Genomic DNA, 60948 nt, shown 5'->3' with positions numbered 1-60948 from the left:
TTTTAAACAAAATCAGCTGGCACATTCATATCAAAAACTGTCCCTCCCTTAATCCCAGTGGACATAGAACAGCATTTTCAAAGTCTCAGTATTTGTCTTCATAATAGTGAGTTGGGATTCTACTATCATGGGGGAAAGCTAAAACTTGTTGGGCATGGTAATATTCAAGTTAAAGATAACAGCTTGGAAAGTAAATCCCTAACATCTGATGGAAAAGCAGAAGTACTTGAAATAAATCCTCGTCAAATTGTGCTTAGAAGCTGCAGATCCTCGGTTTCCATGACTCAGCTCTATTTCTGGACCAGTACAAACTTGCTATAGTAGAATAAATTTCCTTCTTTCATCTTCTGCGTATTTCATACTTACAGCACACTAGGAACATAATGTGCTGCTGAACTGCCATATGGTATCCTGCAAACAAGATAAACTTGAATAAAGAGAAGGCCAAAAGAAAACTGTCAAATTACACTTTATTTGTATTGACAAAATAGGCAAAAGAAAGACTGTGTTCAGAGATACAAATTCATTATTTGCTGACAAAATGCTCATATGCCCATATTGGGTATTTCCACTTTCAAGACACTGAGTGGATCTTTAATAGCAAATTATTCTTTATCCTAGGATAAGGAAAAAGAATGCCCATGAAACTAATTTCATATGAAAATTTGTCACCTGCTTGTGGCTCAAATTTTACTGCTAAGTTCATGATTGGCAGCAAATAATTACATTTGGCCTCAAAGAAAAACATGTATAAAACTAAGATCATTAAATAATAAGCATTAGCAGCATACCCAAAATACTTTTCGTACAAAGAACATTGCACTTGAACATACACAAGCATTTACCCTTATTTACACATTAGAGTTTGTATAGGACAGCAAGACTGATATATACAGAAAGACAGCAGAAACCTTAACAGCCCTAGACAGCATATCTAGTGTTGACTCCTTAATTTTTCCATACAGTTTCCCAGAATGTCTCATGATTTTTTTCATTATATACTATTGCATAAAAATAGACTTTACAAGAAAAGTTGAAGTCCCCAGTTAACACTTCAGAATATTTCTATTACTATTAAATGTTCACTGCACTAGGGAGCAAGGGAGTCCAGGTCAGCTCCTTATTAAAATAACAGAACTTGACAGGTGCTATCTATTTAAACACTATGCTTTACCTTATAATATTATGACACTGAAATCACTTAGCTGTGCAATAACTATCCAGTGAGTTCCAAAGGCAGTTCCCTACCACACAGGATCTCCCACTGCCTTGCAAGCAATGAAATTAATTTCTCCCTGCTTTCTGCACTTGGGATAAAGATGCACCACTGGATCTCTCTGATCCTGCTGCCTTCTTGTTTAGCATTGCCCTTTGGGAAACTATCAGTTTCTCCAAAGTGATCCAGTGTTAAATTCTGCATCAGATCCTGATTCTGAACATCATCAAATACAAATGTAAGGGCCTGTGGATATGTCTGATAACCCATAAGTACTCTATCTAAATCCCGGATTCGTCTTCCATCGGCAAGCTGATACTTATCTCTCTTTGGTGGTTCCTTAGCAAATTCAGGTAGTGGGTAACTGATATAATCTTCATCAAAGAGGAACAAATCAGAGCTGGTTAATATAAGTGTTTTAGGTTGAAGTGAACTAGTGTTTTGGGCAGATCCTTCAACATGATTTACTTGAAATGCCAACACGTATAGAAGAATGTTGAGGGACTGAAGATTAGTCAAACTGTCCATCTTCTCTGCCACTAGAAAAGCAAGGTCCCCAATTTCCTCTTCATTTGGGTAAATAAATTTTACTCTGCTAGAGTGAATCAGTTCATAATTCTCCATTTTTCCTGCAAGAAACATACATTATACTTCCATTTAGTACAATACTTAATGCATTAGGATAAACAAAAACCTTTGACAGTTGGCTGCAGCTGGAAGAATTCAAGTTTTCTATCCATATATGTTTTTACTTATATACAATATTGGAATAATTTTATTTGGATTGCAGATATCTATAGGAGTCTCTCTTGCATTACCAACATACTCTTCCGCAAATTTCTAACCACTTAGCTAGTTGAGGGTGATGGCAGAAGAGGTTGAAGGAAATACAGCTGGATTCTCATATCAGAGATTAACCACTTCCCTACCAGCTGACCTCCTCTGTCTCCTTCCCACTCCCCAGTTCTGAACTCACTGAAAGCATTGTCAGGCCACTGAACACAAAATCCCTGCTTCTTTTAAGCAGAGAGAAAAGGAAGAAGAAAAAAGACGACTACTTTAATTGCTTTTATATCCATACTGGATGAACACATTCCTCTGCCCCACACTATGTTCTGGAGTGGCAGGAGGTGACGCTGCAGTCTCTTATTCCCTATAAGTGCTGAAATACAACACAAAGCTTGAAGTATGCCTGCTTTTTTCACATAAATCAACTGGTCTAATATAAAAGATGTGACTTCCCATCATTTGCACTTTCTGGGCTTTACTCCTTAAAACAGTAACAATAAAATGGCATTTTCCTGAAGAATGATTGTTATTTCATGCCTTCAACTAGCTTCAGAATTTAAGTAAAAAAGTTTCACCTGTTATTGAAATTGAACCTCACATGTCTTAAAGTCTAGTTTTCACTTCATTACATTCTCACAAAATGACAAGAGTCTTATTTGACCAAGTGAGGAAAAATATAATCTTCAGACTTTACCTTCACTGTTTTTTGATGACTTAACAAGACTTTATAGGTTAGGCTGCAACTTGCAGTGAGAGCTACACTAGTACACCCCCCAAAACGCCATATAGGATGTGCTGTTTCTGCTGGACTCAGGAAGCCATTACTAACTTCACATGAGCAAGACTGTTTATATTTAACTATTCTGTTCAGATAAGGCACATGTAAGATAATTTAACCAAACTCCCTGACTTTATCAAATAGGAAACAATTGATGCATAAATTTCCCTCAAAAGAGGTTTTTAATCAGTACATTTTAGATGATGTCTTAAGTATGATGCCTAAAAACTCATGACATGTAGAAAAGACCAGTTACCTGTGGTTTTACTCCCAAACTCAGAGTAGAAGTCTTTATCAACTGGTTCAGGTGAAGGTGTGCGTGCAAGCAATGACAGAACTGCCATAAGCTGCTGTATGAAGGTGTGAGTGTTGTAACTGTCTCTTGTCAGGCAGGTGACTATATGATCTGCAGAGTGTCCTGAAGAGTAGACAGGATATAAACCACTCAAATCTGTATGTGGCATTATCATTATTTCTTTAACCAACATGCAACTGTCACTAAAAAAGATCAGGGATTATTTCTCCTTAAAACATGCATCATTATTCAGAAAGCTTTCAAATCCTTGGAAAAGAATAATAGAATCCTTACAAATCCCTCAAAAATAAAGAATATAATTTTTGTTGGTTTAAAATATGATGTACACTTATGATTTAACTGTTCAACTATTGCTGTAGGGCTTCAACCTTATTATCATCTTATTATAATTTATCTTACAGGAAAAACTGCCCTCAGTCTTCTTTGTAAACTTGTTATATGTAAAGTCAATTTAAATAATTTCCACAAGGGATATTCTCCTCCCACCCCCGCAAAGTCTCAACACAATTAGAAGATATTTTAGAACACAGAAATGTATGGCTCACATGTAGTGGGACTCTGAGGCAAAGCACCAGCCCAGAATCTTTACTCATGTTATTTCCATTTAATTTTAAGTTGACCTCATTACCTTTTGTAAATTTTAAGGTGTTGTTTTCCATCCAAAAGGTCAACCCATCAACTACACATTTTGAAACACGGGCAGTACCTTGATTTTACTCTTTATTGCAGGCTAAAGCCTCAGAACAACAAAAGTCTTTAAATTTCCTTTTTTGATGTGTTAAGGCAGGAGAATTTTTAAAAGCACTTGTGGGACCAACTAATTCCTTGACATTAAGCTTCCCAGTTACCTCAGTTACAAGATGTTGCAAGAAAGTATTATCAGCCTACTGGTACAGAACCAGCAGTGTTACATTGACTTAATTTAAGAAAAAGAAGCAACAAAATAATATACTCTTCCATCTCAGTAATAAAATAAAGACAGGAATCCACCTAAGACAGACTAAACAGACAAAATAGAACTGGAAAAACTTAAAGCACAAGATATACTCACCAGTAATTCGGAAGTATTGGTCAAACAGGCCAACATTTACTGACTGCAGGTCATTAAGTTTTAGCACAAAGCAGCAAGAGAGGTGAAAAGAACTGTTTTCACAATCTGAGTTTTCTTTGTTCCAAAAATCTGTTGAAAAAGGGTATACGATAAAAAGTAAAAAATTATTCTTTCCACAAGCATAATTTTCATGTTAAAATCTTATACCTATATCACTTGAAGGAAGAAATTATAAAGTTGGAATAGTAGCTAATAATTTCAAGCAACAAATACAGCCAAATTTCCTTGTTAGCAGCATTTCTTGAAGCAGCTGTCATCACAGATTTAAATCAGCAGGTGCATTAAATCACTCACATGAATTAAATGCACACCATGAGTTTCATTACCTATCACTTACCATTTTGGTTATGAAAAGGCCTTTAGCTGCCCAAGTGATGCTAGGGACTATGAAATTACATCTGAGAAAAGCATGGATACAATGGCACATGGAACAGTCTGAGAAGCAGTCATGATTCAAGACTTTTTTTTGAACCTAAGTCTCATGTGAGTACCTTACATACAGCAAACTGTGCCACTCCCTCAACCAGGAGGGCTGAGTATCAACCAAACCAATCAACCTAACTGAAGACAAACCCACAGACAGGGATCAAGTTGGTAACCTTATTGAAGGTTCAAAATAGCTGTCTTACCTGACTGGTGCTCATCAGCATGAATGAAAGAATCATCCAACAGAAAGTAAATAGCTTTTGTTGAGAGAAGCACACAAGCCATCACTTCCACATTGGGAGTCTTGTAAAACAGAACTGAAGACCACGTGAGATGTCTCAACTCTTCATTTTCCACCTGAGATGTAAATTGGATTTCATAAATCACTTGCATACTTTGATATTTCAAGTAGTTTCATCATTACAGAGGCAACTTTAGACTACTAGAAAAACAAATTCAAAATCTGAAGCATCTGAACATGCTATAATCAAAGAGCAGAAGTTCACCTCAAAGCTGTTAAATGCAGCAGAGGTTTGAGGTGAACACAATAGCAGTCTACTGTTTACATAACAATTATTTTTCTGTCATAATCTAATTATTCCTTGTTTTCTGACCAAAACTAGAAAAAACATAATGCACAAGAAAGACTTCGTAGAACAGACACTGCAGACAAAGTTTTAATCAACAGATGAGCAGTGCCTCCCAAGCCTCAACAAGTCTATTGAGCCTTTAGATGCTACTGAGGGGCTGGATTCAAAGATCCTTAAGAGACAGGACAGCAGCACAGCTTGCCACTACAGCTGCTGTTCAACTAGGCATCTTCCCAGCTTCTAGCTTGATTAGCTTACTGTGAATCCTCAGGTGAATCGCCTTTATCAACTTGCCCTGATGTAAAAAGAGAAGCATGACTTGACTTGTGCTTACTTAAGAGATTTGGAAGTGAGGTAAGGGAATAAGAAAGTCTATTTCTCAATAACCTTTTCAATTGACATTTGTACCCAGAGCACAATGATTTATCACTTAAAGTGGCTCATCATGAATTTAAGGTAATATTTGTAGTTTGAAATCTCATGTTCCCCACACAGACTATAAATCTGTTATTCAGAAATTAGGTTTATCTGCTTATGTTTCTGGAGCCCCTACAGTCACGCACATGCATTGTATTCATGCACCCATATTACACAAAGGAGTCAGGACACTTAGATACCATCACAAAATAATTCTGCTCTAGTAATTTTTTATTTTTTTCTGAAGTGGCAAAAGGAAAGAAGAGGAACATTCTTGGAGTAATCATATCTTCAAGACATACACTAACGTACACTCCTGTTCTGCATCAAGGATCCTGAAGGCAAAATATGTCTAGCAGGATCCCAATCGCTGTAGCGAGGAACCCAAAATGGAATAAACACAAACAGGTTTTTCGACCAAAACATTTTCAGGTTTCGCAGAGCCTAACTCTTGGTTTTAAGTTTGATGAGGAAAGTTCTTTTTAAAATATTGTCTAGTACTAAAAAGATGCCTTGTGACCTTTCATACACCTGGGCTAGGCACAATACCTCTGCAATGTTGCCATGGAAAAACTCAACTAGGGCATTTCCTTTCAGCCCAGCCACATACTGCAGAGACACAGAAACATCAAGGTGAACAGGAATTTGGTTATCTTCTGTAATCTTCTGCACAAGAAATTCAGATGGATATAAAGATGACAACATCAGATGAGGTTTGCAAAAGCTAGAAAAGATCCAGAAAACACATCAAAATGTAAGGAAATACACGGCTCTCCTCCTACAAAAATTAATACTTTATATTTAATTCAGAAGTTAGGAATAGGCAACTTCTATTCTTAATAGTGTACGCTAAATGATTTCTCTTGAGCATAGCTGTTAACCTGCCATGACCTTAGCCTGCAAGCACACCAAATAGAAGTCCCCTTCCATAAAAAAACCACATTTTATGTTGTAATCATTAAACAAAACAAACAGAAGAGGTAGACAGGTACAGTCCAGGATAACCATCCACACATACTACGATTAGCAGAATGAAAGAGTACTTCATCAATACTACATGCCAAAACCAATAACCAATGACAACTACAAACACGCTTGCTAGGGCACAGTAACTTCAGCAGACCTTTTATGGGAATTGTTACCTTGTTGACTGACCATGCCTGTTTGCCTCAACGTGATTTCTTACAGCATCTGATTTGCTTGAAGCTTTGAAAATAACAATAGTCTTAACATCCTGCAGGAGTGTCCTCAAAAGACTGTAGATTCTTAGGAAGTGGAATTTCTCATGAGGTAGAATGAACACTGCGGTAACAAATCTGTATCCAACAAGCAACTCCAGCACATGCCCATCCAAAAATGAACCCTTCTGCTGGACAGAACCATGAGTCGGATGCAACACAAGTGATGCTAATGGAATCCTAGTCAGCTTAAACACACTTCCCAACTCTTCCGTGCCTACCCATTTACCTGGTAGTAAACTGAAATCCACCTTTACTATGTACAAATGCTGTGGTGTTAGAAATATCCAACATGGATGGACCACACAGGGGCCCTGGTCAGAAGATTTATACACTGAAGAATAAAGTGCAGAACACAAAACATTTTTTGACCGTTCTTTGTTATTGCCAGCTGACTCTGGCTGATGCAAGATTTTCTGAACATTGGTTTTATTCCCATAAACAAGATATGTTGGGAAACAGCCTTTTATTTCAACATCTTCTGCTGAAATGCAATTCAATTCCATAAGCTGACAGAGAAACTCTTGGAGGTTTGCTTTTCCACAGTACAATGTGGAGCTTGGTAACACTGATGTATAGTGTTGAGAGCAATGTGTGTGTAAACAGGAATAAAAGTCTTGAAGATTCTGGGAGTCTGAAACAATAAACAAGCAGTTGTCACTGTTTTTCAGCTTCAGTGTTAAACAAATTTCTGGCAGGAGAAAGCCAAATTCTGTAAGATCAGTATATGGAAAACACAACATTAACTTCAAGGCAGAAGGGATGTGCTGGCAATTTCCTCTCAATTCCTGATGAGGAATCTCAAACACAGCTAGAATATCATCAGTCAAAACCAAACAGGAAGCAAACTGCTTGAGTCCTTTATGAATGTGAATAGAAAAACTCCAGAGAATTTTGATTATGTCAACACTCTCCACTGCTATGTTGTCAGATGACCGAGTATCTGAAGTAGTGCTGAACTCAAAAGTCTGATCTCCTTCATGAAGTCCCATTTCAAAATATCCATCTTCTTTGTCTGTGGTTCTGGAATCACCCAGAGGGCTTCCTTTATTCTCTGTAAAGGAGGAGGGTGATCTCTGCACAGTCTGCACTATCAAGGCAGAAAGGTGCTGGATAAAATCTTGGTTTGTGGCAGCGTATGACATACAATTAAAAGGCAAGATGACAGTGTTACAGGGGTCGGGCACCGCACAGTGTTCTTCCTCTGAATGATCCAAACTTCAAAAGAGATAACAAGCCACAGTAAGTACAAGCTTGAATTTAAAACCAGTCATGGCTACCTACAACTCATGGTGCTGCTGCTCAGAACTTTGAGCTTTACTCTTGCTACTACAGTTAAATCAGTGTAATTTCATAAGACATCTTCGTACTGCACACAGCCACTGGTTTTAAAGGCTGGTAGTGTGCAATTCTATAGAAAATGAAAACCAAAATGTTTAACTCGTCTTCCATTTCCCAACTCCAATAAGCATGTCCTTCTGAGTTAAAGCACTTTACAATATAGCTATTGCAGGTTTAGAAGCTACCAACTGCATTCCAGGGTTCAAAGGTTAAAAATATTTTACATCATGAAATTGATTTTGGTTCAAAAAAACCAGAGGTAGCATACAATGAAAGAGACTTTTGTCTTAAAGCTGGGTTTAAAAATGCAGCATCCACTTTTACTACCCAAAAAGTTAACAAGGATTTAAACCAGAACTTGGATATCTAGCTTACCACATACGATGATCACTTTCATACTCTTTGCATGAATCCAATAGAGAGGCAGGTGCCTAAGAAGAAAACATCAGGAAGCTATCAATTACTTACAGCTGCTGTCAGATTTCAGCATACATGAAAAGCAAAGTTAATGTTGGCTCCTGCTGTTTAAAGCTAGCCAACTCACTGCAAAGTCCTGACTGTTGTACTCACAGGCAGCTGAAGAACTATCCTTTGAGGATCCCGAAACACACTGTTTACTTTAGGGTGAGCATTCTAAGGCAGGAAAGAATGGACTTGAGAACAGATCCAACCTGTGACCCATAGACATTTCAGTACACTACAAATTTTTACTAAGTAGTGTATAGTGAGGCAAAAAGGCAAAGGAACTTGACAAAGACCAACTACACTGGTAGCAAAGGAAGAGATTCCCTCAAGTCTTGCTGTCTCATTCCCTGAAGCCATGCATATGAAGAGTGTTTCCAATACAACAAATGAAATCACAAACCAGAAGTTATCAAACAGCAGGAGTTCAAAAGAGACAAATTAGGCCATTACCTATTGACAAGGAGAAAGTTCTTCAACAATACTAGTAAGAGAATTGCCTTCCAAAAAGTGATATTGTACTAAGATAAGATAGAAGTCTTACACTCACCATTTAAGTACATATTAAATGATGTGATACTAATACCAGGTAAACATCTTAGTCATGACGGTGACAACAATTCTCTGCAACTCTGGTAAATTTGGATTATGCATTTAATTGACAAGGTGGACCAATCCCTTCACTCAAATTTGGGGCTACCTCCTTTTTCCATCATAATAGCTCTGAGAATCAAAATAACTTTGCTATGGATTACTATGATAACAGAAGCTTAATATCAGAAATAAGCTTGCAAAAACACTTGAAAATACCATAAACAGAAGGATGGCAATTACCTGATTTTTACATCTGGAGTCTGGTATTTCAAAGCATCTCTGGGGAACTGTATGGTCTGTAGGAGTCAAACCACTAGATTGCAAAAAACTGCTGGCTAGGACTGTTTCTTCACAAATTATTTCTAGGATAAATATAAACAGCTTTTAAAAATCACTGAAGTAAAACTAAAATGAATGTCTAATAGTATTTGCCAAACAAATGGAATTAAAATTGTATAATCAAGATCTGATCATAAATCATTAAAACTAAAGGATATCTTCACATAATAGCCAGGACAAAACAAACACAGGTAAAATTTTAGTCTAACTACAGAAGTATCCTTAACTGCACTGAAAGTTCCATTAAAGACTGCTAAAGCTCATTTTTCAAGCTAACAATCAATTTAATTCTGAACATCTGGTGTAAGAATTCTTCACATGATTTCGTTTTAACAGAACTAGTCAGTTTTGTTAATACTAGCCCAATGTTTACCAGAACATTGCCAGGCTGGCAAAAACATAGCAGAGCACTCTGTGTAAACGCTGTAGCATTCTCTCAAATTTTCATAGGCTTCAAGTGAACAAGTATAATATCTGTAAAACCTTCAACCAGACTCAGAAGGTCTGGTCCCTCAAATGCCACTCATGACACTTATCTCACCTTATTCAGTACCTTTTTGAAGGATTCAAAGCTGAATCATCAGTAAAAAGCTTATCATGAGCAGATATAAGCAAATATTCTCAGGGACATTTGACTTTTTGCCCGTTTGATATTCACAGCATTGCATTGATTCAACAGAGCAAATAAATTTTCAGTATTACCACTGAGCCAGCCAGCTCAAGTATATTTATATGCAAGTAAACAACAGAATCACAGTAAGGATATGTTTCTGGCTTGAGCATAAAAATTCCTGCATGTATCTTTCTGGATTGATGGTAAAGTTTAGTAGATCACATCAAACCATCTCAGTCAGAGGAAACACAAGAGGTATTTATTACTTGAACAAAATACTGTGTTAGCAAGAAGGAAACTCTAATTGACAGGAAAAACAGAGCATGACAGCATTATTTTTGGTTTTGTCTTTCCTATATAAATATTTAATCTTTTCCATAAGCCATTTACCAGTGACATTTAATTTGAATAATACGTTACGGAAACAGATGGTGTCTAGAAAAACTGCAGAGAAAACAATTCATAGAAAAAGCATATCAAAGTTAATTCCATTATTCATGATTTAAAGTCTAACAGTGAAACTAATTGCCTAGCATATTTCCATTTTTTTAAAAATAGATTTCTCAAAATCAGTATTTTGAAAACAACCCTTTATAGCTAGATATGTAACAAATAATCGACTTCTATTGTTAAAGTTAATAGCCTGCCCTAGTCCTCATTCTCCCACTATTTATTAAAGCCTTCCCTAAGATTCTACTAAAGGAACCTTATGGAAAAGAGCTACAGCAAAAAAAACCTTGAATCTTATACCAGTCTTTCTATAAAACTCCCAAGTAGTTCAGAAAGATCTAGATTTTTTTTTCCTCCCAAGATTCATTTACTGTAATGGAAAAAGACTACTGACCAATAACTTTTAAATGGTCACACTGATTACTAGTAGCATGCATTTTTACAGCTAGTCCTGTATAAAACTGCAGGTTGTTATATAGACAAACTGCCTCAATCCTGTAACTTACATGCTTAATACTTAAAAGCAAACATTGACTTCATTTTGGAAAACCTGGCATTTTATCTGCAGATGAAAAGTTATCTAGAGGGGCTACACAGGCAAATGAAGTACATAAATAGCAACTAAACCTGTATCTAAATTGTTTTTCCTTTAATCAAATGCTGTCAGAACAATCTCATTTTTAGAGTGAACTAAGACCTCTACTGATTTTGCAGAAATCACAGCAATATACTTTTTTCAAAGACCTTCTCCCCATCCACCAATCCATTGGTAAGAGTAAGCTGTTTCACCCCAAATCATTGAGAATATAATCTCTGCTCTTTTAAATGGTTACAAAGTCTTCTCCCACTAGTCATATCCTACTGCACTTTAAGCTTTCAATCAGGCAAAAGCAAAAAAGCATCTTTATCTCTTCTCAGTCACACATGAATATTCACATAAGTCAGTCTTATGGGCTCCCGCAAAAGATGAAAGATAGGCCATTTTTCTAAGCTCCTAATGCAACAGGCATGCTTATTTGAAACATACAGTAAAAATAATTTTCAGGTAAGGTTAGCAGGTGCTGTGAAGCACAAGAGAAGTGCTGAAATCACAGGCTCAGTCTGAACACTAATTCCACAACTGCCTTTTACTCATCTCCTTTATCTTCCTTCTGGCTTGACAGAAATGCAGCTCTTGTAAAAAAGCAATAATGGAACAGATGCTGCTTGAGCTCCCATTTTGCAGACCACAAACAAGTAGAGAAGCAATTTTAAAACATGTCAATACATGCCATGGTTTTCCATTAAGGCATGTACCTAAACTAGGAAAAGATATAGTCCTCTGCTGGTGATTTCTGCAGGATGATGCAGTTAAACAAGTCCTGTACCCAAACTTCCACTACAGTTTATTAACACTACAGTGAACAGGTCAGTTTTGCCGATTCACATACAACTTCCACTTTCTAAGCCAATACTACCATGTCTTTCTGCTTTGTCTTGATAAGCCCTATATCCATGCACATAATATTCATGTATATCAATGCAGCTTAGAAAAGCAGAACCAAAAGGCTCAGCCCAGCAGCACGATACATACATGATTACCTTGGCTGGAGCTGACAGGACGAGGCAGAGAGGGAGAGGAAGGACGAACAGTAAGAGAAGAACAGTTTGATTTGGAGCTGGCAGCAGTGAGCCTGGAGTCCTCACTGATCTAATAAAGAAAGTATGCAGTGATTAAAGAAAAAACCTAAATACACAGGACACATTAGAACCTGAACTAAAATAAGTCTACACAAGCTTTCTCAATTTTAGCAAAAGGAAAATTAGTGCCAGTCGTTTTGGTTTTTTGACAGGGAGCAATGGTGGTCACATCCTCTGAAATTTCTATTTTCACACTAAGTGGAATTCCACTAAGAATTCATTTAGAAAAGTCATTCTGATCACTGACTAATCACTGTATTGACAAAACCAGCAGCAAGTTTCACAAACGACAAGAGTGAAAACAGGATTTCTACACTGTAGGGACAGCACAGGTTCTATAATAAGTTTATTAACAAAACAAGACTAACCAACTACACAGCACACAGGCACACATGAGAGAAGACAAGGAGGATTCATATTTCTGATTCCCTCCCACTGCTAAATACCCACAAGAAGAAAGTCTGGGAAAGTAATTTCAGTACTCAAACACAAACAGTAAAATCACACCTCTCCAATACTTATTTCAGATGTAAAATATGGCTGTTAAGGTCAACTGCATATTCATTGTGTACACCATTAAGTCATTTTATCTTTTCCTCCCACTTCCTCTCTCCCAAGCCAGCACAAAAAGGAAGGTCAGACAATTACTGAAATTACATTGAAAATTACATAGGAAAATGCAGGAACATTAGAAGTTCATACCACAGTAAAGCACAAAGAAAGCATAAAAACTTTAGTGTTAAGGAAAGTTTAATGAATTCCTCTTAGATCTAATTTGTAGCTGTCTTCGTAAGCTTCTTTTGTACACAGCACATTCTACTCCTCTCACAGCAAACTCACCTTTTTATCGGAGTTGCTCAGTTTGTATTTCACCTCCTTTGCTTTTTGAATAGCTTTTAGCACTTCCACGGTATCTAGTTCCTTTTCTGTGGTAACAATGTTATCCAAACAGACCTAAAAAATGTTAAAACATCTAAAAATATTGAAAACAAGGCTGCTCTGCAACTTATTTTTATTAATGTAATACATCTTAGCTTAATGCAAGCCATGTGCATGTTTGCAACCATTACACAAAAACAATTATTACATTAGACCTTGCTCTAACATGATATAACTTTAGTGCAAACTCAGAAATGCTTGATAGGCTTAACACCCTTTCAGCACAAGCGTATTTCAATATTAACACACTGCTACCCAATGAAGAGAGGGCAAACTTTCATTTAGATCCAGGAGCATAGTCAAATAACATTAACATGGTCTTTAGAGAATGAAACCTTCTCCACCACACACTGAAAACCCATCAGGTTTTTACAACATGCACACTACTTTCCTCACCAGGCTTTAAAAAAGATTTTTTCAAATACCAGCTTCAAAGGAAGAAGTGCACCATGGCTTACCTCTGAGGCCCTGTCCCCAAACTGAGCAAGTACTTTGGTCCGATAATCAGGGATGATGCTCAATGGATTGCTGGATAAGACCACCTTTTCTAGGCATGGCAGGTTTCCTATATTTTTTACTTCATCAATCTGAAAGTTTTTGAATAAAAGGATGAATACAGATTGGCTAAATGAAAATGACCATACAGACTGAGCATTTCTTGCATAAGTTACATACATACAGTAACCAGGAAAAAAAATCACTACAGACAGTTTATTTGCAGTTTTACCATCTAAAAGAAATTGCTTGTGTTCTAACACACAATCCAATTTGACACTGAAAATCAACAGTTACCTGTTCTATTTTGTTGTTGCTCAGATCCAAGTTGACTAATGAGTACAGTTTGTTAAGACCACACAGCCTTTCCAGCTGATTTCCTGCTAAATTCAGAGTTTTGATGTTTCCCAGTTTTGTGTGAACACCTTCTAGTGATGTAAGCTTGTTGTAAGATAAGTCCAGGTGAACAAGGTTGTAAAGATGCTACAAAAACACAGAAAAACCACATCATACAACAATTCATTAAAATTAAACAATATCAAAGGCATCATATTATGGCTTGCTCATTTTTTTTCATCTGGACACTGCCTAGCTGAAAAACATGACATGAAGTTGTTCATCACACAGGAACAAGCTTGTAGAAAGGGAACTTCCTCAGCTGCATTTTTACCAACCCACAGATACAGCTGGCAATGAATGAATTTTATTAAGAACTAAATGTTGTATGTCAATATTGGCAAAGAAATTAAGATATCCAGAGCAAGAAATGCACTATATTAATAGAGTACTTGATGTTATGAAGGATAAGCTATTTGGACTTAAAGTATTGTCCAAGAGGAAGATGAGCAACAAAATTCTGAAGCAAGAATATCTGTGTTTAAGGTCCTGTGCAGTCTGGAAAAAAATTCACTTTCAAACGCATCACTTACCTGTAAATTTTCTACCAGAGACACCCCATTGTGACTCAAATCCAGGAATTCAATCTTCGGAATTAATTTCTAGAATGGAAAAACCCGCATGTGTTACATGCATTTTAGCTTATAAATCGAGCCATACTTTCTTCACTATCAGCTGACCAACAAGCAATGGAGTCATCCAATGTACAGTCTCCCTTCTCAGCTTTCAGTATTAAAAAGCATTCCATGTGTCCTAGAGCAACAAGAGAGTCGAATCTTGCTCTTAAGAAAACCAGGTTACTGTGACGAGCATGGTTAAGTTTTAATTTGAAACCTGGTTTCTCACTGAAGACAAGTTGCTCCCAGTTTAGCACCATTAACTATAGATCAAACTCATTAATAGGTGTTTCCATCTTATCAAACAAGTATTATCTATGTTACACAAACCTGGATAAAGACAATAGAAGAAAAAAACCAGAGTAAGTTGAGTGATTTGTTTCCATATTTTGATTATAGTAGCCAAACACTGCAAAGTCACACAAACTTCTTGAAAATGCACTTTAACCCAGAAAGCCTTTTATTTATGCTTCACAAGAGTAGTTCAAGTAAAAAACTATGTTCATATTTCACACATGTTCTTGTAATGAATGCTAATTTCTTTTTCTTAGTAACTGATATACAGTACATAATTCTAAGGTACTGACAAAATACTCCACAAATTGTTTCCATGCTCTTCATATTGTTTTGATGTCAAGAAGGCTGCCAGCAAGCCGCAGGTTTTTAAATACACAGGAAGCTTCAGCCTTGATAACACTCCAAAGTTGAGCCCAAGAGGTGTTTTGTTCCTTTTTCAAAAAAAAAACCTTTTGTCAGTGGCCTAAGGCCAATGCAAACAGTAAAAGCATGTTTCAAAAAGTCAGTATTCATGGAAGTGTTGCTTACAGAGCACAGAATGACCATCTTTTCTCCTTTAGCAAAGAAAATATCAAAGGAAGAAAAAATCTCCTATGCATTAACTTGTGTAGCTAATCAACATAAAGTGCAACTGAAAATCTTTCAGAAAAGAGATATATAAAGAAAATGCAAAATCCCTGCTGTGTAATGTGCCACAGAAGACCAGTCATACTTTTTTCCCCACAAATGAAAAAATATTTCTTACCACTGAATCATCGATTTGAGAGATGCTATTGTGACTCATATCCAAAGTTGTTAAAGTTCTCCAAGTTGGGATAACTGCTGTCACTGGACAACTTGAAGTTGCACCCTCTGGCTCCCACTGATCAAACTCAGAGGCCTCAGGCACTAGGATTTCCTATTTAAGACAAGCACACTAAAATATTATGCTTACATCTTCAGTGAAAGCTAATAGTTTTGCAAACAATCCAAACAATCTTACATGAGGAAGATTTCTAAGCTGTATAATCACCTAGATTGAAGTTGTAGGTCTTAAAATGTGAGTTGACTGGGTTAGAATTAGTTTAGAGGGAGTTCCAACACTTAGCAGTCAATTCAAATTGGGGAATGCGAAGGAACAATAGAGGGACTGTGAAAATTACGCTACTGATAGCTTTCGCCAAATCAAAGCCCAGAGAAAAGAGTAAGACATATGCATTCAGTTCTGGATGAATAACAGAAACGTACATTCCAATTAGAGCATCAGAAACATCCCTGCGAAGGGACACATGTAAACACTTAAAGTTGATTCTTAAAGGTTAGTAAACCCTTTCAGTTCCATGGCTTTTAAAAGCAGAATCAGCAACAGGCAGTACAGAAAATTACAAGAACTCCAAAGGGATATTATCACAATGTGCATGCCATTTCTGCACATGATTTGAACACTCACCAGAAGAACTCACCCTTACCTTCATTGATGTTGCCGAAAATCGAACACTCATTGTGGCCAGAGCATGTTTTGATGAAGTCAGCCCTTTGATAAGCTTTCCCCCACAATGATTGATCTATTTAAAAAAGTTAAAGTCAGAAATGCTAGAACAGACAAACACAAGACATGGAAGAGGCAGCTATAAGCTTCAATAGCAGATTCTCTACCAATTTGGAAAGTAGTTACAGCACTCCCTTAAAATCTCCTGAGATGATTAGGTCAGAAATACCAAGTAAAGCTAAAGCAAGAAATTAAGACACAACTACAGAAAAGTGAAATTCAAATATTTCTTTGAACAAAGCTTCTTCTCCATTGACTTTCTACCTGCCCTATGTATTCTTCAAGATGAAACCACCCAGGCAGTTTAATAGGGCACAGTATTTTACTGTTACCAAAAAGAGAGGTATCTCAAGCTATATATCTCTACCTCCAGACACATTTATTTAGGTATCATATGTTCTTTACTGTAAATAAGAAAAAAAGAAATGCCTACGAAGTGAGGATACTAATCTAAGCATTTAATATGCTTAGACTAAGTTTAACATTACAAAAGTCTTTTCTGTAGCTCAACTTGGCTCAGCCTCTGTCCAGCAACCAGGTCCTTCTCTGTAGATGGTTACACACATTGTACAACCACAACTGACACACTTGCTGGTGTATCAGGGAAACCAAACACAGAGCTCCTGCCACCCTTGAAAAAATTCTGTCCAGATTACCACTGTTAATTTTTGGACAGTGTTTACTACTAGATGAAAATGTCAATCTGGTGCCAGTCAATCCAAAACTTTTCATAAGCATACAATTACAAAAGTCTTCAAGACCAAAAACCCCTTTTTCCTCCCCACATTAAGCAAAGCTACACCTGAAACTATCCATGCTCACAGGAAAGAGGAAAATTGATACTATTCTGTAATATCCTCTCTGCAGAATGTTAGACTCACTCTCACTCTTCAGTCCTCTATAGTTTCTTTCCCACATTAAAATGTCAATAATTCATTGACTTGAGGAATATACTTCAGTTCTTAACCAACTCAGTCTCTCATATCAATGAGACAATAGTGTTCATGTACTAAAAAAAGGTACTGAACCTCTCAAAAGTGGACACAGAATACAGACTGCATGACACAATCAGATATTCTCTCTGGAGAGATCTGAAGTGGTCAGGAAATATTTTGTAAAATACTCATTGAACAACTACTAGAAATCCTGTCATTCACACTGAAAGCGGAGCAATGAAAAAATTATGCAAATTATCAAACAAGAAGCACTATACCCAAAAGTGTACTTTCACAAGCAAATTTAATATCAGGACATTTTCACAAATATTTGGTGCTTTCCAAGTGAAAAGTACTTTCTAATAAGAGATCCCATTATAACCCATTTGTTAGATCTTCAAGGCACTGGAAAGCCACCCTGGTTTAGGTTTTGTGTATATGCTGGAAATCACATTCTTTTTCAAGACGCACGCAGTGCAAGCTATTCTGCACATGTGAATTTGGCATCCTTATTTCTAAGACTTGTGAAAAAACACTGTTTCACAAATGAAACAGTCCTTCTAAACATTGCACTCCCCAATTCTAGCACCAAATCAAAGCATACAATTACCAATTCTGAGAGATATGCAGCAGACCTGGCATTTGCAGAGCCTCTATAAAATTATGAGCAGTATCTCAGTCATACCTCTATTTGATGAAGTGATTTGAAAATTGACAGATCAAAGGGCAACAGATGCTCCTGAATGTTACTGGTTCCAAAAGGTCCCCCTGTTCCAGCAACCTAGTAATCAACATTTATGAACAGAGTTAGTGCACACTACCCAACTTGTCCGCATTTCAGATAGCCTTACACAGGCAATAGCACTAATACAGTAGCTTGGAAAGGCAGCCAAAGTTACAACCAATTTTTCAAGTATGGAATGATTCATAAAACTTGCAGATTAACTCTTCAGGGGAAAAAACATTAGTTGCTCCAGCTAAGCACGCTGAACTTGAACTGCCACCTTGTGCTTGTATTTTGTAGCACATCGGGCATGCAAAAAGGATACCATAGGCAAGACTGACCAAGGCTTAATTCTCAGCTGACCAAGCCAGAGCTGCATTCACTAAAAACCTCCTTGAAACACCTGGATTCTCCAAGACAGCACTGTCTTCAATTCCACTACAAGGGATGAAGTTCAAGGCATTGACAAGATAGGTTTGAAGAAAATATTAGACACTGGTACACATCTAAAAAATGCATCTAATATTTCCATGTGGTCATTAGATTCTGGCCTCAGAGCATGTCAGCCATATAAGACACAAGTGGTTTCAGTTATGTTTGCTGTGAATATAATTTTGGGAGAAATCTCTAATGTTTTTGTCTGGTCTTATACATATCTTACAAGCTCTGAAGATGCCCACTCACAAGCATTCAGAAGGGCCAGAAATTCTGAAGACGGGTAATTTTCTTAACAACATGCTCTTCTCCCATCAGGAAGCCCTCTGTTCAGAGGATTCTATACACACAGATGGCAGCAAAGGCAATTGAAGATCCACAGGAATACCAGTACGGCTGTGGTTTTGCTTTGTCAACTTCCCAAGTCCTCCAGCGAAGCTTCCCCGATCCACTACTTTGTTTCCCCTTTGAATACACCATGCAGTTACAAGGAAGTTCTTCTCATGGAATAAAGGGGTTAAAAAGAGTTTTTGAATTGTAGTAAGCAGTGTTAAAATAATTACTCAGGAAAAGTCTTTCCAATTTACTTATTTGGTAGGAAAAAAATCAAACTGGCTCCAGACAAAAATGATCTGTTCTGAGGCCATTTTACATTTATTCTGCAATGGTATTTTAGCTAGAAATTCAAGGCTATCTCATCTATGAAACTAAGGTTTTTGTTAGCTTGGTTTTTTTTTAACTTTCTGATACAAAGGTGAGAAAGGGGACAGGATTTATATACACATGCACGTATGCATATGTATACATATACACTGGCCTACCTATAGTGTCTGCAAAGAATGCAGGGTTGAAGAGCATAATATTTATCTGTCTCCCCATTCCTACTAGCACCCAGTAAGATTCTGTGGCTGCACCTCTACAAAGAGCACTGGTGAAGAAACCACATCATACAGGAGAATCAACATCTTTGTTAGAGATCTATGTGTATTGAAGGTTGGCAGAATAACAACTGTTTAACACTGACTTCTAAATGCTTGAAGGTGTTTACCACCAGTAAAGTTCTTGTGCATTCAAACTAGACTCCAAAAGTATGCTAAGAATCATGTCAGTCAGGTAGAAACAACATCTCCAGTATTTGTGCAAGCATAGCTCACCTTTAAATACTTGAGTCTACAAGTGAAATCTAGAATATGACCTAGATCTGTTTTGGCATCTCCATTAGCACACGTAGGCTTCCCCTGTAGCAACTGTTGAGTGACAGCATATAACTGCAAGGGTCTGATGGTGAAGACTTCTCCAGCCATTAACAACTGCTCTCCTGAAAAACAGTGTATGATGGTATCAAACACAATGCTGCAATGGTTACAAAAGAATAAGTGGTACATGGAAGAGCTAATGTTAGAGATTAATGTTTGCCATTATATTCTAAGCTCATTATTAAGGTACCAAAACAATGTCCTTTTTTGCCACTTTAAACTAGAATGGCTGAATTAAGATTTTTTTTTTCTTTTAACCCCAGAATAATCTAGATGTTCAAATGGGCACTATCATACAAGCCTGAAGCTCCTAATGCAACTAATGGCAAATTTCCTTCAATCTTAACAGGACTGGAATTAAAGTTCATTCATATAATGTAGGAGTTACTAAATTTTCCAAGGTACCCCTAAGTTCTATAGCACTTAGGACTTCCTCTATTCAGAGGAAGCAGTGCCTGCCATCTAACAGACAGACCTTGCATCCTTTGCTACGCTGCCTAAATGCACAATTGTAGCAAATGTGCTCTTGGACAGTACGAGGACTTTTACCACACTAATAACAATGCAATCTCCCAGAACAGGAAATGCATTATCTGATAATATTTTTACAATCCCATTGCTTTCTAGGAACACTAGGAAACAGCATCCAAAAGACTCTCTGAAGGCACCACAAGAGTCAATGTGGACTACAGCAGTCAGAACACACACATGTGGAATTAATACCTTCCTCCTCTTCCTTTTAGGGACATCAGTTTGACTTTACATACAAGAGAGCATCAGCTTTCATGATAAGCAGAGCTCTCAGAAATGCTTTGGGGACTAAAATTCCCTTTGGCTTCAGTGGGAGCAAGTCCAAGAGTCCAGCTGCACATTACTGGAAGGCTACACTAATATACAGCAGTCAGACATCAGGCACTACAAAGACAGGGAACATTTCTTCAGGAGCTTCCTTAAAATGTTCCAAAATTTCCTGAGTGGACCCTCTGAAATGGCTTCACCTAAAGTTAATTTTGTGCCAGAACAATCTGAAATGGCATGCTGAAATATGCTTCACCTATCACCTCAGCCAACTGGAATTATACCATCTAGGATGTCCTTCAAAACAAAATTAGTGTGGGTTAATCATTTCACACGCCTCCTGCTGTTAATGGACCAGTTAGAGCTGTTGCAGTTACAGTAAGTGCATGTCATTTTCATCTGCCAGCCTCAGAAAAGCACATCCTTTAACTGACTAGGTCTCATGTTTCCTGAATTCTAGAAGAACAATATTAATTTAGATATGTAAAGTGATCTCTTGCATTTAACACACACTGTATCAGGACTCACTGATACAAAACAAACTTCCATACAGGTTACACTAAAACATACCAAGACAGAAAGCTTAACAAAAGCTTCTGATCACTGGTACCACATCCTATCCTTTAAGGACACAAACTAGTAGGCTGTTTTCAAAACCTAAATTCACCAGTTTCTCAGATTTGTTTCCAGAAGTAGCTGCGCTACTGTTACAGCTCCTCCCAAAATGCAGTTTGAATCAAAGTGCAAACATCGAGAAAAAGGTGAAGACAAAGAAGGAGAAGAAAGAATCTCAGTCTGATATGGAAGATTCAGATTTCTCACAGTCTGGAGATTAAATATCACAGGTATATGAATGCATGCGCACAGAGGAAATCATTCCCAGTTAAATTCTTGCAAGTTCTTTACCTTTGTGGAAGAGTTCTTCTGCCAACGCAGCAGTGATCCCATTGATCTCCTGTAAAATAAACCATTGTAATCAAGTGTTATTTACATAGTTATGGTTCTAATTTTTCAATGCGTACCTTTGCTGAAGTCTCCCTTTTTTGCTGTGGTACAGGACTTTTTTTAAACAGAAATCAACTGTTATTATGTCTTATGGATTTCTTTGTAACATGAAAATACTTCATAAGTGACCTAAAATTATTTCATTTAATAAGATTTTAATTTCCAAGATGGAAGACATTGAGCTACACTTAAATCATCACATCCTGCATATTTTAGAGAAGGGCAACAGCAACTAGAGCAACTACTACTAGCCATCATTAGCCCAACGTAAAAGAAAGCTCAGTTTTGAAGAAACTATTACAAGTATAGTTTTCTTCAAATTTTAACATTAAGACTAACCTAATACATCAAGCACTGAACATTTCCTTGGAATATCACTAATACACTGATAACTTTAGATTAACAAGTCTACAGGGAAGAAGAGAGATACAGAAATTAGTCTTCTGGACTTCAACTCTATGATGCTTGCTGCAGAATAATTCAAAGTCCCTGTTCACCATCCTCCATCTTCTCTGCCCTCCTGGACCTATACCAGTGCTCAGCCCCCATTCCAGGCACTGACAGCTCCAGGAGGAAAGAAAAAGGCTGAAAACTCTCAATGCAGGAATTTGTCCTTTCTAAATCTGAAGGTGCACAAAGATCAGTACAAGTATTTCCCATCTGGGCATACTTCACAAAAAGCAAATGCTCTCTGGAAGTCCAGAAATAGTTCTGAGCTTTTCCAACAGCTCTCTCTCAAAGGCCCACAAAAAGAACAAAAAAACTATTTGTGATAGTGAAGCTTCCCCTAGACACATGCATCTCATTTTAAGGTAGCTGCAAAGGATAAACAGATATTATGGATCATCACAAAATGAATATTTGATGAGTTTACTTCACTGACAAATCCCTCATGATTCATAACAAGGGAATAAATCCACAGGACATCTGCAGCAGACAGTTCAGCTCATTTGATGAGGCAAGCATTTTAGACAAACACATTCTTAGTATAACTGAAACCCCACTCACTGAGGATGAACAAAGCCTCCACACCACAGTTTTGAGAACAAGCTAGAAGCTGCATTCCAAACAACATTCAACAATTCTGACTGTCATTTGAATAAGCCTATTACACTCATTGGTATGCACAGACCTAATTGAAAACCGTACTCTGTATCCCTTTCGTCATCTGGGACACACAGTAGACATTTTTTTCTACATTTATAATTGAAACAAGGTTATCACTTGGACTGTTCAGTGACTAACACGCCTAAAAAAGCAACTCTATTCCTCTGTCAGATCTACAAGAGACCTCTGTCTTAGCCATAACTACTTATATATGCAGCAACCCCACAGAAGTCCATTGTTTGCAGGTGTCTCTGAACAGTAGTTTGTGGGTACTCAATTCTTTTCTTTCAAAAGCTTCTATCTGTAAGTTAACAAACTAAATCTTTTAAGATGACAAAGTATAAGACAGTGCAGCAAAATAAGCATCCCCATATCACTGTATACATCCCATTCAATGTCAAAGTAACAATAATATTGTACAATGTTGTCACATGCAACTGCTTCTCTTTACCAAGCTGTACCTGGCTTTTCCCTGTGACACAAAGGCTTCAGAGAGGTTTTAATGTATTTATGGTAGGTATTTCTATGTCATTTTACTTCTATTAACCTGGGAAATAAAATTAAATAATCCCTACTGGAAATACTACAATAAGAATAGACAAAAAAATCATAAAATCACAGAATGGTTTGGGTTGGAAGGGACCTCAAAGACCATCTAGTTCCAACCGCCCGCCACAGGTGACGCAGGACATGGCTGGCTTTCTGGGCTGCAAGTGCGCATTGCTGGCTCACGTTGAGCTTCTCATCCACCAACATCCCCAAGTCCTTCTCCTCAGGGCTGCTCTCAATCCATTCTCCACCCAGCCTGTATTGATACTGGGGGTTGCCCCAACCCATGTGCAGGACCTTGCACTTGGCCTTGTTGAACTTCATGAGGTTTGCACAGGCCCACCTCTCCAGCCTGTCAAGGTCCCTCTGGATGGCATCCCTTCCCTCCAGCGTGTCAACTGCACCACATAGCTTGGTGTCATCGGCAGCCTTCCTAGATAAACTAATGAGGCAATATCAGACATTGCAATGCCTCAGGCATTATATTGCCTCAAGCATGCACATGGGCTGTCTAGTATTTTAAAGATAATTTAAAAGATCAAAGTTTTGCAGGAAAGTTATTTTCCAATAGAATTGCTGTGGTAAATATTTAGCTTTTCTGTTGAATAACTAACTTTTTTTGTAAATATTTAAAAGTACTCTAAAGTTCTAAGCAAAAACAATTGAGTTTATACCTCAAGCCAGACTCCCCTAAGCAAAGAAATGCAGATTAAGCAACAACTTTGCCTGTAATACACAAACACAGTATAGAAACAGGGAAGCATTCATATCCAAATAATGCTAGTTTTTTTGAAAAGTAAGAAAGGATGAACATTACAGCAAGAGGAATAAAATAGTCTAACTGAAAAACAAGAGGGACTAGGAAGAATTTCTCCCTGCATAAAAATCTTTGTTGAAGTTACAGCACTGAATTAATTAATGAAATAGACATTATTTGAGAGAGTGGCAGGAGAACAGAAAAATTATGCAACTTCCTGGTGATCAGGAAGTTTGCTCTATCTGAACAGAATTCTCCCTATGTTATCACACACATTTTTAATACATTTAAAACCTCTAACCCACTTCCAAGGGCTTGTTCATGACAAACCAGTCCTTCTCACTCAAATCTGCAGGGCAATAGCAACACTATGACGCAAACCTGCTACAGTTTATCTAAGTCCAACTCTAAAGTCTCACCAGGATAACTACATTCATGCAACACAACTAAAACAGGTTTTTCTTTGTTGCTAAAGCTTAATTAACACATCTAATGGCTCGCTTGTGACAAATTTCTGAAGCCTTTATATGAAACCATGAAGGATCATCTCAGCACATCCCACCCCAAAGCAATTACTACTCCTCCTTTTCACTGAGTTCTCCAGTGCATTTTCCTCTTTATGAAGCTCATTCTCCCTTTTACAACATGACGCCACACTGCAAAAAAGCCTAATTATCCACAAGAGATGAACGAACAAATTGCAATCTGAATACAAAAGCAAGCCATTGCTTCTTATTTCAAGCGTACTTTACCGTAACATTCTGTCTGCTGGCTGGAGCTATTTCTCCAGAGGCCACTCCATCAGTGTGCTGCTCATAGAGAAGCACCATTTTTCTTCATTTGGGCTACTGGAAACAGTTTTAGCATCAACCACAGCTCTAAGCATTAACCGCTAAGTAGGGGTGTGTGTGGATCAATTATGCAGTGTTCCTTCAGAGAGCCAGCACTACTGACCTCAGCCTAACAACCAATCCAGCTTCAGATTTATTCACAGCTTCCAACTATCCTGCCAGCATTTATTTTCTCCACAGAGTCCCTACCCACACTACTTCCCAGTACAGTAGCTACTGCAATAAAAAGTGGTGTCAAAAATCTTAAAAATATGCTTTGTTTGTTACAGTGTGCAAAACGCAGAAAAAGAGCAGTTGCAGTCATTTTGTGAAGATTCCATACAGTTGTCTCCAAGTCACAGAACTAGGGAAAGACACTCAGGCCTCCATTTTATATGCTAAAAACATAACTTACATATAAATGAAAGTGTAGAAAGTGTGACAAAACTTTAGGAGCAGTGACAGGGAACTTGACTAGCAGGGTTTGCAGGTAGACCTCTAATTCCTTTTGTCTTTTCTCCACCAGGCTTTTCGAATTTTTTCCAATAATCTTCTTGGGAGGTAACAGATTTTTGTCTATTTTCTTTTCTGAAACAAGCTGAAAGACAAAGACCAGAGTTACTACCCAACTCACAACCTGAACTTGCACCAAAGATGCAACAGAACACATTAAGAGAATGTTGCCTGATTCTGGTAAAATCCAAAACCAAAATTACCGCAGTAAATTTAGCTATTTACTTCAAAATCTTAGGAATTTTTCAGAAAGAACATTTTATCATAAAATTATGAGAAGTTCAGTAATAGTGTTTTCTGAGAGAATCACTCACAGTACCACAGGGCAGAATGTAACTAAGGTGATAAAACAACAGAATTACTGGTGCATTTGAGAAAGTAGCCCAATCTTGAACATAGTAGACTTTCCCTCATTTTCACTTGCTGTTTTTAATCAGCACTGGTTAGTAACTACCCCATGCTACTGTAAGGACAGTTTTATAATCCACCCCTCCCAGAAGAGAGTCTTTGCTCCAACCCAGCTTTTGGTTACCAGATCAGCTCAAACAACTCTTGGCAAAAGGTTTAATGACTCTAGCCTGAAGTCCACTCTTGTTGACATGAGCTTCTGTCCAAGGCTAAAGTTGTCCAGGCCAAGCTCCCCCAGTTCAAGAGGAGAGTGTAACAGAGGCAAGTAATATTGTTCATACAAAAAGGATTTAGTCTGCAGTTCAGATGGTATCTGGCAGATATTCTTGCTCTTTATTGAGAAAAGAATTTACGTCCCATGCAACAGAACTACAAAAACTGTACAATGTTTTGTAATAGATTAAGGCCACAGTTTTAATATCCTTACCTTTTCATGCAGGTCATGGAAATCACTATAACGATGTTTGACTGTCCACTGATGATTGCCAACACTGACCTGAATAATGTATACCTGAAAGGAAGAAATTAAAGTAAGGGAACTGCAAAGCATGTCTTGAAGAGAAGCTGTGAGATGTGCTGATTAATGTAGCACTAAGGTGATTTTACATTCTTAAAGCATCACAGTTAACTAAAAGCTAATCCAAACTCTAAGGTGACTTTGCTGATGTAGGATGCCTAGTGTCATTCACAAGCCTGCTCCGCACAAAACCACACAGATGCTTCTTCATGTAAAGCAATTGCTTTTATTTTTGAAACCCAAAGGTTAACAACCAAGATCTCTAAGCTACTTTTTTCTGAAGATTTCTACTAAGTCAAGTTGGTATTCACGGCTACCCACAGCAAGTCAGAGACAGCAGCATCCTTTCTTCAATTTACCAAGTTCCACAACAGGTGGAGGAACTTGGCAAGCATTCTGCTGTCACTTCACAGTTAAGGAGAAATCTGGAGCTTAACCTTTCAGAAACCTAGACAAGTCCTTTGGCTGGATGTTAACTTTTATTCCTTTTAGGGTAAAGCACACAAGACAGCTTCCTGAGAGTTACAACTACAACTGTGCCCACAGAATCACTACAGTTATCTAAAGCAACCCAATGTTTCTTTACACAAAACTAAGTATTTCTAACTATGCACGTACCAACCAATTCAAGATTTTCATTGTAGGTGACTTTCCAGATTGAACGGTACTAGTTCTGCAGGAACTCACAATCTGCCTTTGGATATCCCAGAAGCAAGCCATCCCAAAGAAACTTTAAAAGTACAAAATAAAACACAAAGTAGAAAACAAACAAGGCTCAGCAAAACCAGTTCTACAGCTACTTGAAAAAAACAAATTAAATAAACTGTATTATTGAATCCAACTATATTCCTTGGGAAAAAAACCAATTTGTAATCAAATCTTGAAACCGTTTTATACAGTTGAGAACTTCCTTACTACCACAGATCACACAGCTCTGACTCATGGCTGCTATGAGAATGATGCACATCTAGTTGCTAAACCCACTGGAGAAAACAAAAAGCATCAACAGTTTCGATTTGTTACATAAAGGGCCAGTTTTCACTTACTGTTAGTACAGACCAGCACAATACCAAACATTAAATAGAACACCACTTGCATTTTAAAAGATGAACTATATCTCATACCAATCATATTTTTGTAAGCATCTGACACTGGCTTGCTGAACAAAACCTAAGTCCTGCAGTGAACTGAATCAAGATGTCTGACTACAGCACGCAGTGACACGTCAGTATTCGGATGAGTACTGAAAACACAGATGAATGCCTACACAGAATTACAGTCTCAATTAAGGCCTGCCATTTCCCAACACAGTGTGACGGCAAAGCAGACGCAGATCAGGATTATTCACTGTGCCGGTGACAAACTAGAACAGGAATAACCTGAGCATTCAAAAGTTCCTCACAACCCTGAGGAAAGCAAGGAGAGACTCAAAGAAACCAGAAGATTAAAGTTAGAACTAAAAAAATTACTACATTTAGAAGCCATAATAAAAAGACTAGTTCTTTTTAAAAGCTGACTGTCCTAAATTATGGCAGATCAAGCAGTATAGCTAAATGCAATGCAGATTGAGTACGCAATGCATAAAACCTCAGATTAGACATTGAAAACTCAGTAAACTTCACAGCTCCCAACTGACAGCTCACAAGACAAGGAAGGAATGCCCCTAGTCTCTGTATACGATACAGTCAGAGTAAATATGAAGGTTTTTGCTGAAAAAGCAAGCACCAACCACTTCCGGAAGCACAGCACTGAGCCAAATGGATAGTGTGGTCAAGAAAATACCTGTTCAAGTGACTGTTTACATGCACTGATACAATTCCTCAAATTAAGTCTTGAAAAAGCCATACCATTCCCCACTTAGAACGCAGCCAGAGCTGGCAGTACATAGTCACCTCTCAAACAGCATCAGTATGCAGAATGACAGCAACTGATTTCACATCAATCCACAAGCTGCCATTATCTTGAAGAGTAAATACACATGCAATATGTTTATGTGTTCCAAAGACTTGTTTCAATACAGAAATGAATCATTTTAAAGCAAAAAAGTGCTAAGTTTCTGAAAAAGTCATATATACGACCTTCAATTAATTGAGTGCACAAATATGACAAGGCATATAGTTAAAGATTCTTCAAGGACTGCCTGTCAAGCCAACTGCTATAAGGTATACATGGAGACATGATAAAATTCTATCATGCTGCACTGTCTCCCAGACATAAACATACCATGTGAAATCTCCACCCATATTTATGCCACAAATTGCATTTCTAATGAGCTGAAATGCAAGAGTGTTTACATTCACAGGTTTTCCTCCTCTCCATGTCTCTACCAAACTCTGAGTAATAAATTTTGTATGCCTTTCTTACAAGTCAGTTCTTCTGGCTAAGTTCTACTTTGTAAAGTGTTTAGCATATCTGCAGTGCTGTATTTTTTCATGATTTTCTAACCAGTCACTTCAAACTCTTTGCAGCTAAGTATTCACACTGTCGAACAGCATAAATAAAGGTGAAATATTTACTAAAAAAATTTTTAAGATGTGTAATTTTTAAACCAGCTGTCAAATGAACAGCAGTGATTCCAGACCACCTTTTGTTTACTTCCTGTACACATTACAAAAACCCACCCATCTCACTTTACATGGAAAACTTGCATTTCTACAGCATCCCTCATCCAACTTGACATACTTCAGTACTGTCAAGAAAAAGACGAGCACCTCACTTTACAGATGACAGAGCTGCCCACAGGAAGCCTGGGACACAGGTGTGACTGCAGCCAGTAGGTTCCAAATTCCAGAGCAGTGATGCAACCACATCTCCTCCTCCCTGCCTCCTCAAGTAGTCAGTTTACACCCATTCAAGGAAGCCACGGTATTTTCTTTAAATATCAAAGCTAGTATTTATATTAAAAATAGCTGCATAAGACAGGAAAAGCAGGAAGGCAATTTTAGGCCAAACAGATGCATAGCAGGAAACAAATAAAGCACTGGCAGCCTTGAGGCCTTCTAGCAATCAGGCAGTCTTAGGTAAGCATCTAGCTGGACCAGCACATGCAGGAGAAATACCTGGTAAAAGTGCTCATACATTTATAACCCAACAGAAAAAGCATCAACAAGTGCAGTATTTTTTTTCCTGCTGGATTTATCCATACCTTGCCTTCCACCCTAACAACTCCAACAAGAACGACATTTTTAAAAGTACCTTCAAAGTTACACAGAACTGTGGGCCTCCCTGATATATTTTACAGGATTTAACCTCATAACTGTCAAATGGCTATCACTAAAATAAGTCTCCTTCTATTGAGATTATGAGTTCTGAAATAGAGTACAATGGGAAGCACACATGCCAAAAGAAAAACTATTCTTTTAAAAACAAGGATGTAAATAGGACCACTGCCACCTTGACTCCTACATGTTAATGGATAAAGACACAGCTTGCTACTGCTCTATTTACTTTCTCACCTTTACCAGATTTGACTGACACACCATCTAATGTCTTCACTTCTGCTCTGGTACAGGTCTTTATCACATCCTCAAGTGGCACTAATTTAATTTTGAACACTAAACACAAATGCTAACTTTTGTAAAACATTTCACCTTGTGCATAATTTTATAAAATTTCTGGTTTTGTTTAAAGATCTATTCCTACATTTCTAATGGCTTGGCTCTTCTCAAACAAACTGGCTGCAGCCTTGGAGTCCCAACAGTTTTAGGAGCTTTACACACACGTAAGCCTAATGCTATGACTCCTTCAAAAATGCAGCAAGAGAATCAAAGCAGGATCAAATACTGGTAAATCTTGCCTTTCAAACACCCTACTTTTAAAGCTCCCGGGAAAAACAGCATTATACTTCCAGAACCATAATCATTAAAAAAGAAATCTGGCCTTGAAAAAATAAGCTTCCTTGGGCTTAGCTGCAGCAGCTTAAAATGTTATCCCCAACTATCAGCTGATCTGCTGAACACTACCTGTGGCAAAGTGATACGCCTGAACTACAGCTCAATCTAGCACATTAATGGTATTATCAAAGGTTGACTATACCACAGTACTAGTTTGCAGGCTGAAGCAGCAAAGTAGCTACCATTTCACGTCCCATGTCCACAATCTCTGGTGGAATAAGGTGGCAGATAACATGGTGACATTTTCTCAACTAAACTCACTTGAATTTCACATTCACTGGTATTGCAAAATATTCATGAAAATTCTCAACACCAACATGAATACTGCTGAGTCTTGGTTCACACCTGAAATGGAAGTTTCCAGTCACCATGCCACAAGTCTCACCATGCCTCTCGGCTGATCGGGGACTGTGAAAACAAACTTGCTTAAGGGATGAACCACATCCTAACACACACACCGGTAACACCTCAACAGCAGCAGTATCATTTCTGTGAATACACATTATGTAACTAAAGTGACAGAAAGAGCTGAAGTAATTTTCAGGAAAGTATTGTAAGCTTCTAACCAACTCCTTCACTGAACACTCATGACATTTTTGACTGTAAATGTGGCTACCCACCACCTGACAGTCATTCCCACACAATGATGTTTCAAGGGCTGTCAATTGGAAAGGATTAGGCCCTTCATGTACTACAGCTGTGTAAATGCTCTGTCCTATCAAAAACTCAGAAATCACTCTCCTGTTGTTCTGTTTCCTCTGAGTACCTTTTCAGAGAGAGTAACCTGAAGTATTACTTGTAACTATTACACAACTTTACAAATAATGCCTTTCTAGACCATTGCTCCCCCTTCCCTTTTCTCCTTTAGGTTCCTACAGCAGGAAGAAACCTTATGTCATTATGTGCATTCTACCATTCTACAAAAAAAAGATTATTTAAATCACACTAAAATAAGGTAGGAGCAGAAAACATTTTTAGTTATATAACTAAAGGGTGATATGCTTGAGATGTTTACAGTCTGCAATTATGCTGTGGTTTGTTTTATGACGAGCCTCTTCCTGAAAAAGACCAATTAACTCTTAGTAAAATGCGACCAGTTAAAAAAGTTATACATCAAAAATTTAATTTCTTCCCCAAACTAAAACACTGTTGACAATGTTCCCTTTTTTTTTGTGAGTTAAGAGAAAAATTGTCTATTCCAAATCATCTGATTTCCTCTGAAAATAAGATTAGTTTTTCAAGAGGGAGTTTTACAGTATTTTCACCTGAAGGAAAGATTTCCTAGTACATTTAGTCCAGCTTTAAAAGCTACATTTACTCCATAACAATTTCTCATAATCATATGAACATATACATGCACGTATATGAGCAAGATCATGACATTTGCAAACTCAGGCTCTACTTAAACACCAGCTCTCCCAAAGGGCCAAATCTACAAGGAGCTCAGGGGGCCAATTTTCACCAGCTGGAGACCCTCAGCCCTGCTCCTACACACTCTGAAGCACCTCTGCTATGAAGACAGGCTGAGAGAGTTGGGCTTGTTCAGCCTGGAGAAAAGAAGGCTCCAGGGAGACCTTAGAGCAGCCTTCCAGTACCTGAAGGGGCTACAGGAAAGCTGGAGAGGGGCTGTTTACAAGGGCAGGGACAAGGGGGAATGGCCATAAGCTGAAGGAGGGGAGATTTAGGTTAGACATTAGGAAGAAATTCTTCCCTGTGAGGGTGGTGAGGCACTGGCACAGGTTGCCCAGAGAAGCTGTGGCTGCCCCTGGCTCCCTGGCAGTGTTCAAGGCCAGGTTGGATGGGGCTTTGGGCAACCTGGGCTAGTGGAGGGTGCCCCTGCCCATGGCAGGGGGGTTGGAACTAGATGGGCTTTGAGGTCCCTTCCAGCCCAACCCAGTCTGTGATGATTTCCCAGAACACATGACCCTCCGCAGAGGCAGAAACTGTTCAGAAACTTCTGCCAAATTATTCTCGCTTTGGCTTTAACGTGGGTACAAAACCGGGCCGAGAACTGCTGCGTGGCTTCCTCACAGCCGGCGGCACTAAGCAGGAGGCAGCGCAGCACCAAGCCCGGCCTCAGCCCGCTCCCCCCCGGTACCCCACAGCCTGCCCGAGGCGGCGGCGAGGTGGGCCCGTTCCCCCACGCCTCCCCCCTCCCTGCCACCATCACCTGCTGCCTGGCACGTCCCTCACGGCCTCCCCACTCGCCTCCGCCGCTCCCCCCGCCCGGCCCGCAGCCTCCCTCCGGTCCCGCACCGTGTAGGTCTCCACCAGCTCGGAACCCAGGACTCGGGCCTCCCGCGGGGGCTCCTCGCCGTCCTCGCCCCCCGCCGCCGCTTCCATGACGCCTCGAGATGCACAGGGGACCGGCCTCCGCCGCGCTCACGCCGTCACCGCTCCCCTCCAGCTGCCGCCACCGCCGCCCGCACCGGCCCCCAGCCCGGCCCGCGCTCCAGCTGCCGCCATCTTGGCTTAACCCCCCCTCAGGGTGCGGCTCGCCCCGCCCGCCGCCTCTTTATTGGCAGCTGCCGGCGGTGATAGAGGCGGGGCTTGCCGCTGGGGGCGGGGCTTGCCGCTGCGAGAGGCGGGATTATGGCCTATGGGGCGGGGTTTAGTGTGTCGGGGCGCGCATGCGTACTGGCTCTCCCAGGCGGGGTCGCGCAGTGCACTGCTGTAAGGCGGCGTGGGACGGGAGGCTGCGCAGCGCTCTGCAATGCAACACAGTGCTGTGCAATGCAATGTAGTGTATGTGAAATGCTATGCTGTACAGAGCAGTGCTGGGCAATACCGGGCTGTACAGCCCTAGTGCACTGCAATGCAGGCGGCTCAAAGAGGTTAAGGCCCGTCCAAGGTGGCTGAAGGCAGCTACAGGCTGGTGTGCATAACATGCGCAGTGCAGACATGGCAACAGAGGAGGGTGCAATGCGGGTGGATACCAGCACTGGGCATTTGAGATTGAACTGCAGAGAGAAAAGCCAGTCCCTGTCTGCAGAGGGCTGCTCTCCCTGATAGTGGTCGGGCTGCGCTGCTGCGCCCGCGAGCATCTGCGTCTGGAAGCAGCACCGCCCCCAGCTGCAAACGGTTCTTGGTGGAGGTCGGTGGGCACCATGTGCTGCTGAAGGCTCGGACGCTGTTGTGGTGGGCAGAGGTGCTGCCGCAGAGGTGCTGTAACCAACATGGTGCCACCTCAGAAACAGCCGGGGAGCCGGGCTGATGGGCCAGACCTGCATGGCCTCGGCCCAGGGCCTCAGGGATGAACCCAGGGTGAACTCAGGGTGTAGTCTGGGGTGACTTCACTGGCGTTAGGCACTTTGCTCACCTCAGTGCGCTGTCCCACTGCGCACAGGGAAGACTTTCAAATCTGTGCGCTCTAAAGTGATCTGGCCTGGAATTTGTAATAGAAGTGGAAAACCCTAAAGGATGGTGAGCGAATCGTCCTTGGCCTCTTCCCTATGAATCCGAGTTGCCCTGAGGAGCAATCGTAGGAGGTTTTGGTAAAAAAACTCCTTCCAACAAAATGAAGGTGCCCTCTCTCTGCCCTTGCTTATGCTACCTAAGGAAGGATGCAATTAGCTCCGGTGTAGCGTCATTACTAATAGCAGAAGTGCTAAATGCCCTGGGTGCACGTGTGGATTTTAAAGTCACCTGGATGGAAAGCATTTGGCAGAAGGGAGCTGTGGTGCAGGGGGAGTAATGCTACAGGGCTAACACCGGTGTCGGGCAGATGCAACCGGGCCCAGGGCAGCAGATAAGCAAACACACCTCTGCAAATGCAGCTGGATAAACCCATTTTGATTTTATTTCCACTGCAAAATGCTTTCCCTCAGTCAGGACTTAGCGGAAGGATGATATTGTGTAAGGAGAAAACACATATAGTAAAGGCAGCCCAAGAGGGATTTTCTAGCCCTGTCCCAGTGCCAGCAGGAGCTGCTGCTGAGCTCAGCGTCTTGATGAGATAATAAGCGATTTCAGAGAGCAGCTTTAATTAAGCTTCCTCTGAATGTCTCGTCCTTAATTAAATAACAATTTGCAGCGCTTGCACGTCTGTTGGTTTTGATAGGTACCCTTCTCCTCTTCTTAAAGCAGTTTCTGCCTGCAGGCGCCGAGGTGGCACGTGGTGTGACAGCCCTGTCCTGGCTCCCGGAGAAGATGCATCAACAGGAGTGACATGGCTGGGGAAGGGGGCTCGTTCAGCTAAAACCCTCCAAGAAAGCTTTAGATGGCAGTAAAAATCTCAGAATTTTTTTTCCCCGAGGGATGTCAGCGTGCTTCTCTTGAAGGAAACTTGTTTTAACTGAGGAAATTTGGCTCCAGGTGACCATTTAGCCTGTGATACATATTCCTTGGAAAGAAGCTGCAGTGCTTAAAGGGCTTTGAGGGGTGCCCCGTGCAGGGAGAGGGGATGCTGGAGCATTTTTTTGCAGTTTGGAGCCATGGCAGACTGCCTAAGGAGCCCTGCAAACACCTCTGACCTCAAATAAAGTTGAAACTTAGTTGGGCTTCTGCTTTTTATTTCCTTGTATTTGACTCGAAGGATGCCTCAGCTTGTTTTGCAGTAGGTTGCAGCTGCCTGGAAAGGAAAACCTGAACTGAGATTTTGGAGAAAAAAGTGCTTGTCTTGGTATCTCGGATTGACTGACAAGTGCAATGGCACATCAGGATGCAGCTGAAGCCCGAGCTAACACGCCGTACCTAACTGCAGTGACAGCCGGTGAGTCGCCGAGCCAGCCGTGCGCCCGGATTAAAGGCATTTGTGTTGGCAGCCCTCCTCAGGCTATAGATAGCTGCGCTCCATCTCTGCCCTGGGTCTCACACAGGGAGGCAAGAGAAGCAGCAGGAACAGATGGTTTTTCCCGAGACGTCCCCATATCTGCCGCAGCAGCCTCCCCCTGCACTTTGCACAGCAGAGGCTCTGGGTTTTTCTACAAAACCCCAATTCCCAGCTCTTTTATAAGCAAACAGCTCCAGAGAGCGAGGGGATGCTGGAAGCTTTGGCTCTGAGCAGCAAGAGGGGAGGCAGAGGTTGGCATGATGCCCTTCGCCTGTGCCTCCCTCCCCAGGAGGAACATCATCTCTTGCTGCCAGATGGATTCCATCCTTCCCCTCCAGGCATGACTGTGTTTTGCAACTCTCCATTTGCGTAGGGCATAAGCAGAAGCGCGGCTTTCCCATGTCAGCGTGCATGGTGGCGGCGGCTCAGATTTCCCCTCTCTAAGCAGACAGAGACCCTTCTTCCACATCCCGACCTGGATTTCATCCCAGCTGCCCCGGGAGCGTGGCTGCGACCCTTTGAAGGCAACGTTAGAGCTTGAGCTCCTGCTGTGCATCAGCCCTAGATATATTCTGACGCATCCCAGGGGCTGTTTTCAGGGGGATGACTCAGAGCCGTCGCCTCCCAGGATGGAGGGATGGGGCCAGGCACAATTCCTCGCCCTCTGCCGTGGTGCGTGGCAGTGCCCGGGGCCAGCACCCGTTGCTCCACAGGGAGTCCTGGGGTGGGGGAAGCAGCCCAGGGCAGGGGTTCACCTCGGGGCAGCACTTCATTGGGGGGCGTCTCCATGGAGGTGCCCAGGAGGGTTTGGGTGATGGTTCGGTGGTGGGGGACAACAGGTCCCCCATCCCAGCCTGTGCCCTCACCTAAGGACAGGCTCCAGTGCCCTTTAACAAAATAACTGCTACCCTTTGCAGCTTTTTCTGCCTTTTCTATGTTCAAGGCAACCAAATTATTAATATGTTCCGATTCTGAAGACTAACATACTTCAAAAATCAATTCCTTAAATGCAACTGTTTTCCTTTTTACCTTTTTACTATTTTCCTTGGTACCTCGGATTGACTAAGTGCAATGGCACATTGGGATGTAGCTGGAGCCCGAGCTACCGCACCGTACCTAACCGCGCCTGCCATCCCCATGCGGGGAGGAGGCAGAGCCCAGCAGAAGCCTGGGTAAATCAAGGTCAGCGAGCACCCACAGGACCGCAGTTCACAGCAGGCTTGCAGCAAGTTAATCTTTTGGAAGACTCCAAAACCTGGGAGGATGTAGTGTGGGGACGTGGCTCTGCATTCACCCGTGCCCTCACTTCATGCTGACACCGCCCCGGGTCACTGGTTAAGACTGGTGTGGCTAGGGGCTGCAAAGGGACAGCAGGTTTTTTGCATGCAACATGATTTCTATTCAAGGGAGAAGGGATTTTTAGAAGAGATGAGACCTAACAGCTGCATTCATAGTATTTTCTAGTTTGCTAACTAACGCCCATATGAACTAGCTGGAGGCAACACTTCATCACCCTGAGACGTTGGAGCCATCCTTTGGACACAAGAGGGAGTCCTGAATCACCAAAAAGAGTGGTTTTCCTTTGGTTGCTGTGGATTAAACGCTGTTCCCTGCACCGAGAAAACATTGGTCATCGCTTGGAGGCCTTTGGTGTGTTTTGCTTTCCACCGTGGTGGGGTAAATCCACAGTAAACCCAGGAGAGTGGGTTTTCCCCATTTGCAGTGGGCATAGGAGAGCTTGCTGGTTGGGTGAAGTGAGTCCCAGTTTCCTAAAGGACTGGGAATTATCCCTGAAATCAAGCACAGCTGACAGCCACCCCCCTGTTTTGCAGCCCCAGCTAAATGCAGAAAACAGAGACAAAGCTCCATCTGCCTCCATGCATCTCCGTGCCACGGCGTTGGGACCGCACATTCCCTCTGACCTCGGTGCCTGCACGCACACGGCATCGGCTCCTCCGAGAGCATCGGCTACGGCTGCGTGTCCCCCAGCAGCACGTCCCCCCGTGGGCTTGGGGACAGTTGGCGGAGGGGACAGGGAGGCCCCGACACCCCTGTTACCACTGCCCCCGGGGACATTTGCTGCTGGACGGGGATATTTTGGGAAGCATGCCTTTCCCATATTACTCAGTTTAATTAGGCACAGTATAATCTTCCTAATGCAGCTTCCAGGGGGGGAAACACACAGGAGGTGGAGGTGACATGGTGGCATATGTCCAGTCAGGACAGCCAAATACAGCAATGTATCAGCAAGGGTCCTGCCGAAACCTGGCTGAAAAGGCTCGCTCGTTCCCACATCAAAGTCACGAGTGAGCCTCCAGTTGCCCGAAGCCGGGCTGGGGCTGGCCCCGGACGTGCCAGCCCCGGGCTTGGCAGTGTCCCCATCCCAAGGCACGCCGGCGAGGCATTCCTACGGGGACGGGGATGGGATGGGGATGGGCGTATGGGGCTGCTGGTGGGCTGGTCACGTCCCCCGGGGCGGGCAGCCCCCTATATCAGCCAGGCTCACAGGGACAGCACCGGCAGAGTGTGACCGTGACGTCCCCCGGCCCCTCACCCACCCTCTCCAGCCATGGATGACATTTATAAGGCAGCGGTAAGTGCCTTCCTTTGGGGCTTGGTTTGGGGGAGGTTTAGAGGGTTTTCGGGAATTTTATAGTAGATTCTCCATAGCTATGATGGAATTAATGCAATGGAGAAATGCAAATAATAAATAATTATAGGGTGGCATCTTTTAGTCAACATTTTCATCCAGGATGCAGACCTTTCCCACTGATGGCTCTGATAGTTTCACACTCCTCTTGTAAGCACGAAACTCTCAACTGGGCTGCTAAATTGTGTACAATCACTCTCCTGTGAGACAGAGAGATGGCCTGTAGGTGAAGTTATAAACCTAAACAAAATCTTGAACGTATAAGAGGTGGCTGCTGGTTTTAGCCCAGACAAAGCAGAGCACTGTTTCTCATGAAATGAACATTATTTGTAGGGGTTAAACCTCACCCTCTTCTTTCTTGCGCTTTATAAGCCTGCCACTGCTACCTTTTCTCCTTCCTTAGCTGAATATTTTTCTCGTAGCTTTAAAAACCCCCTCAGCTTTTGTAAGTTATTTCCAAACATCCTCCTCTACTTTGCCACTCCTGATATCTGTGTTGCAGATATCCAGAATGTGAGCTATGCTCTCCGGGAACGCCGAGCATCCTAACGGCTATTTTAACTTACACAGCTGCATGCTGCGCTCACTGTGTAAACCCAAACTATTTGGTCTGTAATAAGGACACTGCATTATTTTGTAACGTAGACAGACAGTGATACACGAGTGGAATAAGGATGAAAATAGATTCTGGATTGTGTGGATTGCTACTGTCCCCCTTGCATAACCGGTGTTAATATATGTATATATTTGATCAGGCTTGATTTTAACCAAGGGCAGAAAAAAATGCATCATACAAGTCCTATTTTAATTTCAAGGGGTTTAGAGGGAAGAAAGATATTGCTTGATATGTCATTGAAGAAAAAAAAACCCATAATGCTCACACCTATCCTGTCCTTTGGTCAGCCTTGAACCTCATGAAATGGAACCCCCCCTAGTGATCCCAACAGCGTGAAAAGGCTCAGGAAAGGCTGTACAATACGGCACTGAGTCCCCCAACCAACACCCCAGAAAGGGAGAAAAATGTGGCCTGTAAAATCAAAGCAATTCCAGGGCTCTGTAGTTAAGCTCTTTAATTAAATATGTTCTCTGCGACTCAAGGCACAGGTCCTGTCCTTATTGTTTAGGGACCTCATGCCTGTTATTAGGGAGAAAGGCTGAAGTGCTTTGCCAGCCGGCGATGCCCACAGCCAAAAGGGTCTGTCCATCAGCTGGGGCAGCGTGCTTGCAGCACGGGTGGAGAGCCCCAAAAAGAAAGGGTTCCCCACGTGCAAGCACCAGCCTCTCTCCAAATCTCTGCCCCAGAAATGGACAAAAATTCACAGATTAAGGTCATCCCTAGCTGAAGCCTGTGGGCTTTAGTGGAGTTGGACCACGGAGGAATTCGGCTGAGAAAAAGGAACTACAGCAATAAGGAGCAACCCAAAACTTCCTACCTCAGCTACCAAAACCTCACCCCAAACACAGAGCCCTTGACCAGGGAAATGGGCCACACAAAAGACCTGATGGGCTCCCATAAGGATTTTGCCGCTGGTTTGAAGGTGGGGGTACGCTGGTAAATGTGGCGCTCGAGTCCTGGGCATTGACTGCCAGCACCTTTACAAGGCAAAACAAGTCCATGCCAGGCACAGCTGAGACAAACTGCTTTTTTGTGGATCTATGCCCCAAGATTTTAACTGTAAGAAAACATTTGCCTGGGAAAGAAAAAAAAAAATATTAAAGAACTTCAGCTTCCCATGCCTGACTTCAAATAGAAACACGGGATGAAGAAGAGAGCTGATAAAAGCAAAATATGGCAATCTGGCGTTACTGCGGATGCTGCAGTGCTGCGAGCTTAGTGCTTGCCTTCCCACGCTGCAGCTGGAGAAACCTGTCCCTGAAATGATGTGGAGGGAAAAAAGGAATAAAGCCGCCAACAGCACCCGTGTCCAGACTGCACTATAAAGAGCTCAAGAGCCATCTCTGTAAAAGGAGTGTCACTCTATAGTTACAATGCATTTAATTTTCGTACAGTGTAGCTCCACATCTATCATTTCAGTAGTCAAGGAAACTTCAAGCGTGAATATTTTTTTTTGTTTGCTGCATGCTGACGGCATATATTAGTATTATATTTATGCCAAATTCCCTACGTGCAACCAGAAAACCCAATGGATTTTCATCTTGCCCACTCATGCCTAGATAAGGGTGTGCAAACACAAAGCTATTTTGGGAACATTTTTAGGCTCTGTTAAGCGGCGCTAAGAACAGTGCCAGGGACAAGTGTCCAGATAAAGGGCTGCAAGGATAAATACCAAAGCCTGGGAACAATCGGGGAGCTCATCTTTATCTCCAGCACCTCTCTCACCCAGGCTTATAAATAGTGAATGCATCAAGAGGGTCATGTTACCCGAGTGGCAGGACGGTGGCCATGCACATCGGCTGAGGGAGCACAGCGGCTGCCCTCACTCTGCCCAAACAATAGCTGTGAAGGGCCGGCAGCTGCCTGCCTGCCTGCAGTGGCGCGGGGGCCACAGTGGGCTTGGGTTTCCTCCTGCCACCGTCCTTAGTGCTTTCTGACTTGAAAGTCTTCGCCTCCTGGTGCACGGGGAGTGGCACAAGGCGCTATGCCCGCTTCCCGCAGGCTCTGTACCACTAAGAAAATGCACTTTTCCTGCCTCTAACAGGAAGAATTTCCAGGTGGCTTTTGCAAAACTGTTGCTCTTTGGAGCAAAAGCATCATCCTTCCCTCAAAGACAGGATGCCAGGGTTCTGCCCCAACCAAAACATGGCAGGGATGGATGGTTTTGGCACTGTTTGCGTGGGGATGGTAGTAAAGCGACATTAGTGGGGTCAGACCAGAGGTGGTCCTGGCAGGTGATCATATCTGGCTGACTCCAGAGAGGCTGTTGACCAGCACGGGAAGGAAAAGTCAATGTTTTCATGGATGCTACGACAGGGGCAGTTGGACACGGTGGTGGGGTCAGCAATTTTAGATAAGCAGTACCTGCAGGCAGGAATGAAGCCAAAGAGAAAAATGCACTTAAAGAGGTACGACACAGAGAATTCCTCTTTGCTCTCCTCATTGATTATTTTTATTAATTCATGCTAACTAATAAGCTCCTGCTGATCATCTGTGGGGAATGAATTCAGGTAGGGTTTGGGAAGAACCTGGCAGCCCATTTCAGCTAACACCTAATGGCACCATGGCCATTTCTTTGGGGAGATACCCAGAACAGGCTAAAGGAAACAGCAGCTCCTGTCAGAGGCAGAAACCTTTGTAATAAAAACTGACTCGGATGGAAGTAGACCAACCAGCTCTTAATGCTCTGGATAATGCAGGGAGTTTCCTGAATCTAGGGCTGAAAAACAACTACCACGGATGGTCTTGTCTGCCTCTCCCTCCCCTGGGACCTCTCCAGCACGTCCCACCTCCAACCTGGCCTCAGCCCACGCATGAACAGCCCTCAGCAGCACAGCCATGCTGCTGTGAAGCCTGCCAGCAACAAGAAATTATCCCCAAATGGTTGACAGAGACAAACGCTAGTCCCAGTGGGCCTCCCCTGCTTATGCCAAAGCTACTTCTGCTGCCTATCAGATGCTGCTGCTCTAGAGAAATGACGCTCGCTTCAAAGGAGTTGGGAATATTTTTTTTTAAGGGGAAGAACCTCTTAGACTACAAAAAGCTGTGGTGTCAAAACCCCACTGGTCATACATCCCATAGTTCACGAGGGTGACGGCTGTGAGGCTTGGCTGACCTCTGCAAAGACTGCTGAACAAATAACATGTCTCTTTTAACAATTAGCAATGCTGATGAAGAAAAATGACTTGGTGTCTGTGTTTTCCTAACAGGTTGAGCAGCTGACAGAAGAACAAAAAAATGGTAGGTGAATCTTTAACCTGACACCGCAGCCCAAAGACAAGCTCCCCGGCCAGCAGCCCAGCCTGCCTCAGCAATTACACCCCAGAAAATGCTTTGGCCAGACCGGCCAACACAGGCCATGGCCCAGGGATTTTGATCCACCAGCATTTCAAGCAAGACAGTTTCTGTGCGTGTGCCCGGGTGTCCCCACCACGCCGTGCCCCGGCAGTGCTGGGGTGCATCGGCAGGGGAGGCTGTGTCTGGGATGAGCCCCCTGCCCCAGGGCCACCCAGAAAGACACCCCCCCAATCTCCTCTCTGCTCTCTCCCCAGAGTTCAAGGCTGCCTTTGACATCTTCGTGCTGGGGGCAGAAGACGGTTGCATCAGCACCAAGGAGCTGGGGAAGGTGATGCGGATGCTGGGGCAGAACCCCACCCCTGAGGAGCTGCAGGAGATGATAGACGAAGTGGATGAGGATGGTGAGAAATTTGGGGTTCTTCCACTGTCCCAAGCACCATCCCCATGTCCACAGGCATGGGGGGGATGGCGTGGGACAGGAGTGCTCCGCATCTGTGCAGCACTGGCAGGATCCGTTGCAGCCTGTGGGGAGCAACTGCAACTGCAGCACTGTGATTTTGAATCACACTAAACACCCATCAAACTTCAGTGTCGTTCCTTTAGGAAATTTCCAAGCAAAGAGAAACTATAAAAATTATTATTCCTGCAGTGATCAGGCTGCCTGAACTGATTTGGGGGTGGTGTGTGTGTGTGTGTGTACTTGGAAATTGCACAGATCCATTTAAAAAACAAAATATAGGCTGAATGTAGAAACTGCCACTTCAGAAATGCCACGATTACAGGATTCTATCATTGGGTAAGTCTTTCACTGCTCAAGTGTACACACACATAAATAACTGTCAATATTGATTAAATCAGCTTACCAGTGATCACACATAACAAAATCCACTGTGTGCAAGTTGGGCAGAAATACCATACTAAATAAATGGAAAATAAAAACAGCAGTTAAAAATCAGGCAAAAAAAGGAAAACGGTACTGTACCACTGGTGCAAAAACACACTGCATGAATACCTGCCTTCTGGAGCTTTTAACACCTAGGTGAGATGGACAAGTATCTCCATAGCAGGAATTTCCATTCATCCATGCTTCCTGTAGGACTTTTCATTCATTTTGCCTTGGCAAAATGACTACAAAAGGTAAAAATCCAGTGATGAAGTCAGTCCACAGCCTAAGTCACACCAGCGTCCCAAAAGCTGCCTCTTGCTGCAGGGCTGCTCTCATGAGCTTTGTTCCTGGGTTACTAAAGGGAAGTGTGATCTCTTGCTTGGCCCACCCACCGTAGCACCAACTGATGCCGTTTATTCTGCCTGCAGGCAGCGGCACTGTAGACTTTGATGAGTTCCTTGTTATGATGGTCCGGTGTATGAAAGATGACAGCAAAGGAAAAACCGAAGAGGAACTCTCAGATCTCTTCAGGATGTTTGATAAGTAAGAGCCACGACTGCAGCACGGCGGGGTGGTGGGAGCAGTGCAGCCACCCCAACTTCCCTTCCCCAGTATGTCAGTCTGCTCCTGAGCTCTTCTGTCCTCACACAGAAACGCTGATGGCTACATCGACCTCGAGGAGCTGAAAATCATGCTGCAGGCGACGGGAGAGACTATCACCGAGGACGACATAGAAGAACTGATGAAAGACGGGGATAAAAACAACGATGGCAGGATTGACTATGACGGTACGAGTCTTTCTTGTCTGCAGTTTGGTTCTGAGCCCTTGAGCAACCCCCAGGCAGCTCCTGTGGTCTTGGTTGCCTTCAGAGACAGGCGTGAGCTTGTGCAGGTAGTGCTGGGCGATCGCAGCTGGTGTTTGCACTGGGATGGGGGGTATCTTATGCTTGTGGAATGGTAGCAAGGGCCTGTGGCTGCCTTAACTCTCCCCACGCTGCAAAAGCCAGCCTGCACCGAAGCACACAAACCTGCTTTTCACCAGATACCTGCCCATCCCCTCCTCCCCCCTAAACACAAGCACCAGCTCCAAAGGGCTGTATCTTTGAACACGATGCTGCTGGAGTGACCCCCAGACCATTTCCAAGCTGAGCTGGTGGCTGTGTCCCTCCCTGGGCACTCACCTCCAGTGTTTTGGTGGCACCCAAGGGTGATGCTGGGCTCCAGTGACATTTCCAGCGGGAGTCACGAGGAGTCCTCACCACGGCCAGAGGAGCGGTAGCCGTCCCCGCCTCGGCCTCTTGTGTATCGGGGAGATGGAAAAGGAGACAGGGCTGGGGAAAGCTGCCAAGAGCACGCTTAGGAGCTGCAAGGGCACTTTAGTCCCACCTCACACCCCTTGTCTCCAATGTCTTCCCCTTGGCAGAGTTCCTGGAGTTTATGAAGGGAGTTGAATAAATCTGAGGACAGATTGACAGACCGAATTTCCTAAACCCCTCCAGCTCTGCATCTCATCTCCTTGGCTAAGTCCCCCGGCTACCAGCATGAAGACGGAGTGCTGAGAAGGGTGGCCGCTGGGAAAATAAAACGTGTTAATACCGAGTGCCTCAGATGGTCGTTCCTTGGAGGTTTAGTGAGAGCTTCACCCCAGTAGCGTACTCATCACTAACGGGGCTGCACCGAGTGCCCACAAGCTGCGTCTGGGAAGGTGCCACCACAGCTGGAGCTTTAAGCCTCCACGGAGGTATTTTGCTGCCAGCCCAGCAGCAAAGCCTGGCCAACAGGGCCACGGGTGCTCAGTGGGGAGCTGCCATGTTGCATCTCCTCACCCCTGCCATGGTGAGCAGGCTCAGGAGCCGGCACTGGTGCTTGCTGGTTTAACTGGAGCCTCCGCAGCATTTTAGTGACGAAATGTGACTTAACAACCGCGTATGCCATCACTGAAATCCGTGGGTGAGGGGCAGTCCCTCACTTCCCTGCTCACACCCCGGCTGTCCTAAAAGGGACACCCCTTCCCCCCCACCCCACCCCGCCATCCTGATGGCCACTCTGAGGCACATGCAGAAAGATGACCTCAATTTTCTTTGGAAACGTGAATAAAAGCCATTCCTAAGCTGGACTGGGTTCCTCTTTCCCATCTCACCCAGTCTGACAGGAAGCAGGCAGTGGAGCCCCACAGCACCTCAGGGTCCTCCAGCAGCCCTGGGTAGGAGCCTCACTGCAATAACTGAAACAGCCAATTTTCCCTCAGAAATCACATCTATTTGGGCTACAGGAGCCCTGAGCAAGGCACAACCCTGCTTTGGGTCTCGGCCCCCCAGGTGTGCAGTGACAGCAGGGCTGAGGAGGACAAGCCGTGCTGTCCCCAAGGGCCCCGGGTGCCATCTTTTCTCGTCCCAAGGAAGCGCAGCATTCCTGCGGCATTAGCAGCTCTCCCTGCACATAGCTGCCTCCTCCCATTAAATTACAGCCCCAGCACAGCTCACACATTGCAGTCATGTTGCTAAAATCAAACGTTTACCCAAGCAAAATAAACATTGGCAGGACAAGGCGCGAGACTGCGTCGGTGCAAGCCTTGGCAATACTGCCCTCAACCCTGGGCGAGCGTGCTGCCATGCCGATGCCCCCCTGCCTGCTGCACCATACTTCTGCCTTTCTTCCCAAAACCAGCTTCCCCCCTCCCCCCCGCGGAAATAACACCCTGAGCAGCAGTATTTGATGTGACACACAATGTCATTTGTAGCAATAATGAAAACGGGCTTGAGGTGAAAACAGGCATGAGGGTGGTTGTCAGTTGTTTGGAAGGACTTGGCTGCGTCTTTCCTCTGGACAACAAGCACCAAATGTTTTGCCCAGCCGAGATGTGTGACATCAGCAAAATTGGGGAAATGAACCCCTGCAAACTAGAGCAGCTGATTTTCCTTAAAACCTAGGATATTTTGGGAACACCTCTAATGCAAACATCTGGAAGACCTGCTCAGAGGGGTCTCCCAGAGGGTCCCAAGCCCTTGATGCCATAGCTCCTGCTGATTCAGCAGAACTGCAGGTGCACCAGAAGCCAACAGGCACAGAAACGTGTTGGGTCAAACAATCCTGTGACAGGAAACGCTCCTGAGCGTTACCATCTTCCATTTCCAATGAATCCATAGCCTAGAGACCAAAAATAATCATTTTGCACCTCCCCAGTGTAGCAGCAGAAGTCATTTCTCACTAAGACTTGCTTCTGAGGAAACAGCTGAAATGTTTTCCGCCAGGCCTGGAAACCTCCACAGACTTGCAAATACCTGGGCTTCAGCCACAAGCCAAGGTGATGCCAGCTCTCCCCACAGCCATGGCCACCCAGCCCACACCCACCTCACATCTCAGCAGGCATCACCGACAGCCCCGTTATCTTCCTCTGTCCTGACCAGATCCCAACACCCAACAAGGACATCTCCAAGATATTCACCGCTGCTTGCTGGTAGGCTTTGGCTCCCTAAAGAGTGAACGAAAGAAAAAAATAAGGAACTTTCCCAGCTTAACCCCCTCCCTTCAGCCAACTTGGTGGCTTGGGGGGAGGCCTGGACTCTTGCTGTGACCCCAGGGAAAATGATGGCTGCAAAGAGCCAACCGGCCACACCTCGGCTCTCCCCCCTTGGCTCGATGGCACAGGCAGCAACAAGCCACAGCCTCGCCGCCTACCCACTCTTGCCCGAGAGCAAAACAGAGAAGGTTGTGGCAGGAAAGAAAGAGGACCGAGGTCTTGTAGCAGCTGAAATTTGCCCCTAGAAGAGCTGACACGCTGGGGGCTGTTTGGGCTTTTTTTACTCCTTAGATCATAGGTGCCAGCAAGTCAGCGCACTCTGCATGAAGTCAGAAAAACTGCTGCAAGACCTATTTGTCTTAACACACTGACTGTCCTCCAACAGTAAGACAGCAAATGCTGCGGGGTGGGGTGCTGCGGGTGGATTTCACTGTTGGCTAAAACACAGGAACAACTGCATTAGGAATGTAACATGGCTTGACAGGCTGGTGAGGACATTAGATGGCTGAAAAACGAGTAACCAGTACAGGATCAGCCTGGCTGAAGCCTCCATGGAGGGGATGTGCCTGAAGATGTGCTAGTGATGAATGAGACCCACACAGGAGTCCATGGATCTATGCAACTCCAAACAAATTTGCAGTTTTCCCTGCATGTGTAGTGAAAGTTTGGTGCCAGAAGCCTTTAAGGAACATGACACATATCCACAAGCACTGCTTGAGAAAAAAGTAAAAAAAAAGTCATTGAAACATCCATCTATTTTTTTAAGTAGGCAAAAAGCCATTTACCACTCTCTAACCCCCCAGCTGAGACAGGAGCTGTGCTTGCAAGCGACGCCAGCCCATGTCACCGGATGCAGCCACAGTTCTCAGGCCAGTTGCTCTCTTTGCTTTCGCTGGCAGTGGATTTAATTCCTGCCCTGGTTTGCAGCTTTTCCAGCATATTCAAGGCCTCTCTTCAGCCCTCAGTAAAACTTTGCTGTGTGAACTAAGTGATGGCAAGAAGATAAAAGCTCTGCAACTCACCTACAGTCATGCATTCGCCACCAGGGCGGCAGCAGTATAACGTGAGCTAGGGTGTGTGAGATAAACAACATATCACCACGCCAAAGCCCGTTGTGTAAAAACACCCGTAACAGCCTTGAAATTTGGGCAAAGCAGAACTTAGGTTCTGTTCACTGCTTTTTGCTTTAACACGCTACTGGAAGGCAGTAAAGGGGGACAGAGCAACAAACATCCAGTCCTGCTTTTCATTTTCATTGTGAACACCACCCCCCAGTGAATATTCTGCCCCGTCAGAGCATTTTGCAGTGCTTTGATTTCTCCTCCCAGTTCTGTGCTCTTGGCTTTCAGTGCGATAGCTCACCTTTGCCAAATGAGCTGATTCAGTATTCAGTTACATGTCCTTTGCTCCCTTTTTTTTTTTTTAATCAAAGGGTGAAAAGGAGCCAAGCTGGAACTTGATACTGACTCCTCTTAATTGCAAGGGGGAGCAATCATCTGCAGCGAATATGACGTACAGCAGCAGCAAGCACAAAACCTATAGTACAACAGTAGCTGAGCAGAGACGCTCTCAAGCTCATTGGCTTCCTGCGGGATACCAAGGACTTAATCATAAGAGTTTTGAAGTTTTTAAATGTCAAAGATGACAGAGCTCTGCATAATGGCAATAGTTTCAAGTGGGCCACAGCTGCCAGTTCTGTCTCCTGGGCTCTGTGTATGTAATCCTCCCAAAAAGGATCTTCAGCCTCACTTGACCAACAGAAATCAAGACACAGAGCTTAAATGATTTCACAAGGCAAGCAGAGGATGAAGACCCACCACAAGGCCACATCAGCACAGACTCCCCTCTGGGCTGGGGCAACCTCTACCACAAGGAAGGAAGTCGTGGACCGAGCTGTCACGGGCTCAGACAAGGCAATAGGGGATCGACTGATGTCCGGGCAGCGTCCTGCGGGATCACCATGTGTGCAGGGAACAGAGAACAAACCTGACACCGAGCTGCTGTGGATGCTCACAAAATTCCTGTCTCTTGCTACACAATGATGCTTGGATTAAGGTTACGTTCCTCCATGCTGCATTTTGTCACGCAGACGCTATTTTGGTCAGAAAGCCAGCTAGCCCTTATTTGGGAAGCTGTCCCCCTGAAGGGCAGCATGAAGGGCAGTGAGATGAAAAGGCTGCTTCTGGAGGCAGGCTGGGGGGAGCTGCAGGAAGCCCAAATCTTCCTCTCTGCTTCTTGTTAACACGCCAACATCCTTTTCTCAGCCTGACCCCTTCCTCTCTTCCCTCAAACCGCATCCTGCGGGTAAGCGACGCCCACGCCACCAGCACTCTGGGGAAGACACCAGGAGGGTTGAGAGAAGAACTCCCCCTTCTTAGAAGAGCCTTAGTGCTAGAGATTTCAAATGCAGAACCTAGAACAGGTTGGAGATCCACAGACACACAGGTGAAGGCGCAGCAATACAAAGTGCTCTGTTCAGAGGCTTTTTCTTTCACTCTTCTTGTCACAACACACATCTGCACCAGACTGACCTTCTTCACTTACACAGCTGGACCAGCCGCTGTCTCCTCCAACACCAGCAGCAGCCCAGGGGACATCTCCCCACATGCTAGGTCTCTCTGCCAGCCCCAGCAAGGGCTGCAGGAGGACGCTGGGCAGCTCTGGGCCCACAGCTGAGTCTGCCAGGAGATGTCCACACTACCCTGAACCACAGCTATGCAATCTTGCCTTTGCAGACAAACTTGCTCAAGCAGGGTGGGCACCAGCCACACAGCTCGAGACCTCCGATACCCACAGGCACTCGGGTACCACGGAGGCCAGTGGGATTCAAGCACTGTGGATCTGTCTCTGGGTGACCTACCAACTTGCAAAATCAAAACAAAACAAATAAAACAAATGCACAAACTCTTCAGGGAGGATTAACACCAACAAGAACCTCTCGCTCGTCGACCTCCTGCCTTTCCTGAGGGCAGCAGGGACCAGACCACCTTTTTATCTTGACTATTCAGCAGACTCCAGCTGGTGGTATGAACCCTGTGACTGCACACCCTCTCCAGCACAGCACCCCTCCGGACGAGCATGCTGCTCTTGCACACCAATTAAGTTCTTGCAGCTGACAAACATCAACCACCGCAATGGTCCAAGAGATGCACATGGCAGGAATCGGACAGTTGGGGGCTGCAGACTTCCCTCAGACTTTACAAGCCCTGGACTCCCAAGTTTTAAGTTAGTAAGTCTCTTTATATTGCTTGGTTTAGGGCTGGCTGATATTTTTAATCAATCAAAAAATGTAAAAAGTGGAAATTGGGAAAAAACTTGTGAATTCAAGCCATAAAGAATTCAAAATGTTTACCTTGCTTCAAAATAATATTGCATTTTGGTAATTGGCTAAACTATTTTAAAAACTAATCAATTACATTAATTAGATGGTTTTTTAACCCAGCAGGTGTTTTGCTTTGATAATGCAAAGTCAGAAGATCCTTACAAACTTCCAGCCCTTGTGTCAGCTGGTGGATTTTCACCACCAGGCGGACAAGCGCTGGAATTGCAGCTTCAGGAACAGACCTTTGCCTTTTCACAGGTGGCTCATTTCAGTAACAGAAAAGCACCTCTTGAACCAACTTTGGTTCCAGGTGGGACCTGGAGAGCCAAGCCCCCTCCTGATCTGCAGAACAGCAGTAACAAAACCCTGTCACAGCTCCCCGATCTCACCAGTCAGCACATTCCATCCAGTAGGTACTTTTTTTTTGTTACTGGAATGAAAGATCTCCACTAAAATACAGAGCTATGAAAAATACAGATATTTTATCTAGTCCTAGAACCTTACACACTCTCATGGTAGCTCCATTAACACTGCAATACTTTCAAGTGTTTCAGAATACACCACACACCACTTCCAACACCAATCGCTATGATCTCTAACACCACAGCTGGCACTCCGCACCCTCCCATTTTTTCAGGATTTCCATAGCTGTAACTACCTTACCTGGAGAGCAAAGCAGCAGACACCTAACTGCCCTCGGAAGTCCCATCTGGCTGTAACAGCACTAGGAACCATCATAAGAGTTGTGGTACATAAGAATTCTGAACATGCATGCCAGTATCAAAAATAATTTTACATCCTGTATTGAATACTGACGCCTAACAGTCCAAGCAATGCTGGCTTCAATTTATACAAAATTAAACAAGTTTTTTCTATTTTAGAGCTTCACTCAATAACCATTCCACAACTTGAAAGCAGACTCTGAACTACTGAAAGCTCATGACCTGTACCAACGATTACAGCAGAACAGCACTGAGGCAGGAGCAGGTGCTTTACTTTGTGCGTGTGGAGGCTGACAATATTAACACAAAATCTCTCCACAGCTCCGGCTGGCTTGATCTTGCCAGGGAACAAAAACACTCACTGGTCACTACACGCAGGCTTCACGTATGACTGGCATCTAAAATACAACTAAAACAAGACTTTTGGAGGGTTCTCCTCAAATTTGGGAAGTGAAGACTTTGTTACATCCAATTTTATTTTTACAAAAATGCTGTAACACACATGCCAATAGGAAAACTGATTCTTTGTCTTAAACCACGTCAGTCCTTTTTCTGTTGAGCAGCCTGCTTGGCATTGTTGGCCTGCATCTTCTTCAGCCCCTTTTTGTTGTGTTTCTTCGCAAATCTCATGTTCCTCAGAAACTTGGGATCAACCTATAAAATTAAGGAAAGAATAAGTCATCTTGTAGAAGGGACGTATGTAAAAACATACCTATCTCCAGATTGTTCCAATTATTCCCAAATGCTGGCTGTTATTAATTCAGAATTTTTTCCTCATTTAGTACATCAACAAAATTATTTTATCCATACATAGCCATCCCTTACACTAGCCACTTTCCTGAATTCCTATAAACAAACCAACCCAAAACCACAGCAATAAATACACAGGAAGGACAATTGAGTAAAGCTGTAAACAAGACAAATTTCATTTCTACGTAACAATACATTCTGGATCTGAAGTACCATAAACCAACCTTGGCGGGTAAGCACATATCCATGTAACCCTTGGGCAAATGCCATTTCCTCAAGCCTTTCCTTTTTACATTAAAGGAAAGGAATGCCAGCGCAGAGAAGAGCAGCTCCCCAATTTTGTCAGCTAACGTCTGGCTAACACATCCTGTCATGGCTAGAACCAACTCCCAGAACTATCAGCTACTGTCCCACTGAGAAACGTTTGCTGTTTTACTGTAAACAGCATTTTAACTGGCACAGGAGCATCAGGATTTTGCCGTCTCAACTGATGCGTGCTCGGTGGAAGGAGACTCGGAGACTGCCGGACTATCTGCGGGAAGGAGCAGGACTGAACTCTCACTGAGCTGTGCAGAAGACAAGCACATCCAAAAAACCAATAACCACATCTACAAGGCAAACAGAATCACAACCTTCTCTGAAGCCAAAACATCCCCTTTTCACTTTCAAGTGTGGAAAAAGATCCTGTTATATCACTTGTCTCACATCAAAAAAAGCAAACCGCTGTCATTTTTACATGCATCGTCCAGAAATGCCAATTCCTCTCATCTTCTGAGTGAAATTCTCCGGATTAGTACAGATGGTAAATAACATTGAAGAGTACGAAGAAGTAGGAGAGACCGCAGGATTCAGAACAGAGAAGAGCTAGCCAGCTGACATGTATTTGTTTCACTGGAAGCAGCAGTCAGTGATACCCACCTGAGCGGGACGCAGGCAAAATGAGCTAATAACTAAAAGGCAGTTTTACAGACATGCAAGGGCTGATTTCACGTGGGTTAGAAATATCACAGCTGCGTGTACAGTTAAGCAAAAGATGAAACAGAAACCCACAGTGGTTCTGACCATCTGAAACACAAGCCCCTGTCTGCAAAAAAAATATGTCAGTCAAAATAATACAAATACTGGGAATATCAATAGAAACACTCACCCCTTTGAGAGATTCGTATCTATGGGATCTGGGTTTCTTGATGCCATTTCTGTGCCACTTACGGGCTATGCAGAAGACAAGAAAACAAATTAAGTTACCATTTCTGCTACTATTAAACAGCTGCATTGGCTTTCCTTTAAGTCCAGCTGACCCTATCAAAATGATGTGGAATAGAAAGTTTTGCAACCCTTCCTATTCAAACTAAACGTAAATTACAAACACACCTCTATTCTCATCCCTCCAAACACTGTGCTCTCAGCACTGTGAGTCTCTAATCCAAGGATTTCAGGTTCCTCATTAACTAATAATAACATACCAATGGCAACACTACTAGCACAATAAAAGGCCTCAGCCACTCAGAAGTTCAAGCACACGTGTTTAGTGTTAAGGGGCACCACCGCTCACAACCCACTGGTGAACTCTGCTGACTTACAGCATTGATGAAAGACCCCCAAACAGAACTATTTTATCACTGTGGCCATCTTTAGATGGCCAAGTATCACAGGCTGAATACCATTCACTAACATGCTTGGTTCAAACACATGAAACTTGCCTTTTTCCTGGTTATGTATTATTGTTACATTGAGCCCAAACGAGCCCTGACCCTTGCAGAGCTCTTTTCCCCGAACACACCAATCTCCACGTACCGCCACCTCCGTCCCTCCTGAGCCGATTTCACTGCCCGAGAGCGGGAAGACAGGGCTGCCATAACTGAGCAGCCACAGCAGAAGGGTGAACTCTCCCTGCGGAGCGCGGCCCCAGGCCGCCTCAGGCGGCACCACCCCTCCCCGCCTCCTCCCGCAGCCGCCCAAGCCCCGCATCGGCCCCGCGGCGCAGGACGCCGAGCCCAGCTTACACTGGTTGTGCGTGGTGTGGTTCTTGGACTTGGCCATGCTTGCACCTGCGGGAGAAAGAGACACCCTCAGTCGGGAGGGCGGGAGGGCAGGCAGGCGGGCGGGCAGGCAGGCAGGCAGGCACGTCCCGGCCCCGGCCCCGAGCGCCCGCAGCCTCCCGCCCCACGACAGCCCCAGGCTCGGCCTCGCCCCCTCCCAGCCCGGTGGGGCCTGCTCGGACCCGGCCCGGGGAACCGCCCGCCGCCGCCCGCGGAGCGCGGATGGAGCCGGATTGCGCGGAGCAACACTCACCGCCGCCGCCGGGCCGGAAGAGAAAGGCGTAGCGCAGGGGCTGCTGGGAAATGGGGCCGGTGGACCGGAACCCCGCGCCGCTCCGGTGCGCAACAAGCGCCGGTAGCGGAGAGGTTCCGCCCGGCGGCTTCCCCGCTGCCCTTCCCGCACCGCCGGTCTGTGCCGCCCTTGCACCAGCCCCGGCGGCTGCGGGTTCCGCCCGGCCCGGCCCCGCGGGCGGGAAGGGACCTGCAGCGACAGGGCCTCGCAACACCCGGGCCCAGCGACGTGAAGGACCCCGGTCCCTTAGCGACAGGGTTCCCCCCAACAACGCTGTCCCCCAACAACAAGATCCCCCCATCAACACGGTCCCCCTCACCAACATGGCCTCTCCCGGGCAGTGCGGCCACCATTGCGCTTGGTGGCACCGCCCGACCGCGGGAGGCGAGGGGCTGAGGTGGGCAAACGAAGCTGCGTCAGCAAAAGTGCCAACTGAACCCAGAGTAGTACGGCCATTTTCCTTTGCTGCCAGCCAGACCCGGCGTTGCTGGCGCAGGCAGCCCAGCTGGAGGGGAGCGGCTGCGGCTGCCGAGGGTTGGGATGGAGGCTCAGGGTAGCTCCTGCCACCCCAAAGGCAGGAGGGTGCTTTGTGACAGGGCCGTCGGGGAGCCCCAGCGCTGGCTGTGCAGCTGCGGGGCACGAGGGAATGGCCTAAAATAACCCAGACTGGAAAAAATAGCCCAGAGACCAAAGCCCCTGGACCGGTACACGGGAGAGAGAGAAATGGACGGTTTTTTCTAGTGACTGATTGCTTGCAGAGCAATTAGCCACTCTGCCTCAAGTCTGGATACCTGTGAACAAGCTCTTCCTGTTAAAAAATGGGGGGGAATAGGTGATCCTTGATAGGCGGGTTAAGGCTGATGAAACTGAAATGAAAACAGGCAGGAACAAAGACAGCTAATGCAATTTAATGTCAGTATTTCTCTTATTTCCAGCTAGACCTAAGCTGCAAAATGTATTTGGCTTTTTTTTTTTTTTTCCATTCTGGGCAGCAGTTACTAGCAAATAGTGTAAAAATAGATGAAAATAGCAATATTCTTTTACTGGCATTTTGCAGCTGGAATACGAGGTTCTCCACAAAATCCTCCTTGATACGCAAACTTCTGACTTATTAAACTCTGGTTTTTTAAAATTATTTTCACTGTAGAGGGGTCTTAAAATATTCAGACATCACTGTGGCCAGCTAATCGCAGCCAAGAGCAGAGAGAAAGCCTGGCTTTCCTGATAACCCAAAGAGCCAGGCTCAGCGGAAGATAAAACTGAATCCCAGAGGCACATTCGCCTCCACTGCATTGCAGAAGGCAGAAGGAAATATGCTGCCAGGTCCCCTTGGCCATTAGATTCTGAAAACTTCATCTTTTTCACTCTTTTCAGAGCCTTCCTTCGTAGGAAGAAACAGAAGGGTTTATTTTATTGTTTCAGCTATTTTTTTTTCAAGTTCTTTCAGTGTCTTGCCGCAATTATTGCTGTCAGAGCTCTCCAGGAGTCTTTTGGAGCTGCTGCTGGGGCCATGTGAGACAAGCAGTCAGACAGGTGGGAATTAGAGAAGCTGTGCTTAATGCCCAGGTGGCATCCAAGACCCGTAAGCCAAATTATTAAAATAAAACTGTGGAAGTGCATTCAGTTTACAGGGCGGAGTATAATATACTCAGGGTAATTTATAAACCACTGCAAACCAATGCAGAATATCAGGTAAAAAAAGGAGGATCCAAGGCAGGATCAAGACCCCTTGAATTTCTCCTGTGCTCTGATGAGCTGTGATGTCTCTAATTATGGTGTTACTGAGAAAGACTGGCCAGTTCGAAACCTTCAATCATACTTTTAGCGATTACAGACTTAATTAGTGCATGTTAACCCAAGTGTCATCTATTAAAGGAGCTGTGCTTGTTAAATAGGATGGTAATTACTCCAGCTGCAAAACAATTATGAAAAAAATCACAGGTTAAAATAAAAATCCCACAGTGCCTTTGACAACCGTGTTATCTCAGTTAATGTCCTTGCATCACATACATTTATGGCAATTGATCTCAGTTAGGTTTGTCACGGCTTTCATGCTGACATCACAATTTTTCAGCAGACTCCTCTAATCTTGCCTCCTCCCTCCCTGTGAGCTGACATTTGGACTTGAGGTAATGAATTACTGTAACTCCTCCTTTAATAATGTCAGTGACCCGGCAAAGCTTGGCGCCTGGGCCAAGTACTCTGTGGGTATAAATCAGAAAAACATCACTGATTTCCGGGGAACCACCGCGATCCACCCCAAAAGGGATATGGGCAGGGTTTTGTTGACATCCAGTGCAAATTTTGGAGGTGTTCTGACGTTACATATTCTGGTATGTACATTTAAGGAAGATATTACATGCGAGAAAATTCTCCCTGCTTGTCCCAGGGTGCAGGCGGCTGCCACAGCCCATGCTGGAAGGTGGATGAAGCACGGAGCGTCCGGCTCATGTCCCTTGGGCACTGCTTGCTGACGGGCCAGCGATGGCCAGGGACCGTTGCTCCAATGAATTTCTTCTGGGGACAACGTGGGGAAGCCACCTGGGGGGGCCTTTTGCAGCAGCCGGGAGCACAAGAGACCTTCTGCCATCCCCCTGGGACCAGGAAACAGCCGTGGGACCCTGTGCTCCTCCTCGCTCTGTACTTCTGCTCACCCAGCACCGTGCCAGCCCTGCCAGGGTGCCCGGCCGAGTGTGCTGTCCCTCCTGCAGTTATGGCAAGTGCCTTGATTCATGGTTACAGCAAAGAACCTCCTCGTTAAGTGAGAAAATAAGGCTGCCTTCACCTCTGCGCGGGGCTTTCTGAAACAGGGATGCTTGCAGGGCTGCCGGTTATCCAGCGTGGTGCTGATGCCAGAGCTGAGCCAGACTGAGTTTTACAAGAAGGGCTTGAGCTGAGGTCAAGGCTGGTCATTTCCCAAGACATCGGGAAAATTTTTCCCCATTTCCATGGGAGGAAAAAGAGGCAGAGACACATTTGTCTAGGATGCCGGACACAGCATGACAGCATAGCTCACCAGTGCCCTGGTACGCGGATGCGGTGCCCTCTACACCAGACAAAACCAGTGATAGCAGTTTCAGCTGTAACTAGAAGGAGCTCAGCTGACTTTGCTTGACACGGACTATGGAGCAGCAGTGCTCTCGGCTGTCCCAGCTGGCTCATGAAGAAGGTGCCAACCCCCAGCCTGGGCTGCTCCCAGGCCCTTGCCACCCATCACCCTTCCCTCCTTGCTCTTCGCAGGCACCATCGAAGCTGAGCTGCAGTGTGCAGGGTTGCTCCCGTGTCAGGGAGAGCACCTTGCAGGGTACGGACACCTTCGTCACCCTCCTTTCCCCCAGCAAGTGGCGGCAGGGCTGAGCCACCTGGCAGGTCCCCAAGAGGTCCCCGCGTTGGTGGGATGCGGCAACTTTTGGGCAGCTTTAGGGCCGTTCCCAGCTTGTGAGCAAACAGGGTTTGGCCGTGCTGTGAGCTGGAGCTAGCGATGCTGGAGCAGAGCGGGGATCACGGACAGTCCACAGGGACAAATGGCCAATATGCCTCCAGAGAAGCCACCTGGAGAAGCAGGGACACCCGGACGTGGAGGCACTAGAGGGAGCCTGAGCATAACAGATCCTGCTCTGGGCTCAAAGTTGGAGCAGTGGTCCCAGTCAGGGAGAGGGGACATCTCCAGGGACTAACAGCAAGACACGCAGCAATTTCCCCCCTGACCTGACATCCTACCTGACCGTGACTTTTTTGCCCTGACATCTGTTATAATTTTCTTAAAGACATGAAGAAATACTGTTTTGCTTATAGCAAATGCCGGCCTGCCAGCGGGGAGACGGCTGGCTCTGTGCATTTGGAATTAGAGGTAAGAAAAACCAGTGGCAACCAGTGGCAATTGCCAGACTGGAGGGTTCAAGAGCGCAGGGGTTCCTGCAAGGCAAAGGGGAGCAGAAGCGCTGATCCGCAGCGGCGGGTATCCCTACGGGATGTGGGGACCCGGCGTGGCGCAGCCCTGCAAAGCACTCCTGGGCTCATGGCAGGGACCTGGCAACAGCAGCTGAGGCTTGTGTGTGCTGCTGGATGCGCTCCAGTTAGCACCAGTTAGGAGAGCTAGGACACTGGAAGAGGCCAGGAAGCTGTAACCTTTTTTTTTTTTTCCCCCCCAGCAATATTTTCACTGCATTGGCTTTGGACAAGGAATAGGGTCACTGGCTCACCATCTCGTGTGTCTGAACCCTTCCCTGCAGCCACGGTCGCCAAGGGTCAGCACAAAGAGCAAGAGCGGAGTCTCTGGGTTAGATGGAGGTGGGCGTCAGTGCTATGATGGGGCAGGGACTGGGAAACAAATGCTTCGCACTGGAGTTTAGCCACAATGGGGAGATGGGTGTGTTTGTTCCAAGTACATCTGCAAAGCGTATCTTCTTTTACAGTGTTTGCACTGGGCCAAAAATTACTTTCAACAGGGGTAATCAAGCTTAGCCCAGCAGAAATCAGAGGAGCAACCAGAAAAGAGGGATGAGCAGGGACCGCCAACAAAAAGAAGAACAAATTATAGTGGCTCCATCAGTCCTGGCTGCCTTCAGAGGCTTTCATTCCCCCATGGAGACCGTTCCTCAGATCAGCCCAGACCCTCTGCACATTCTCCGCAAGCGTGTTCCCGTAAGCAGCTTCCCACCATGAACGCAGGAGGAAAAATCAGACAGCAGCCGCCAATGCAGCCCTGACCTTTCTCTCCAGGCCTGCCACCTCCTCCCACTCTCCCCAGAGCTGGCACTACTAACAACTGGTTTCCTCTTGTTATTTTTCCACCTCCGCTCCTTCCTCCAGAGGGGAGGCCGTGCTGGTGGCCCACATACTGGTGACTCACAGGCTGGGACCCGTGAGGAGCCAGCTAAGCCTGGCCAAACTTAGCAACATCTCATTTTCCATTGCCTACACCCTGGACGCTTCTTTTGGCTGGGTTCATCACTGGAGACCTTCTCCAGCTACCTGCAGAGTCGGGGACGACCAGCTCGATTGTGTTTCCTTTAAGTTTTGGCAATGCAGGAGCTGGGCTGAGATGGAGCAGCCCTTGATGCAGATAAATTCCTTCCTGCTGAGTGTTTGTCCAGCTTTCTGATAGCTGAAAACCACAAGATGTTCTGGACATCAAAGAGGGGTTTTCAGGCTTGGGAAATGTGTAAAGAAAGATATATAGAGAGGAGTGCATGGTAGCTGCATTTTTTCTGGAGGCATTTGAATGATTTGAGGGGAGCTTAGGGGTTTAATAGCTGATTCCCCTCTGTGTCGATCCACTCGGTCCACCTGGCTGGATGTCCCCAAGTCAACAAATGATGACGGCAATCACAAAACTGATCCCAGGGCACCTGCAAGGTAGGGCAAGATGGTGTGCAAAGGTGGAGGTGCTGCCGTGGCTGGAAGGTGGGAATGGCAAAGAGCTGGATGATGACCAGGGCTACCCAGAGCCTGCGCCGGGCTGGCAGCAGATGAGCAGGCAGAACATGGAGACATGGCTCCTGGGCAGCTCCAAGCCCATCGAGCAGGACTCCATGGCTCTGTGCGAGGCAGAGGGTAGGGGATAACGCCAGGAAGGGAGCAGCCGTGCACGCTCAGCCCACGCTTACTGGTTTAATGGGGTTTTCCAGAATGCTTTTTGCCCCGGTAACAGATAAGGAAGCACGCCTGCCGCTTCCCAAGGCTGGGGTGAACGTGCACAGCTGACGTGACACCTGCTCGACCTGCACTTCCCGAGAGCCCGGCTGTTCGGAAGGAGCGAGCAGATCCACAGGCACAGCATGCACGGAGCAGCTGATCACTGCGGGGAGGAGGCACACGGAGGCGGCTGGGAGAAACGGAGAGGGCTGACCTAAATAGATGCTGAGCTGATTTATGCATTTCTCTGCTTTATTATTTAACGCGACTTCGAAACAGCTCAGGACTTCTGGTTCCTCTCGGCTCTGCTGCTGACGTTGGGATGGGGTTATTTTTGACCTGATTTTTGCCTCTGTCATGCTGAAAAGCGCAGCACAGCCTTGCTCAGCACCCTGCTATCCCATCAGGCGGGCCAGGCACGCTATGGAAGAGCTCCGACACAGTTGCTTTCTAGCCAGGAGCACAGGAAGGACTTATTTTAAGTTATTTTGAGCTTTTGCTTCACCTCCAGCTCGGGAAGGTGTTCAGATTTTTGGCCTGTTTTATGCATCGTTAATAGGGAGTTTATCTCCAATTTAGGTGGCTGGCAAGAGGATTGGTGAGTTCGTGCATCCGCCGACGTCTCCCCCCCGGGCAGGCTGCCTAACGCAGCCCCAGGCTCTGCAGCACGGGGGCTTTCAAGGATAAACCTGGAGCCTGTCTCGCTTCCAACCAGCCTCCTCTCTCCTCAAATCCTAGCAATCCCCTGAAACACCGTCCTGGAGGAATTTATTAGGAGAAGGACACGGAGGCCCAGCTGTTTGGAGAGCTGCTCGGGCTGTGGTTCACCCCGCAGGCTGCACGTGTCCTCTGCGAGCCCGCAGCACGTTTCAGCACTGCTGAGGTTTAAAAGCCGCAAGCTGGGGAAAAAAAATCGATGCCTGTGCAGGTTGTCTAAACCCATACACGGTTTCTGTGCGGGCACGAGGGGGTATGGACGGACCTTACCAGGATTCAAACCATATGGCACCCAACTTGCGCCGTGCGGGGCCCTTTAATTTCATTTTTCATTAGGGTTCGTCACTTGATGTAGAAATTCAGGCCAGTGTTGTATCCAATTACCCAGTACCTCTGTTATGATTTTTTAAAATGGATTATTCAGCTACCTGCCTGATTCCTTACAGATTTCTAAGCAGTAAAACGAGCCCTGATGCTATTTAGCTTGGCAGCAAAGGCATTTCAGCTCACGCCGCCTTCACATCGCTGGAGAGTTTCGTGATGTTGCTGGGGGTGGGATAGTGCAAATTAGCAGAAACGAAGCAGTTAACGAGGCTGCAAGTTAAAGTCTTTGGAACCAGGAGGCTGGCGGCACGGCAGGGAAGCGGCCGGGCGTGGGGCTGCGGAGGTGGGTGCTGCTCCGCCTGGCACAGCCAGCCCTGTCTCCTGCCTTTGCTGGAGAACCCGGGGGCAGTGCGGATCCTGGGCAGGGTCCCATCCTGCCAACCCACAGGGCACCCAGCCTGGCCCACGTCAGGCTTTGATCTGAAGGGGTTTGTGGGGGTTTTTTTGATATAAAGTGATACACTGTTTAGATACGTTGGTCTGAGAGCCTTGCGAGGCCAAAAAGAGAAAGAGCGTGTGAAGGACAGAGACAGCCAAAGTGATTTGAAGTTTCTCTTTCCCTCCTTATACCCTGGACCGGAGTTTGGTGGACGATGCCCCGATTTTCCTGATGATGACAGAAAGGCACCACGCCATCCCAGACCCTCTGGGTGCCGGGGTTCTGATGCCTGCGCCTTAATTGCACGGGGCTGATTAGGAAGGAGTTGAGACCAATTAAGTGTCATCCTGGGATTTAGTATCTGTTACGTGGACACAACTCCTCGGTGCGAGAGAGAGGAGAGCCCCTTTATGAAGCGGCCGCCGGTTCTGGAGCGGGCAGCGGGCTGGTTCTCAGCCTCGAGGCGAGGGATCCGGTTTGGCTGCCGGCTCGCCTTTATCTGCACGGAGAGGATTATTGGGAAGCCATGTTGACAAATGCTGCCGCTAAAAAGGAAAATGAACTTCCACACAAAGATGCCTTGTTTGTGCAAAGCGGAGAGGGAATA

General features: G+C 44.4%; 3 protein-coding genes across 5 annotated transcripts; 1 reads left to right on the top strand and 2 right to left on the bottom strand.

The window, feature by feature from the left end:
* Positions 1–453: 453 nt before the first annotated feature.
* NISCH (nischarin) lies at positions 454–32849 on the bottom strand. 3 transcript variants are annotated; one of them, XM_054838098.1, is made up of 21 exons: positions 32616–32849; positions 26377–26460; positions 25444–25626; positions 21687–21735; positions 19881–20044; positions 18253–18348; positions 16553–16648; positions 15850–16002; positions 14724–14792; positions 14092–14277; positions 13758–13886; positions 13201–13314; positions 12262–12370; positions 9519–9640; positions 8598–8653; positions 6786–8099; positions 6193–6367; positions 4840–4993; positions 4151–4279; positions 3040–3201; positions 454–1845 (listed from the first exon to the last, which is right to left on the bottom strand). In XM_054838098.1, exons 1-21 carry the CDS (start codon positions 32700–32702, stop codon positions 1217–1219), a joined length of 4260 nt encoding a protein of 1419 aa, XP_054694073.1. In that variant the 5' UTR covers positions 32703–32849; the 3' UTR covers positions 454–1216. The 3 variants fall into 3 exon arrangements, 2 of the variants coding, with proteins under 2 accessions (XP_054694073.1, XP_054694075.1); XR_008578798.1 differs by lacking the exons at positions 454–1845; positions 3040–3201; positions 4151–4279; positions 4840–4993; positions 6193–6367 and adding an exon at positions 9235–9407 and having other exon boundaries at positions 8031–8099; positions 32616–32840; XM_054838100.1 differs by lacking the exons at positions 454–1845; positions 3040–3201; positions 4151–4279; ... (2 more) ...; positions 6786–8099; positions 8598–8653 and having other exon boundaries at positions 12254–12370; positions 32616–32840.
* A 4747-nt stretch (positions 32850–37596) lies between these two features.
* Positions 37597–44178, top strand: TNNC1 (troponin C1, slow skeletal and cardiac type). The gene is made up of 6 exons (XM_054838627.1): positions 37597–37723; positions 41606–41636; positions 41948–42094; positions 43008–43122; positions 43231–43367; positions 44003–44178. Exons 1-6 carry the CDS (start codon positions 37700–37702, stop codon positions 44032–44034), a joined length of 486 nt encoding a protein of 161 aa, XP_054694602.1. The 5' UTR covers positions 37597–37699; the 3' UTR covers positions 44035–44178.
* A 6030-nt stretch (positions 44179–50208) lies between these two features.
* RPL29 (ribosomal protein L29) lies at positions 50209–53283 on the bottom strand. Its single transcript, XM_054838626.1, has 4 exons — positions 53186–53283; positions 52897–52941; positions 52041–52105; positions 50209–50797 (listed from the first exon to the last, which is right to left on the bottom strand). The coding sequence occupies exons 2-4, from the start codon at positions 52931–52933 to the stop codon at positions 50684–50686; spliced, it is 216 nt and encodes a 71-aa protein (XP_054694601.1). The 5' UTR covers positions 52934–52941; positions 53186–53283; the 3' UTR covers positions 50209–50683.
* Positions 53284–60948: the final 7665 nt, after the last annotated feature.

Source organism: Grus americana, chromosome 11 (genome assembly GCF_028858705.1).
Source record: "Grus americana isolate bGruAme1 chromosome 11, bGruAme1.mat, whole genome shotgun sequence".
Lineage (NCBI taxonomy): Eukaryota > Metazoa > Chordata > Aves > Gruiformes > Gruidae > Grus > Grus americana.
Note: the sequence above shows the minus strand (reverse complement) of the source record. Positions and strands in the feature narration are given on the sequence as shown.

What these genes read in the sequence shown, in the direction of transcription:
- NISCH (XM_054838098.1), bottom strand. Translation starts at nt 32,702, where the DNA reads ATGGAAGCGGCGGCGGGGGGCGAGGACGGCGAGGAGCCCCCGCGGGAG. An exon ending in ACTCCAGATGTAAAAATCAG is followed by an intron (nt 8,654 to 9,518) that starts GTAATTGCCATC and finishes TTTTCTTCTTAG; the next exon opens with GCACCTGCCTCTCTATTGGA. An exon ending in AGGCATGGTCAGTCAACAAG is followed by an intron (nt 6,368 to 6,785) that starts GTAACAATTCCC and finishes GATCTTTTCTAG; the next exon opens with CTTTTGCAAACCTCATCTGA.
- TNNC1 (XM_054838627.1), top strand. Translation starts at nt 37,700, where the DNA reads ATGGATGACATTTATAAGGCAGCG. An exon ending in CTCTTCAGGATGTTTGATAA is followed by an intron (nt 43,123 to 43,230) that starts GTAAGAGCCACG and finishes GTCCTCACACAG; the next exon opens with AAACGCTGATGGCTACATCG. An exon ending in TGGCAGGATTGACTATGACG is followed by an intron (nt 43,368 to 44,002) that starts GTACGAGTCTTT and finishes TCCCCTTGGCAG; the next exon opens with AGTTCCTGGAGTTTATGAAG.
- RPL29 (XM_054838626.1), bottom strand. Translation starts at nt 52,933, where the DNA reads ATGGCCAAGTCCAAGAACCACACCACGCACAACCAGT. An exon ending in CCACACCACGCACAACCAGT is followed by an intron (nt 52,106 to 52,896) that starts GTAAGCTGGGCT and finishes TCTTCTGCATAG; the next exon opens with CCCGTAAGTGGCACAGAAAT. An exon ending in GATACGAATCTCTCAAAGGG is followed by an intron (nt 50,798 to 52,040) that starts GTGAGTGTTTCT and finishes TTAATTTTATAG; the next exon opens with GTTGATCCCAAGTTTCTGAG.